General features: G+C 44.9%; 1 protein-coding gene across 2 annotated transcripts; it reads right to left on the reverse strand.

The window, feature by feature from the left end:
- Window positions 1-2,540: 2,540 nt before the first annotated feature.
- On the reverse strand, window positions 2,541-43,413 carry LOC306742220 (leucine-rich repeat and fibronectin type III domain-containing protein 1-like protein; the record flags this gene model as incomplete). 2 transcript variants are annotated; one of them, XM_079224562.1, is made up of 9 exons in its annotated part: window positions 2,541-2,665; window positions 2,754-2,967; window positions 3,717-3,900; window positions 25,850-26,160; window positions 27,576-27,788; window positions 31,873-32,113; window positions 38,550-38,716; window positions 40,550-40,750; window positions 43,150-43,413. In XM_079224562.1, 9 exons carry the CDS (start codon window positions 43,411-43,413, stop codon window positions 2,541-2,543), a joined length of 1,920 nt encoding a protein of 639 aa, XP_079080688.1. The 2 variants fall into 2 exon arrangements, with proteins under 2 accessions (XP_079080688.1, XP_079080689.1); XM_079224563.1 differs by having other exon boundaries at window positions 2,541-2,659; window positions 43,150-43,329.
- Between the last annotated feature and the right edge of the window lie 28,676 nt (window positions 43,414-72,089).

The raw sequence follows: 72,089 nt of genomic DNA on the forward strand, positions 1-72,089 counted from the left end.
TGTCTGTTGTTCCAAAGTCCTGGGACTGAAACACTCTGGACTACAACGGGGATGAGGGATCTAAAGCACTTCACCGAGAAGTGTAAGAAGCACGAATCTTGCCGCAGCATCTAGCTAACAGCATGAAGCTAAGCCTGTTTGGAAGACTGAGTATAGCAGAGCAGCTCGACGAAGGATACCGAATTGGCATTCGAAAACACAACGAAGGAGTTCGGAAAAACAGACACATTCCCTCAAGAATAGTGGACTGTGTGAAGTTCTGTGGTGCGTTTGAGACGGCCCTGGGTGGTCATGATGAGAGCGAGAACTTGGATAACCCAGGGATATTCCGTGGCTTGGTGGACGTCGTTGCCTCACTTGACAGTGCACTGAAAGAGCATCTCGAGAGCGCGACTGTGTTTAAGGGAACATCCAAAACAGTCCAGAATGAGCTTCTTGACTGTATGCCGTCTGTTGTGAGGGAACAGATCATAAGTGAAGCTCAAAGCAGCGATTTTCTATCGATCCAATCAGATGAGACCATGGACATTAGCACACAAACCCAACTTGTGCTTCGCTACATCAATGGTGCTAATGTGGAGGAAAGATTCTTTGATTCATCCCTCTGCAGTCAGCTACAGCAGAGACCATTGCCGTGGCATTAAAAGAACGCCTTGCTGCCATCCTCCCAGGTGAGCAGAACAGTAAACTCATCTGCCAGGCATATGACGGTGCCAGTGTAATGAGGGGTGCCACTTCAGGTGTTCAGAAGAGAATCCAGGATGACTACCCAAATGCCCACTATATCCACTGCTATGCCCATCAGCTCAATCTCATAACGCAACAGGCCACCTCTCACAAAGTCAAAAACCTTTTTTCCCGACCTGGATTTGTTGCGTTCTTTTCAAGATCTTCCAAGCGGACCGCTGTCCTTGATGAAACAGTGGCCCATAGACTGCCATCAGCCAGCAATGTGAGGTGGAACTTTCGCAGCTGTGCCGTCAATACTGTGTTTGAGCATAGAGATGACCTCATTGAATGCTTTCGAAGAATTCGAGCATCAGGTGGCTTTGATGACAAGACCAGCCAAGAAGCAGGAGGCCACATCAGGCTACTGGAGGATCCTGATTTCAACTTCTTCCTTCAACCGTTTCATCGGGTAAGGCCACGCGTGGACATCCTCTATGCCAAGCTCCAGAAGAGAAACATAGATCCAGTCCATATAAATAGATGCATCCAGCAGTTCCAAGAGGACATACAAAACAATCTGGTAATTTCATTATTGTTGTTATTCTGTAATCTTAGTCATAACATTATTCTTTCACATCAACCATAGTAATAAGACGAACATGATTTGTAAATTATAATTATTTTTATTTACAGAGATTCAATCAATGCAATGGTGGTGGAGCAAAGCAGTGGCTCTGAGCAGCCGAGGAAGCGACTGGCTATGAAGGAAGATGAGCTTGAAGGATCGCTGCAGAGGTGAGTGTCAACATCAGCAGATGCCTGTGTTAGAGTTTAATGTGTTATCTTTCCCACAGCAGAACACATGTTGGACATTGTTAGATAATCTATCGGAGGTATTTTTTTCTCAGGAACACCATGACTCAGGAGAGACTGAATGCCTTAGTCATGCTCTCAATGGAAAAAAGGCTTGTCACAGACATGATTGACTTTAACCAGAGAGTTATTGAGAAGTTTGCCAACTTGAAAGAGAGGAGGGCTACATTTCTTTACAAGTAGTGGGGCCTACTCTGTCAAACACCCAATACAAAATGTGATGTATCTCTTTCTGAATCTATTCTGCTCTAAACCTCTTTCATGTGAGGGTGTGGGCACCTCTTTCATTCTGTAAACCTCTGAAACCCAACCCAATGTTTCCTAAACCATTCTGCTCTGAACCTCTCATGCCCAAAGTTACAGTTTGTTGATAGTTGTTATTGGACAGTGTTGAGCACCGTTTTCTTGAAATAAAGCTTTGTTTTTTAGAATGTTCTACTCAAAACCTCTTTTCTTCTCATTGTGGAGTGCTATTTAAACCACGCCGCCCAACTGCGCCCCTGGTGTGTATGTGTAGTGTGTAGGCTCTTTGCACTTGAACTTGGTCCGCATGGTTTACTGGAGCAGCCCACTGCCCGCCCTCTCTCTCTCTCTCTCTCTCTCTCTCTCTCTCTCTCCCTCTCTCCCCCATATTTAACTGAATTCATTCCTTATCGCAGTAGCAGCAGCAGAAAGTAAACGTGCAAATTGCGTATCTGCGAGAACACCGAAGGCCCGACAGCGGTCCAGACCCTCCACCTGACCCTGCAGGTGTTGGATATGCAGCAAACTACTTTTGCACGTCACTGGTCGCCTCCTTCCGCCTCCCTCACTTTGTACTCGCCCGACAGCAGCTACTCACCAATGACAGGAGTCGCTCCTCAGCGTTAATGTGGAGTTTGGCTGCAGGCACCAGCGAAAAAAAAAAGAAGAAAAAAAAAGAAGGTTGTCGGGAGGTGGAGGATTGTTTGGGCTCAGAGATTGGTGAGTTGTGGGTTTGACTGACAGTTGGTTGTGTGTTATTGGGAGATGGCGTCATCTTCATGAGTGTGATTTAAGTCTACTACAGTCGTCCCTCGAAGAGAAGCTCCTCCCATCCCCTCTGCTGACGATGACGGTTGGGAGTTTTTATTAGCACCTCCACCTAGGGGGACAACAAGACCGGTTATTAGGAGCAGACGACAAAGACGAGTCACACATCTGCTGCCCCTCTCTGCTGGTCCTCCGGTTACCCTGCCCTGCAGAGGTGGAGGACGGAGGCGGGACGCTGGATCCCCCTCCACCCCCTCCGTTGGTCTGGGAGCAGACGTTGGCGTGGCGCGCGGCGGCTTTCTGCTTGTAGTGGTTGCTGTGCAGCTTGTACTTCATCAGGAGGATGAAGATGAAGACGAGGACAGACGCGACAATGATTCCCCCGATGATGATGATCATGGTACCGCCCAGGAACTGGAGGAGAAGATCCAGAAAGATAGTTAGCCCAGTATGCAGATCTAATTTTTTCTGACCTCGCCTTTCACTAAGATGATTTATCAGCATCATAACATCCAAAAATAAATACAGACTAAGACATTTAACTAAAACAAACACTGGTTACTTTAATTGAAAGCTATTGAAGTCCATCCTTGACCAAAGAAACACAAGTTTACATCACGCTGAACAAGACGCCTCTAAAGGGCTCAGAATAGATGTCAACATCTACTGATACATAAAAAATTGCATACAAAAAAAATGAATTGACGATAATTGTAAATTTAACTTAAAATTAAACTGTCATTTTGCTGTGTACTTGTCACATCGGCCTAACACTTATGGACAGGTTCAATTCACATTACCTACAGATGACTTATGGGTAGCTCCACAAATAGAAGGAAAGTAAATAACTAATGTCGTTTTGGGAACTGAAATGGACAATTGGGACAATTTCCAAAATGTCAAATGACATGTTTAGTTGCTACACTGAAAACAAATATAAATAAAAGCTTAGTTTGATTACAAATGCAACATTCGTAATGACTGAAAAAGACCAGATCAAACTATATTGAATATTCATTCAATACTGGAAAGTACCTGTTATTTACAACCAAACATAGACCGCTGCATGCTCATCTCTGCTGAGCAGTGTGTAATATAAATACATTGAGTGTGGATCCAGTTGGGCTACAGGAGCTGCCCGACTGACGGAGGTGTGACCTAACCTGGTCTCGTATGGAGTGGCAGCGGCCGTACTCCGTCTCCGTTGAGAAGGACACGCAGCCCACCAGCTTGGTGCCGGTCAGGGCGGTGATGCCGTCATCGTAGACGGCCAGCACACACAGCTCGTAGTCCCGCGCCGACGCCAGGTCGCTCAGCAGGAAGAACTTGTGGTTGGCTGGGATCATCCTGAATGAGAGGAACGCAGGGATGTTATTCTTCCACGTCCCGGTTTGCAGATCATTTGTAGGACAGGTTACTGTTGTGGAGACGGAATTATTATGTGCTCTGTTTTGTTCATTAGTGAGAGAAACATTAAGAGTTCTTCTTATTTCAGATTGTTTTCTGTAGTTGGTTAGTTTTATGTTCTCACTCCTAATGAAGCACCTTTCGGTCTTTGAACAGCAACACGATCTCATTCCCAACTCTTCACATGAAGACTGCTGGCGTTCTTATAACCGAAACAACAATCCTTTTCGAAACCTAAGTAGTTTTGTGGCCTCAACCTAACTTAGTAGTTGACAATCTATTCCTGAACCTCACTAAGCATTTCACAATCTTCACAATATGTCACTCTGTCACTTCATTAAAACCCGCTTCACAAAGACAGGATGTTGAAATGGAGGCAGGGTTTCAGAGCTTTTTTGGGGATCTCAGTAACTCTGCCTTGAGTTTAATCCAGAACACAGAGTTGAAACAGACTTTTAAGTTTCATTTTTGGGGTAACGTAACTTGACATGTGTCAAGAGGTTACGTCTGAGATTACGCATAGACTGATGTATCCGGTATTTTTTTTTATACCATTTCTTTCCGACCTTAATTTATTTTTTCATTCATTCTTTCTTTTTCAAGGGACCGGAACAGGGCCGCGGCCCGGTGGTTGGGGACCGCTGCACTAAACTACAGGAGCCCACAGCGCAGAGATCAAATGAACTTGTTGGAGCATTCAGTTCATGCCCTGAAATTCCCTGAATTCCCATATTAATATCAGATTAATTATAGGAATGGAGCTTAACCACAGGAGCAAACTTCTATTTGGGTTTTCAGTGGAGACGGACGCCGAAGAGGTTTGCTGCTGTCTCTCTCTGTCTCCACCCATCTGTACAAGCATTCTTTTCCTTGTGCAATAAGTTTAGGATTACCGAAACTTGGGAAAACCTACTCTGGTTGTGCTGGATGGGTTATTCCATGCATTGATCAAAACTATGAGAAAATACCACAACGTCTCACTGTTACTGGCGGTGTCTGAGCCATGCTCCAACGATTCAGCCTCACAGAGTTACGCATTGGAACCTTGCCAGCAGCAAATACAATTTGTGTTTTCTGCCAACTTGTCCTACATATAAATGCCGGAGACATCTGTAAGTCTTTTGGTGCGAGTCCAAGTCAAGTCAGAGGTCTTCAGAGTTGCCAGAATAAAACGTGTCCAATAGAATGAAAGATGCCTTTAAACAGAGCAAAATCCGAATTTTCTTGCAAATGACTTGCACATCCATTGCCCTGAAGATGGCGCTCCGTCTCCCACAAAATGTTGTTCCCGTACAGCTAAAGTCTCTCAACATGTCGAGGGAAATACATTTTCTCAAATTGAAAGAAAACAAAATAGTGATGTTAAAGCAAAACAAAAAGTACTTGGATCACATGGGACAGCAGTGTCCTGGTTGAAAGTCCTGTGGCAACAACACTAGGCTCCTCCGTATGTGCACTTCTGGGAAGCTTAATTCAGTGAAACTTCAAGAGTTGACCTTTACCTTTGCTTTTTTCACTCAACATGTGCATCATTCTCAGTCCAAGGGAACCTAAAACTAAACGTGCTGCTGCAAAGACCTGCGCCTTATCATTCTACCTCGGCCCGTCTCTATCCGATCAATGACGTCTGTTCTAGTGGTCCTGAGGACGAACATAAGTAGAGGTCCAACACAAAGGTTCAGTCAAAGATTGAATTGAAGTAGAAAAGTGAAGTGGAGGGAATACACACAGAGGAAAGAGAGACAGAGCAGAGGAGACGAGGCAATGGAAGACGTCGTCGCAATTTCAATTTCAACTTGAAAATCAAACGCTACAAGGTAGAGTGGGATTAAAGAGAGAGGGGAGACGAGGAAGACAGAGGCGGAAAGAGGAAATACGGGCAAAGAGAAGGCAGACAAAGGAGGAGACGCTGAGGGGAAGTGATGAGAAGGAAGTGACAAGGTGAGACGGAGAAGATGAGAAGGAGGTGAGGGTGTGAAGACAGAAGTGTCACAGCTGAGGACGCAGAGAAATGAGGAGGAGATGAGACACCACACAGACAGGAATGACAGAAACCGGACAGACGACGGGAGCCTGCACTGAACAAATGACACCAATATATCGACCTGAAGCAGCACACCCATTTTTGCCATTTGTTCCAGTTCCACTTTGGTCTCTTTCCTGTCTGTCCTGATGGGTTCACACTACACAGAGCTGGAAACAAGCATCCATTTGAATGGAAGGCTCATGACCTGACACCATCACTTCAACAAGAATACAAAGATGATCTTTAGGGCAACGTTATCAGCAGCTCTACTCTACTAGCTCACTGTGTTGTAGCAGCAACTTCACGTTTCGGTTGTGAACATTTTCAGGAGCACCGACGATTAGAGTAAAATGATGCATGTTATGAAATAATTAAAATATGTCACGACCAATTACTACACATCTTCGATCGGGATGCTGACTTATACACATAACGTATCACGCACTATATGATTGTGTTTCATAAAAAATAAAAATAAATAGAAACATCAGGTCATTAAAGTTATGAAATCATACTATGTGAAAAAAATAATCCTGTAAAAGTGTAACTAAAACAAAATGAGTCTCTGTCGTGTTTTGGATGAAGACATATTGTACTAGCACACAATGTCCACAACCTGTTGACTTCTGTTATGATATAATATTACTATACAATACACTGAACATCTTATGGTCAAATTGGTCAAATATTTGCTTACCACAAGCAGCAGACTATACAACACGACAGGTTTGCACTTTCAGAGTAGACCGAGAGGAAAGGGTCACAATGTAGCTGTGGAGCTCGTCTTTGTTTCTGGGAAACATAAACTGGATAGAGAGGAAGCCTAAAGGATAAATCTGGTGATATTACATACACTTTTTTATCGTCAACAAATCCATAAAAAGACCCAAACCAACACCGAATGTTTCTACTAACAAGTATTGTCTGTGTGTATCAAAGCCTGATCTGTCTGCCTCGGGGCCACAGAGCTCCAGTAAAACCCACCAATGAGCCACACTGTTGCACTGGGTGACACCTCCCTTCATTGCATGAACACAGCGGCTGTGGCTCAGTGGTGGAGCGGTCCTTCAATCAGAGACACTTGGCCCCACATGGTTCCTGCAGGCTGTGCCTACGGCGTAGGCATGGTTAGTTAGAGTCCTGATGGGCAGGTGGCACCTTGCATGGAAGCCCCTCCCATCAGTGTGTGCATGGATGAGTGATGGCATGTAGTGTAAAGAGCTTTGACGAGAAAAGTAATGTCCAAGTGCAGTCCATTTACCATTTGCTATTGTCACGAGGTGGCTTCAGAGAGGACCCAGGCATGTAAGGTGTAAAGTAAATTTAATAATCGAAAAACAAGGCAATGTTTACAAGAACACCGGATCAAAGCAGAGGTACAAACAGGAATCTAATATAATTTAATATGGCAAACACACACAGTACGACACTGGGGCAGGAGACAAACAGGGTTAAATAGACAGGGAAGGTGCAGGTCAAGCAAGAGCAGGGCAGACAACCACAGGGGCAGGAAGTGCAGGAAACAGAGGACACAAGAGACAAGGACTTCAAAATAAAACAGGAAACCAGAAACAACCCAAAGCCGTGACAGCTATTTGCTCAAAATGAGGCTGAGACAACCTCCCGGTGTTGTTGCTCAAACTGTGTGTCAGCTGTAGAGCAGAACCAATCCAAAGTCTTGAGGGTGGCCCTTCATATTGAGGCGGTGGCATGCAGAAGCCGTGTGCTCGTAAACACACACACACACACACACACACACACACACACAGTAGACTGAAGCACGTGATGCCTTCCCCCACGCCCGCAGGTTAAACAAGTACGTCATTTAAAAAGTGTGCCACGAATCAGTTAATTTGCTGAATCAACGTTTATTCAATAATTACCAGAAAGTCGACACTTGATTCCCCAGATCCACTCGGTTGAAACTGATTATATTTTGTGTGCGTAGCTGCGGGTCAAAATGTACAGACGGAGACATGAAGGCTATTACATTTGTTGAAGAGCACTTTCGGACTCAAACTCAAAGCTTCGGCCTCAGGACGCGTGAAAAGGCTGACCCACAAGGACCCACAAGGACCCACAAGGACCCACAAGGACCCACATCTGCATACACACCCCTAACCAATGAGCCTGGCACTCTGTGTGGCCATTACTGGAGCACAACTATTAGCAAAGGGTATTTGTGTTGACGCCTGCATCCTCTCGACATTTGTGTTTTCCTGCAAGTGTGTGTGTGTGTGTGTGTGTGTGTGTGTGCGTGTGCGTGTGTGTGTGTGTGTCCTAGAGAGAGACACACACCCGGCCTATTATATGGGTCTGGTCTATAAGTGTTGCAGCGTTCTGGGTCAAAGTAATGGTTGAATGAAGGCCTCAGGCTCTCTTTCTCCCTCTCTCTCTTTTTCTCTCTCTCTCTCTCTCTCTCTCTCACACACACACACACACACACACACAATGTGCAGCTACTGTTGTTCGCCCGTGGCCCTATTGTAGCCGGAGGTAGCTCATGTCTCAGTCGGAGGCTCGGAGACAGAACTTCACGCAGCGATGGAGTTCACGAGCCTGTGGAGCTCACAGGGCGGAGGAAACCGCAGGAGGCATCTTGTAAGCAGGGTCCACTGCAACACAGAGACTATGTGAACTAACTTAACGTCACGTCAGCACAAGGCAGCAGGGCTACTTCATGTAGCTGTCCTCTGATACTCTAACTCATAAAGAAATTACATTATATTTTATTCGGGAAACAATGCTGTTTTTGCTCTTCTCGGAATGTTTATAGATGCTGGATTCCTGGATTCCTAAAGGGTTACCTCACTGGTTTTACAGGTCATGGGCAGTTTACTCCTCATGCGTGTGGTTTGAAAGGGAGGGTCTTAGTAGAGGTGCAATCCCGTGGCATTGTGGGAAATGTGGGATCCACCAGATGGCATGTTTCTTGCTTAAATGTATACTTGTTTTCTAAATCCATATCTATGAATTCCAATTCATTTCTTCCTATTTCGTTCTTCTTTTAGAGTGAAAAACGACAACACGGCACTGAAACCATCAACTGTTAGTCGGCTCATTGGGCTTCAAGGCGTCTGCACAACCAAGTCCATCTTTTCCATCTGAAATTGTTCCACATTTCTATCAAATTAAAACAACCTCATGTTCCGTCCGTCACGCCGACACACCAAGTACGAAACTTAAGTCGCTTGTTAAAGTTTCCAGATCAGCTTCGACTTACTGATTTTCTCGTTTTGTTTGACCACTCACAGCCACCGTACGTGCAAATGTCAGCATCCAAGATGGCGTCCGAAAAGCCCGTTGACTCCGTTCCTTCGTCTCCTCGGCACAAAGCAACACACCAGGTAAACACAGAGATGCGGCACGTAGAGATTGTGGCTGGTGGTTGCAGACGAGCTCGGAATGGGATCATCCCAACAGGGAAGTGAAGGGATATTTGACAGTGAAGTGATTGAGCTCGAGGCAGCTAAACGACAGCTCCTCGCTAACGTCATTCACTCACAGTAGGAGCAAGCTCAAATCGTGGCACCGGCACCTCGCATAGGCACTTCCTGTGGAGTTTGGTTCAAAACATGTTAAAATGCGAACCCCCATCGTGTGATTAAATTCGTGCTATGTTTCAATTAAATGTTGAGTCAAAGTTGCTGTTTTTCCAAAAGATGAGATATTTATATCTAACGTATGTTTATTTGAAATTAGTGGGGGTGTGATGCTTTAGATTACCATAAATCTCCAAGATGTGATAACATTATGTAAAATGATATCGAGCTTTCTGGTGCTTGTTTGTAGTGGTGAGTCTCCGATGGCTGTCAGATGTTATGTGATTTATTGTTGTTCTGTTATGTGGACGCCAGGAAAGTTTCTACTGTTGTTGTTACGGCGGCGCATGGGGATCAAAATAAACTAAACTTAGCTTCCTGTGCTATAAAACATAAATGCACATTTGTATTATCGCCTCACACCCGTTATGCAACTTTGACAAAAATAAATCTGACGTTGATGTTCGAGAGTCTGCCAGAAGACTTTCAGATTACTGCGAACCTACGGCCGCCTGAAACCGCAAAAGAAACATAAAACGCATTCATCGCTCCATGAGGATAACCTGTGACGTGAAGTAAATTATTTAAAGCAGAAGGCTGAAAACAGGATTTGATGACATTTTCAAAGAGGCTTCGTGCAGATAAATAAAACCACATAAACAGGAAACGCAAACATTGAAAGAAAAACGTGTGAAGTATTCTGTGGCCCCTGAACCGTCCAGTGATTTCCCAGCAGATAGAGCCACAGAGGCATGATGGGTCTTTTTGAATAGAGGCGCACTAAGGCAACATCCAGGGGGCAACAAGCCGAGTGTGTAATTGACAGCAGTGGAACAGAGCTATACAATTAGTGGTGGACCTGGGGAAGCACCTGGCAGGCTGTCAGCCATCTGAAGACGCTGAGCCGAGGAGAAGCAGACAGAAAAGATCACCCATAATCCAATAATCCCACACCGGGAGAAAGAGTGAGAACCCGTTTTACGACCAAATAGTCTTTCACGGAACACGGACCTCCACTCCTGACGATTAATTGTGGAGTCAATCAACCTCCGAACAACAGAAGCTTCTTTATCCTCTCCAAAGGGGACTTTGCACGAGAGGAATAAAGATACACTCGGATAATTCCCTGAGCAAGACGCAAGGTCAGGGCGAGAGGTTCTTCTTGACGTATCCTCAGCTCCATCGCCGCTCATCCTCTGAATATCAACAAAGAAAGGAAGCGAGCAGAGGAGAGGAAAAACAGACCAGACGAGTACATTGAGCAGAGGAAGAACAAGCGAGACGGACATGACATGTATCAAGCAGAAGCAGCATGGAACCACACGTGTAATACGATGGCTCATTCACAACGCGGTACATTTCCAGCAAAAAATTGTGTTTGGTATCACGCAGGAGCAGCGAGAGAAAGAGATCTAATATAATAAATAATATTAATAATAATAATAATAATAAATAATAAAAGTCCTTCCTGTCTGTTTGGGCAGAGACTGATGTTTAAACTCATGTGCAGGACGACAACACAGTGAGTAGCATTACAGATGCTAACTGAGGGAAGTAGCTGCATGCATATAGCTTGAGGCATGTAAAAAGGCCCTGTTAGCAGATACACATGTATACAAGTGTAGTAAAGCTATTCCAGAATGCACATTTTTGTCATTGATGATTTAGATTTTTGCTCTGAACAGCAGGGCTCTCAAGTTTTAAGACAGGTAAGGGTGACATATCCCCCTCCTCCGCAGCATTTACAGGGTGAGTTGAAACGAAATGACAAAATGTGATTCTGTGATTTGAAGTCATGCAAACAATTTATCTTTATTTGCTGAGCTTTGGAGATATTTTTATCGGCACAATACGATGGAGGTGAATTGATTGCTTTGGGATTGAAACCTCAACAACAGTCTTTATCAGCAAACAATATCCTTAGTGCTCATAACCCACACATGTACTTTCCACTGGAGAAACAAAAACACGTTGCTAGTGAATCGTTATAATATTCAGAGGAGCAAAAAGAAAGTAACTCCTCCTTTTCCGAGGGTTTTCTTAAAAAAACAATCCAGCAACACACATCACTTTATGCTCGTTACATAAATACGGTCTTTAAAAAAAAACTTCCGCCTTCACAGGAAACTACTCAGTCCGGTCTCCTCCCTTGTTCAAGATTACGTGGATCACAACGTGGGATATCTTCAATTCACGGCGGCATCTTTTCCGTGGGTAAAACATAACAGGATCGCTTGCATGATGATAACCTGAGATGTAAAGTCAAAATATTTAATACAGATGGCTTAGCATGGAAATCCACTTGATTAATGTCTGGATTTGATCACATTTCTATAAATTACGGCCTGTTATTTTTTTCGTGGGTATATTTATATATAAATTCTGCATGAGACCAGCCTGGTGAGGTTGAAGCAGAAGTTTAGGAGGCTGCTAACAAACCTGCAGGGGTCTAATCTCATGTTCATGACCCTCCAAGTACTGCTGGTCAGATGCTGATGGTCTTGATGGTCCTGCTGGGAAAGACAGGATGGACTGGCCGCTCAGGGTGACACTGATCAGGGACTAAAAGACACCCTGACTTCAACAGGCCCAACTTCCCTACTTTTACCTACAGAGCACAACGAAGACATGGACTGCAATGCAGCGCAGCGAAAGCAGAATTCCCAGGTTTTAGCTTAACGTCTGAACAGGAACCGCCTGAGATTTGGATGGGAGAGGAGACGGGGAGACACACGACCCGAGAGAGTCAGACAAAGACAACGAGGAAACGAGGGACGGCGGCCATCATTAGTGAGGAAAAGGTCAGCGCGGCCTCAGGTTGGGCTTCCTAAAGGAGCCACACACACACACACACACACACACACACACACACACACACACACACACACACACACACACACACACACACACACACACACACACGTAAAGAGACAGGAGATAATGGTGTCAGATATAGATACTGGTCCCTGTGCTGGGGCCGAATGGATGATTGAGATCTTCATTACGATGACAAAATGTCTCTTTCTGGTAATAAAGTAAACAATAAATAATATGCCTATTGTAAGCAGGAAAATCATTTAATTAACAGTATACTTTGTAACTAAAAGGGCAGACCGCCCCAAAGTGAAATGGCTCGTTGCTCGGGCCCGTGCTCCTTGCACTGAGGTTCATGGCACAGGGACATTGACCCCTCAGGTTTAGGTCAGCGAACTCTTAATTCTCCTCCTGAAGCGGACTTTCCCCTTGGATTTATTTAATTGAATATATTTACGTTTCCTATTCATCACATTCTGAAACAAGAATATAATGACGGTTCTTGTATTTCTTAAAAATAAACTGCATCCTCAATAACGTTTCGAGGGAAACATATTTTCTCTCATAGTATGCTTTTAAACCGTTTAAAGCGGTTTCCCTCGACATGGAATTCACAATGCAGTTTGGTTGTGTGGGAACACTTCTAGCGGGTCAGGGCTGCACTTTGTTCCTCACATTACTGACTTTAGAAACTTGTCACGGTACAACGGGGGCTAAAGAGAGTCCAGTCCTTGTGGAGGCAGCCTCTTGAGGTGAGCCTTTCCTCTGTTCAGGCCCTCCAACCCTGTCTCCTAAAAATGACGTTCCCCAGAGCTAATACGCATTCCCAACTACGTTTGATCAGAAACGTATCTCCTCCCTGATTATGTTTGTGTTTGACGTATTACACATACGTTGATTATACACGTATACGTTGATTAAACACATATGTTGATTATACACGTATTTTTGTTTTATTGTTTTTATGTTTGTGTTTGTGTTGACGTATTACACATACGTTTATAATCATGTGTTTGTGTTACTGTTTTCTTGCTTTATTTAAGCATATTTTAATTTTTAAATTCTGGGGAGAAAAGAGGGGCGGGGTGAGGCCAGTGACCCGGCCCGGGAGTCCGGGAGTCGGCCCCACCGGGAGCCGAAGACCGTTTTCCCGCCGTTGTTAGGCCGGTAACGGGCCGGTAAGCAGCCGGTAAGGGGCCGGTAAGGGGCCGGTAACGGGCCGGTAACGGGCCGGTAAGGGGCCGGTAACGGGCCGGTAAGGGGCCGGTAAGGGGCCGGTAACGGGCCGGTAAGGGGGCGGTAAGGGGCCGGTAAGGGGCCGGTAAGGGGCCGGTAAGGGACCGGTAACGGGCCGGTAAGGGGCCGGTAAGGGGCCGGTAAGGGGCCGGTAAGGGGCCGGTAACGGGCCGGTAAGGGGCCGGTAAGGGACCGGTAACGGGCCGGTAAGGGGCCGGTAACGGGCCGGTAAGGGGCCGGTAAGGGACCGGTAACGGGCCGGTAAGGGGCCGGTAAGGGGCCGGTAACGGGCCGGTAAGGGGCCGGTAAGGGGCCGGTAACGGGCCGGTAAGGGGCCGGTAAGGGGCCGGTAAGGGGCCGGTAACGGGCCGGTAAGGGGCCGGTAAGGGGCCGGTAAGGGGCCGGTAAGGGGCCGGTAAGGGGCCGGTAAGGGGCCGTGTGCAGACCGCTTGCACCGGGGCTCGGTCTTCAGACGCTCGGTAACAGCCTCCTTCGCGCCGGCTCCGGTCTTCTCTGAGTCGGGTTGTTTGTGAATGCAGCCCGAAGTGTGTGATGAACTCCATCTAGTGCAGTGAACCACTGCATCATCAGCAGACACTCGGATCTCTGAGGTCAACTCAGCAGCAGAATCTGACATCGCCGTTCTATGAGCCACTAAGAATAATTCCTAATGTCTTTCCCTGACACCCAAAACTCTTAAAATGTTATCGCTTTCATGTAGCAGTGAAGATGATGTAAGATCTGACTCCCCGTGGAGCTGTGAGCCGGAGCAGTGTCTTCTTCTGTACTGGAGACCAGCGGGCCAACGGAACATTTTGCTGATGGAGGGAGAGAAGAAGAAGAAGAAGAAGAAGAAGAAGAAGAAGAAGAAGAAGAAGAAGAAGAAGAAGAAGAAGAGGAAGAAGAAGAAGAAGAAGAAGAAGAAAAGACGGGGAGGAGGCAGAAGGGACGAGGTGATGAGCGACGGAAAAGAAGCAGAAGAAAGATGCCATGATGGTGACTTTCTAAAAGGTCTGTGCGCTGATGGAGTGACATAAAAACACAGGACGGAGAAAAGGCAAAGGAGAGGTGTGGTAGAAGAAGAGAAAAAGCCGATGCCTCATCATCTCAGCAGAATACGACTGGCTGTCATTTCCTGCACCCTTCCTCCCTCATCCCTCATCCCTCCTTCCTCCCTCATCCCTCCTTCCTCCCTCATCCCTCATCCCTCCTTCCTCATCCCTCCTTCCTCCCTCATCCCTCCTTCCTCCCTCATCCCTCCTTCCTCCATCACTCACATTGAAAAAATCCTCTCCTACTCACAGCACTGCATCAAGCCACCCCTCCTCCGTCTCTCTCTTTTCTTTAATCTCTCTCCTTCGAGGGGGCCGGGCAGGATGGTAGTTAGAAAGCTGGCACACATTCAAATACACACACACACACACACACACACACACACACACACACACACACACACACACACACACACACACACACCATCATGAAGCCCTTCATGCAGACACACATATTCCGTTTCGGGACAGAAAGAGGAGCAGATGAGAATATTAAAGAGAGGGGGAATCAATAGATTCATTTTGTGGTGCCGATAGAGGTTGAGAGAGAGAGAGAGAGAGAGAGAGAGAGAGAGAGAGAGAGAGAGAGAGAGAGAGAGAGAGAGAGAGAGAGAGAATTCTTGCCCCGAGGCAGAACTGAAAAAGAAGGACGGCACATTGTAAAAATAAAACTTCCTCTCCACTCGTGCTCCCCTCCAACAGGCAGGGGAGGGAGAGGGAGGGAGGGAGAGAGAGAGAGATACAGACAGCCAGGGAGAGAGAGAGAGAGAGACAGCCAGGGAGAGAGAGAGAGAGATAAGGAAATGTCGATCTGTTATCTCGACGGTTCGGTTCACGACTTTTCTGCCAGCGCAGCACGTTTTGCTGAAAACCTGAGAGTGCGATGAAACTGAGATGAACCAGAAAAGAAAAGGAGCCACAGAGGCACAGATGGGAGGAGGTGCTGAGATAAAACCACTGCACCACCAAACCTCTGTCTCCCTCTCTCTCTCTCTCTCTCTCTCTCTCTCTCTCTCTCCCTCTCTCTCTCTCTCTCTCTCTCTCTCTCTCTCTCTCTCTCTCTCCCCTCTCTCTCTCTCTCTCTCTCTCTCTCCCTCTCTCTCTCTCTCTCCCTCTCTCTCCCACCCTTGGGAGGAAGCTCTGTTTCTATGTTTAGATACCACTAACTTGTTTTGTCAAATAGGTTTTGAAAGACATGTCATACACCTTTCTCCTTCCAACCTCTCCGGGTAACCAGTGTCACCAGTACATACCATTTAACCATAACCAGCTGTCAGAGCCTGGTCAGAGGGGCCAAGGAGACTTAGCGATGTGCCAAGTGCTGCTAAGATTGAGGGAGTCCTGTGGGTGGGACAGGGAACAGGAGGCCTTTGTTAGGCTTCTGGTTACACTTTGTGGTTTCAGGTAAATGTTAATAAAGTAAACACATTGTGACTTGTGCTTCATGAAGCTGTTGACTTTCACCATGGACCACAATCTCTGTAAGTACCGGACCTCCAACCTCCAAATTATGTCTACTGCGAGTACTCCCCTCATTCACATGTCCATCTGCAACCATTATTGCATTCTGAATTTCTACAGTGAATATAGGAGAGGAAATAGTGGGTTTAGGAGTCCGAAGAAAATGTAAAGGTTTATTATTATTTCTATGTAATGAAAGATCTTTCAGACTAAACTAGTTATATAGTTATTGAAATATTTATATATATATTTCAATAATTACATATTAAAGCCTTCACTTGAAGTAGAATAAGAACAACTGATTCAGAACCCTTTTAAACAACGCTTCATATGAACTCTGTTTGCACTGCGCCCTCGTTCTCCCACCATGGTTGCAGCTACATTGATGTCTCTCTCTGGCGCTCGTGGCTGTGTATCTTCTCGTGTCACAGCTTAACGGAAGAGAAGAGGAGAGGCTATGCAAGTGAGAGTGTAAAAGAATCCGTCAATCTGTGCCCAATTAAAACAACTTTTAGTTAGGACTGTGATGATGGTCACTGAACTTCTACGAATCGCACTGCCCCATTTGTCACGCCGCTTTGAGAGGGCAGCAGCGGCCTGCAGGGAAGAGCCGCCAGGTCCGGGCTGGAAGATCAGCGGCTGGGAAAATGAACGAGTAAAACCCCCCTCCCCCCCTCCCCCCTCCTCCCTCCTCCCTCCCCCCTCCCCCTCCCCCGCCATCCCTCAACGACCTCCATGATGAACGCCGAGCTGCGGCCGCTCAGGTCAGGCGCTTAATGCGGTGCAGCGGTGTTGGACGGCTCCCAAATGTGAGTGTGGAAGCGGGCCGGGGGATAACAGAGGGCCCGCTCGCTGGACTATAACGATAAACGGTTAGGAAAAGGCCGTTTGGACGAGCCATTTGTGTGGAGCCGTGTGGTGAGGGAGCGGTTCTCCACCGAGAACCGAGAACTGCTAGCATTTCACAGGATTCGCAGGCTTCAATATTTTTCGCAGAGAGGGCAGTTCTTACCGTGTTGTCCGTGTGAGAAACTGAACAACATGTCTGCCACTATCTACTACTGGGTGTCAAACATACGGATCCGATCCGCCAGGGGGTCCAGCTCGACCCGCCGGATAGCTGCTAAAATAAAAAAACATACATTTCTTTTTTTTGCATTCTCTTTTTTTTTTAGGTGACAGGCTTTTGCCAACATTAGCCTAATGAGGAATATTGTGTGTGACGGATAGGATTTCCGATCTTTCAGCAGATTTGGAGCCAAAAGAAGCATAAAGTAAAATAATTTGTAGCATTTTCAGTTGCAATCGATTCATTCGTGGTGTTGAGGAGTAAACAGTGGGCTGATGTCTGAATGTTTGGTCTTTATGTTTCTAGTTTATTGTAGAAAGACCTTAAAATAGGGTTTATCATCCAAAAAGCTTCACCAATGATTTAAACATAGAGAAATATTGTCGTTATTATGCTATGATTTTACTGGTCTGGCCCAGTTGAGATCAGAAGGGGCAGCATTTAATGAGTTAGACACCCCTGTGCTCCTCGTTCTAACGGAGGACACACTCCTACAGTAGCGCCTCACTGCTCTGACAGAGGAGGCGGCCCCTCATCCAGATGTCAAAAGGTCTGCTGCAGACTCTGTCCTTGATCCAGGCACACTTCTGTCACAATGGCACGTGTTGAGCAGCAGGTTGTTCTCTTCTTCGATACATACAAATCCATTTGCACGCAATCATGAACCAGGAAGTATGAATACCACAAAATAAACACACAGGAGGGAAAAGACTGTTTGTTCCCCGTGTGAAACGTAAAGTCTCAGTCATTTTGTTGCCTAGACCTAACTAAAATGTCATTTTGAAAAGACTAGTGGAAATTGACACGTGCTGCTTGACTTTTGTAGGGAAAAAAATATATATAGTAAGAGTTTGTGTGACATGCTTTGTCCAATACGTCATTATGTTTAAATGTCAAGAGATTCTCATCCAATAGAAGGATATAGTCAACAAAAGTGTGACTTTAAGAATGAAGCAAAGGTTGCCTTTTGCCCCAGGACTTTTACATACCATGTTATAAGACTGCAGTTTTTCATTATCTACTTCTACTGCCAATTATCTCCCTTTCCTGTTGCATTGTGCAGCAGTGAAAGAAGATGCTGCTGAGATTAGCTTCAGTTACATCACTCCTCCACGCTGCGGCCCCATACTGAAGGCCTCTCTCTGCACGCTGCAGGTGTGAAAAAATAAACAACAGGAAAATGTGAAATACTCGCCTGAGAATATTTCGCATCAAATCGCTTTGGACCAGCAGTGATGCAAATTCGCAGGATCGTTGCTACACTTTGTCAATACAGGTTTGAAATAGCTTTGTGCAGACGACCAACTAGCAGCTTCTGGAAACCGGTCTGAGCCTTTTTTTATACTGCAAGCTGTTTTATTGAGTTTCCTTTTAGCCAAATGCTCTGAGTGAATTTGAGTTCCTTCTGGTAAACAGTCATGTCGTATACTGTATATGTCCATGGCTTTTATTGTGAAAGGTGAGAATAAATGTGGGTGGATCAGTGTGTGGTTCAGGCAACAGAAGGACTTTGGGTTGGCCAAGGGCCGCTTGTTTCCTTTCAAAGTTCTGGGAGGCAGAACATTGTCCTGCCGCAAATGGACGTGCTGTTGTGAAGGATGTACAGCCCCTGCAGTTGAAGCCACGCCCCCACGCCAGATCCAGGCCAAAAGTCTGAACCTGGAAAAAAAACGACCTGAATCTGAAAAAAAGTTTTGAACTTGAAAAAAAAAAATTGAACCCGAAAAAAAGAGATTCAAAACTGTGAAATTAAAGAGTGAAAGTTGAAAATATAAAATCTGTTACTGAAAACTGAAGAAAAAAATAATAATTCAAAGTTCAATATCATTGATTTTTCAGGTTCAAATCTTATTTTCAAATGAACAATACATATGAACTGGATTTAGCTCCCCAGTAACGGAGCTCCAGACTGCAGAGGCGGGGCACACAGGGCAGAGTGGGTCTCCTCTGCTGTACAGGGGAGAAGGCCAATAACTCTGCCAAAGAGCTCCACTCCCGTTATGAAATGTTTTGCACTCGTGAGTCAAAACAATAAGCACTGCTGCTGTGAGCTGGAAAGGGGGCTTTTCACTTGAGTCACGGACTAGAACAGAAAAGCCACAGACTGGCTATTTATAGTGGAAGGGCGTGTACGGTGGCCAGCAGGGACAAAGTGTATGAGCAAAGACGGAAGGTAATGCAGGTTTTAAGACCCTCATCCTTTTGCCTGTAGAAAAGGCATTGATTTCAGCCATTTTGCTTCATGCTTCAGATTCTGGGCTCTAATGCTAAATACATTCTATCTTGTGACTCTTCTCGTTGACCTGTTTTCTTGGCACCGCTCTCTCATCCCTTGTGAGGAGCCACTGGAGGGTGTAAATGCCGGGCACAAGGGAACAACAACAGCCGGTGTGAAAACGGAGAGGGAGATTTTTCTTTCACTTCCCATCCTTTTCCCAGCCGAGCCGGAGAGCCATACTGTTGACCTTTGAAGCACAAGAGGGCGGCATCTCAGCGCCTTCAGGCGGCCACAGCAGCAGAGGCCCAGCCAGGCCCGGCGCCAGGCACTGATTTGCGGGGGGGCCTTACGTTGCCTTGGGGGGGACACTTTTTTTTTACAGCCTATGGTAGCATAGTAGTTCAACTTTTCACCTATAATCGAACTCCGGCACAAAAAGGTGACAGACGGTGTTATTTAGAATCTCACAAGCTAATAAATAGGCCAGCTGAGCAGGAAGCCTACCCAATAGAATTAGACATGAACCGTAGGCCTATGTCAATCAATTAACACAGCAATCAAGCAACACATAAGTCCCACAATATGTTGTGTTGAAAGATCAGCAGATAGAAGATTCAGCCACAACAAGACGTTTAAAAAAAATAGGCCTAAAAAGGTGTAAAATGATTAGGCTCACACATCCAGCAACAACATCAACAACAATAACGATGACAACACACTCAACAACAACACACTGTCCGCTGTTTGTCCGAAACAGAGCGGAGCGCAGCAACGAGGAAAAGGGCCAACCAACAGCTAGCCTCCAACAGACATGAAGAAGACATTGCTTTGCATTACATGTTTGTTTGTTTGTTTTTCCCAGAAAGAACAAACACACAGGCCTACAACCAATCATGTAGCCTCGTCCATAGGGCCAGCAGGCTGGATGAAACCAGATAACTCACCATTAGTAGAGCGGGAGACGACGGTTGGCCGCCAAGTGAAATCTGCGTAGGACAGTGTCCCTCCATTCACTCCTGAACTTCTTTGTTAAGTCCTTCTCCAAAGCATAATCAGGTTGGCCTTTTGTTTGTGGAGCATCGACTGTCTGCGATCAAAATGATTTTGCTCCTTTTTTCAGGAGAAATGTAAAAATCTGGCAAGTATTTGTCATTATTATATGTTATAAAGGCTTAAAACACTGTGCAAAAGGTTAAGAAATGTATTTCAATTTGTATCATATTTCTCTACTAAACAATTGAAAATTAACATGACCAAAGCTTTTGAGATTACAGAAATGAAATTGAACCTATTTTACATCTTCTCAAACAGTTTTGTTTGCATAGAGCATTCAATGTCCATGTTATAGACTTTTATGTGTGTCCGTGTCCAGGCGTTTTAGAGATTTGTTTATCTCCCTGAAGCAGTTCTGGTCCAGCTGAAGACAGAACCCATTATTGCCCTCCTCAAACATCCAGGCAGGCTTTTACAGGCAGCTAGTACAGTGTTTCCTCCCCAAAATGACTTTCTGCCTGTCTTTTCCCACTGTCCTTTGTGTTTGTGTGGACAGAAAAGTGGCCTTTAGTGAGGAGTTTAGGTGGGACAGCAAGTGGCAGAACTCTCAGAAAATATACTAATACTATTGTTTACAACCACAACATATTATTTCCAAAGAAAACACCACTCAAAAGGCAGTGAAAAGCAGGTCAAACTATCTTCCCTGCTCTCTTCCACCCCTCCCCCACAGACAAGCTCGCCGTCGTTTTTCTATACCACTACCGTAATGGACCGCATGGCACTGGAAAGCTACGCTTCTTAGCGTTCAGAATCCGTTGGAATTACGTCGATGGCGTAAATATTCGAGGAGTTACGGTAATCTTAGTTGTGCATCCTGTTTGCATGTTACCTCCTGAGACAGCTCCTGTCGCCGGCGACAGAGAGTTGCGCTCTTTTTTTTCCCGTGTGATAAGTGACTGACAGGCTTGTCTGTCCAGGGCGGGCCCAGCCGAGTCCGAGGGCGGGCCCGGCCGAGTCCAGGGCGGGCCCGGCCGAGTCCAGGGCGGGCCCAGCCGAGTCTGAGGGCGGGCCCAGCCAAGTCCAAAGAGGGCCCGGCCGAGTCCAAAGAGGGCCCGGCCGAGTCCAGGGCGGGCCCAGCCGAGTCCAAAGAGGGCCCGGCCGAGTCCAAAGAGGGCCCGGCCGAGTCCAGGGCGGGCCGTACCTCTTGTAAACACTAAAACTAAATACCTGTGTCACTCCCTTTCTGGTACAGAGAACTAATCCCAGCTCATCTTTCCACCTTGAATTACTAAACCTTTTTTTTCTTTTCGGTTCTAATGAAATAATAAATCTGGGTCACACCACATAAATGGAAATGAAGCATGCATTTTAAAACAAACAAAGAGTTTGGAATCAAATAGCAGAACAAACAAAAGGTATAAAACTCCTTTCTCATCAGCCAGTTTTATAGAGTGGTGCAGGGATGACACACATCTGTAGGCCAGCCGGGTCGTTAGCATCCACTGTTCCACCGACAAAAAGCCTATGGGATTTTTACATTGGATTTTGGATTATTACAGAAAGTAAGATGTGTGGCAAACATACATTTATGACCCTTACACGTTTTGTTCAGCAAGTTCATCTTTTCAGACACTTTCAAATTTCCCATGAGAGTGGCATCTGAAACTGTTATATTTTATATTGTAGAACAAATCATTAAAATATCTCCAGCTCATGTGAACTGCAGGTCTTTTTTCAGACATCTAACCAAAAAATTTGCAAAAAGTGCTGATTCATTTCTGTGCAAAAAGTGCTGATTCATTTCTGGAGTTTAGGACTCATCCCTGCATCACTTAATTAATATTTGCTTTAATGGCCAGCAATAGTCAGGTTAGCCATTATGCCACTGTTCCTGATGCAGAGCCTTTACGGCACAATGTCCCCAGCATCCATTGGAAATGACACGTTCTCAAGAACAAAACTCATGTTCAAATGTTTTGAATATGTTAGCTGATCTGAAAACCACTTGGACAGGGTGAGGGTAATGACTTCTCACCTGGGCTCAAATATTAGTAATAATTAAAATTGGGAGAATTCCGCCGTCACGGTGAAAATAACTGCTGGATTAAGCCCGGAGGATTCCTTCTTAGTTGAAAAGAAACCAATGTGGACAAACAGGAAGCAAACAGGAAGCAAACAGGAAGCAAACAGGAAGCTGGCTCCACAACAACTCCCAACTGGTTCCGCCTTCGCACGAGGCAAGAGAGAACTGCAGACGAGAGGTCTTGGTCACTTATGCTGCAGTCAAACTACATCAGTGGTGGGGGAGTATCACTTAATGGCCAATTAACACCAAGCTACCCCATGGGACGCAAGACTCTGGTTTTCATGGCGAGCTGTACAGCTCTGGATTGGCCACCGCAGCGCGGTTTTCTGTTGCACATTCTTACGCTGCAGGCCTCCCCAATGCACCACCCACACTGAAATGACTTACATGAAAGGCACGGCTGGTTTTCACCGCTCCACCTGCTCTGCTGTGTGAATCCACCCTAAAACACAATCGTGTATCGTCTCTGAAACACCTCCGGCTATTTTTTATCACAGCGTACGATGTGACAAACGGGGCATTACATAGACACTCGTGGGCCGAGATGAAAGCGGGTTACGGGATCATCACGAGATCCCCAGCACAGTTCAACCTGAGATCATCCATCTGGACGCCCTGCCCTTGACCTCGTGTTCTCTCCAATCCAACGGCCACCCGAGGGACTTTGCTTTTCGGTCAAAATGAGAATTGGGTCTGTGGGCACATTTCCGACTGTCATCTGTCAGCCCTCCAAATGCGTGGTAATAACACTCAATTATGCATCCTGAATGACGTTGCTAGGTTACGGAGCCGGCTGAAGTGGCTGATGGGACCATCCGGCGGTCAGTCGGTACCACGGACCAATCGAGGGTCCTCACTCAGCCACTTGGCAGCTGGAGTCTGAAACGTGCTCTCAAATCCACATCTGATGATGAGGATGTGCAGATCAGCTGCTGCCTGGAGGATCGGGGGGTTGGTGACCAACCAAAAAATGTATTTAAAATCCTTCAGGGAAGCTTCACCGCTCATTTAACTCCTCCAAGATGCACGATTCAATATACGTTATAGATTACGGCACCAGCATTTGATCTGATTTCTGGCTTCCACATTTGCACCGCATGAACATTTGATGTTTTCTGGGCAGTATCTTTTATGTGCGATGTATCTGTGTGTGTTGTTTTACTGCAGAGTTCAAAGAGTTTTTTGCTGCATATACACTCTTTCCCCCTTTGAGCATTTTCTAGTCTTTGTTTTAAGTAGCAGAACATGTTCAGTCTGGCTTTACTCCTAAATTTCCATATTGATACCACGACATCCTTTACTCTCCATTCAGCAGTGTACTGCAGGCGCCCACCTTGTCTGCACCCGGGGTCCTGACTGCTCCGTGCAGACCCCGAGCTCTGAAACGTGTGTCATTCCTGGTCGAGAGCACTCCACCAGCAGGCGCAGGAAGATTTAGGGTTTTCACGAACAGTTGTTTGATCCAAGGTGGACTCACACCTCCTGTATACGCCTCACTGAGGATGTATGCAGTGTTGTAGTGTTTTAGGATGTGTACTTGTATGTGTATTCAGCTCTGAATTGTTTCTGAATCCTCATTTCTGGTTTAAAAAAAGAAGATTGTGAGATAAAGAACTGAACTGATCTGATAGCGGTTGCCCTGAAGCCAAATCACATTGTTTTTTCCTTCAGTTTACTTGTCTTTTGTTGCTCACCGAGCTGTTCATGTAAAAAAAAAGAAAAAAATCCTGACAGCCTGAAAAACCCTGAACGGTCTCCTACGCGCTGAAGACCTCGGTGAGAACGACTCACACTGGGATGATGTGTGTTTGGAGCAAAGAAAAAAACACTCATGCTGCATTCAAGTGCTCCTCGGATGGTGCCGTTTCCAGAGTTGGAGAGTCGCTCTTCCCTTTCATTTAAGTGGGGGGCGGTGCAGTCGGGATGCCGGGGAAGAAGAACGCAGCCGCCTGCAGCGGAGTGAGCTTTACGTCGTGATGAGGAGAAGAACATGAGCCCTATTGTATCGCCCAGAGCGGTGGAGCAACGCGTTGACAGCTGCTTCCAGTGTCTGCGTGACGACGGAGAGCAACGGAAACGGATCCGTGGCATTTGTTTAGGTTACAACCTCATTCCACACATTACATGTGAGCTAAAACTGGATATGCAATCCGTGAGTAAATGAACAGTTTCTCACCATCAACTCAACATTTACTTCCATCTGCAATGTTTCTGCATAATAAGACGTCGTTTTAGCAAGCCGAGCTGTTGCTCAGACTTGAGGGGGCGTCCATGTTAATTTTGCCCGTTGGCAACTCCTGTTTTGTTTTTCCGATTATTCACTCACTTCCTCCACTTGTTTCCATCGTGTAAGAATCTTTTTTCCTTCACCTGCAGAAGCATAACTGACAGCGTACACAGAATCACACTGTTTCGCGTGTGATATGCCTGTATATCTATGTACGCCCCCAAAGGTACGCTCCCACACACACACACACACACACACACACACACACACACACACACACACACACACACACACACACACACACACACACAATCAGCTGTTCCCACTGTTCCTGCAGTGACCTGGAGACCTCCAACAACACTGCCATGTGTAAAACGTACCATCCTCTGCTGCTACAGGGGCAGTGAAGGCACCGCACACTACTTTCAGACCGCTGTCTGCACAGAGCCTGCAATACCAAGGGAAATACAAGCAAACATCATTGAAACCCACCCAGAGCTCTCGCTTGTGCATCACAAAGTCTACCAGACACGTCGGGCTGAGTTTCAGGTAATCGCGTAGTGTGAGCATAAAAACACTGATTTGAATGTATCACCAAGTGTGAACATCATAAAAGCTTCAATGAAGAGCTGGAACCGGATGATAGAAAACACGTGTGTTACCATGACACAGAGTGGAACAAGGCCATTTGATTTCTTTGGAGCTGAAGACAATGTGCTATTTACAGGGATTTAAAGCCACGGGATGCAAATTGAAAATACCCTGTATTTGCTAAAGCATCCAGCCTCGTCAGCCACCAGGCAGGAACTGGATCTATGTACTAAATGTTCCCTCTGAAAGATGCACCACTCCTTTTCTCCCTATAAGTCATTGTCATTTACGAGCGCTATATCCCACAATTGATGGATCACTCGACAAAAAAGCCATTGTTTAATCTGTGATGTTTATGATGTAACTCCACTCCTATGTTTGGACACAGCAGATGTGATGCAGTTCTTTCTTTCTCAAAAGTTCCCTCGTGATGCACTGCTGGTTTCAGGATTAGATACTCTCATTCTGTCTGAACACGTGTTTTAAATATTCAGGAGAAAAACTTAATTTTCTTCTTCTCAAGGGACTCTATCTTTGTGACCCACAGCAGCCACACCCCCGTCTCTCTTACCGATATATGAGGATGTCATCTGAGGAGCTGTTGTACTGGATCTGGTACATGCGGACCCCTGGTATGTGGTTCTGCGGGGGCCATCTGATGGTGGCAGAGCCGGACGTCAGATCCGACACGCTGACCCTCTGCTGATCGGACCGCGCCTGACCGCCGCTGGCGTTGGACTTGATGGACGTGGGGATGTCCGAAGGCCCCGGGTCGAGGTCCAGTTTGGGGTCAAAGTGCGGCGAGGGGTTGACGACCAGCTCAACCGGGGCAGTGGCCTCTCCGGCTGCGTTGGATGCTATGCACGTGAACTTTCCAGAATCCTAGACATCGTTGGAAAAGAAAAGAGTTAGCTTTTACTCGTATAATAAACAGACCATGAGTCTTTTATTCACTTAATTCATGACGGAATTTGGGTAGGTAAACAACCATTTGAACAAAGATCAGATTTCACACTGACGAAGCAAAACAAAGATGTTCTTGGTAGCAAGCTAACAGCGAACCATTGGATATGCTAACGTCCCTGCTAAATGCAGGCAGGAATATTATTTACAGATCCTGATGTTGCGCTTCAATGTAATAGCTGTTACAGCTCTCTCTCTCTCTCTCTCTCTCTCTCTCCCTCCCTCTCTCTCTCTCTCTCTCTCTCTCTCTCTCCCTCCCTCTCTCTCTCTTTCCCTCTCTCTCTCTCCCTCTCTCTCTCTCTCTCTCTCTCTCTCTCTCTCTCCTCTCTCCCTCTCCCTCTCTCCCTCTATCTATCTATATATATTTATATATATATATATATATATATATATATATATATGTTGTCATTATTTACATTTGCCTTAAATGTTGTACTGTAAATTCAAAACGAACAAAATATTAATACTAATTAAACGTATAAAGACTTAATAGCCTTTGCAGAATTGTATGTGTTACACACATTGTCAGGTAGTTACAGGCAATCTGCCAGAATGTCCAAACTGAGTAATGTACATTCTTTGTTTGTTCTCTGAGATTCCAAGATTAAATGATACCAAAAAATATTATTTTCCCTCTCTCTAAAAACAACAGTTTTTTGGGAAAAAAATCAGCCAGTGGCTGAAAAATGTCTATATTTAGAGGGATTTGGCACAAAAATGTGAACAGATAATGCAAAGCTTTTCTTTTGTATCCCAGCTTTGCAGCTCATTGTAAAAACGTACTGAACAAACTACTTGATATGAAATACACCTCTTAAATCCATTCAACTTATTTTGCTTTACTTATGTAAATTTAATTTTTTATTGTATTACTGGGCATCTTTCAGAGAGGATTATTGACAGGGAGATTGGGTCTTGATGTGCTGAAAAAACAAAATGCCCAATCAACATATTTGTAAAAAACATGCTTCATAGATACCAATCTAATACTAATCTCTCAAAAAAGCACTTCTGTCAAAAAGACTTCATTTAATTATCTCTATAAATGTCTAAACATTGACATACTAAACATTACTCATTAGATTAGTAGTTTTGGGTATTTTAATCTATACGAAGAAACTTCAACTTTCAAAGTCAAAGCTCTCGTCATACATTCATGACATCTGCCCTCTGGGTGTAACCCGTCCTCAGCACGAGGAGCAGAGGGCCCCAGAACCCAGTGGTTGAAAGACTCTGCCCCTGAGCTACAGCTGCCCCAAATAGAAAGTATATGAATTGACCAACACATTGAGCAATAGTCAGCACAAGCATAACCAATGAAGCCCCGCCTCTACCTTGACCGAGGCCTTGAGGATGTCCAGCGAGCCGTTCTCGTAGCAGACGGTTCTGGACGTGTTGCCGATGAGCTTTCCCTCAGGACTGACCCAGTGCGTGGACGGCTCAGGATCCCCGATGGACTTGCAGCGCAGGCTGACCTCCTGACCCTCCATCACGAACATCTTGGAGGTGTGGCGAGTTATCATCGGCGGCTCGCAAACAAACTCCTCCTGTTGAGGGACATCCGAGCAAAACGTTTATTGTTATTGAGAATTCACTCCACTAACTCTACTATCAACAGCTGCAGGAAAGGAGCAGGACTTTCCAGAGGGGTGAATATTAAAAACGTGCTGAGATTCTAACTGCAGTTTTTGATTTTACAGAAAAAAATAAAGTGAGATAAAGTATCCAAGAAAACATGTGAGAACTACAGAAGTGAGCTGTCTGTGCACAGAGCTCATCACCGGCTTCCAGCGGCGTGTTCTTCACACAGTCGTCTCTCAGAAGGAGTTCTGTTGTGTGCAAATGAAGATTAAGTGAGTTCAGCCTTTGCAATATGTAAAACCCACCCACTAGCACCTAAGCCAGAATAAAGCCAGTCAAAACCCTGGCGGAGTATTATCGCGAGGCCATGCAGGGCCTGCCAAGGCTTACCGGGGCTTACTCATCATTCCTACCACTCAGTGCATCTTCAAAAACACTTTTTATTCTGAACCCTCCTTGGGTCTTGTAACCAGCAGAGAAGATTGCTGACCTGATGACCGCTGGGCTGGAGCTTCTCATACAGCACCGGTGCAGTTCAGTCTTGTATTACATTCTAACCCTCAATCGCTCCCGTGAAGCTCAGAGTAAAAAGGGCTGTGATTGAACCAGGCTGCTCCCTGATGTGAGTGTGTGGAAGTGTGTGAAGGAGTGTGTGAAGTGCTCATCTGGACTTATTATCTGTGTTGTCTAGTTAACCCCTCAAATGCCCACCACAGTCAACTCTCCTTTCCATTTCATGAGGATTGAACCGGTCGGATTGCTGAGCTCCCCGTCGGAGAGGAAACGGTGCCGAGCGGCTTGCATCCATTTCAAGGGGGTTCCTTGGCGGCCGATGGCTAATGTCTGACTGCTTGACGGATGCAGTGGAGGCCCCCTTGTCCTTGCAGCGGAAAGAGGCTCTTAACTCTCTGAGTGTTAATATGCCCAGACGCTTGTGGTGACACAGGGGGGGATTGACCTCTGTACAAGGCTAATCCTCGTACAGCGATCCTGCAGCACCTCTCGGAGGGAGGCCCGCGACTATTACTGGAGGTGAGGTGAAGGTCTACGCGTCAACCTCTCGGAGATGATGCCAATTAATCCCATCTTTATCTCATGGTGCACTGCCACTTATCATTGAAGAGGGATCGGCTCCTGAGGATCTCCAGGTGAGGCGTCACCCTCTGTATCCTCCTCTTTAAGGTCACATTTTGAACTGCAGCCTCTTCCTTCTGTTATCTCTCCAAATATCCGTGTAGCTCTGCAACCGTATGGAAAGGCCCCCCAGCAGGTGGAGAACAGGCCCCTCAGCGGCTGCTCCACCTTTAGTCCCACACCATCGAAACACGATGTGGAGCATCTACGCGTCTGCACTGGATCGTCAGCAATATTTAAACGCTACTCCTCTGATGTGGCTGTTCCTTCAGGTGGCACACACTGTAAAAATTTGCTTTTATATAATAATGATGATGCCATATATTGTTTTCCTGTATGACACACAGTCTTTTACAATAATCCCTTGGGTCCTGTGATTGTCTTCTTCCATATACATAAATATGTTCCTCTTAAAAGTGTCTTATTGGCTTTGGTTGTTTTGCTTATTTTTCTTTTTTTGTGACAAATATATATTTTATTCGGATTCTGAGGGTAACAGAACAGGAAGTGGCTTCAATCACCAAACTCATCCGGCGTATTTTTGGGACAAGCGTCAATATGAGACGGGCCTTTAATTCTTTCTCAGCAAATTGTTTATTTAATCCATCATGAATATTTGTTGTATAGAAATGAGGCATTGAAAAACACATCAATTATGAATCATTCGTGTACGACCCTCTCACTATGGCGTCCCGGGTGTCCATACAATGCCTCCGTACACCTCTTAAAACCCACCTCCATACTGAAAAAGTTAAGGGGTGAGAACTATACATAGTAGGATGGGGACACTTTTTTTTCCGGTTGCCAGCAAGCTAACAAAAACAAGCATACCCAAACATATGGGTATTGATGAAGCATTGTAGAACAACTCTCTCTATCATCTGTTGTTGAGGGATTGCTACTCAGGCCTCAAGTCAAACCATGTCATTCACCTTCTGACTTCTTGTGATGTTTTAGTGAACATTTCCCTAAAACATCACAACCAATCCATCACACAGCAATGCATTTAATGAACCCTCTACAGCTTCTTCCCAATGTTCCCAGCATTCACTTCCCTGGTGTTGATATCTTTGCCTGTTTGTGTTGCCTCATCCCGGCCTGATTTGTTTGCACTACCTGTGTCCTGATCTTGATCCGATAAGTAAAGGGCTGTTTTAACTACATCTCACCCGGCTGCCTGGGTCCTGCTATTTAGTCCTGTTTACTCCTGTGTTTCCACGAGGCGTAATATTGTTATGTTGGTTGACAGGAGGATAGAATTGCATCGTGTGAAAGCATCATGAGCCAGAACACATGGGCTGGAAGGGTTAACTCATTTCTGATTTACTACTTCAAACCCAGTAATTGTTTGTATGTAGTCAGGGTTTCCTTTGTCTCCAACATGTCTCCAGGGACTTGTGATGGAAAATGGCTTTATTGCTACATTTGCAGTGATGTTCATTAATGTGCACTGTCCTTGTTAAATAAACCACACAATATATAAAACAACGTGGCTCACTTTTACCCGACACTGTCATCTTAAACCAGATCTTGGCTATTTTCCCTTCATTTCCCCCCTTTGTGTCTTCTAATTGTACAATAATATCGGAGATTAATACATGACGCAATGTCATGAATCTGATGCATTTTGCATATCAAACTACATGACTCCACACTTTCACCAGAAGGTTCACTCCTCTGTGACACCCACCATCTGCCCGGCTCAAGCGTCCTTGAGAAGCACGGTGATCGTGAGCCACAGAGGGCTAAAAGTTGAGAAGGCTGCAGGATGCCGTGGATTTTGATGCCAAACACACAGAATGCAATTTCTAGGCCCAACACGTTTAAATCAGACATTTTTTAGCTGACAGAATTAGCCAGCTAATAATCACTTGGGGCTCCTGTTATCAAGAAGTACAATATTTGTGTTATTATTCTCACGAAAGGTAACGAGATCAACCAGCGGCCCCTTTAGATGATCTGTTTGCAGACTCAGCATTATCTATCAAAGCAGTCCCGAAGTAAGTACGGCTGGACTTCAAAGCTTCTTCTGAGGTTTTCCAATGAAGCATCAAATCATTGTAGTCATGTTATATTTTTGAAAATAATATGTTTTGTTCTTGCGGGTATATAATATAATAATAATAATGTAATTGTGTGGTGCTGTTAATACAGGAGCTGCCTGCCTTTTGTGAGAAGCAAGCATGACAGTAATATAGACAACATGTAGTTTTTGAAAGGCTAAAGGCCAATGAATATTTATTGAAGCAGAAGATAAAAACATGTTGTGAATTTTGGAAATTATTATATCTATCTTTTTAAAAACAAATGTAGACTTTTAGACTTAGTAATTCACTTGGAATTTCACATTGGAAATTAACAATCCTATGCAGCCAATGAAACATCTGTTGGTTGTGAACATTTTGACGTGGTGCTCTTTGGGGTCCCGTTTTACCAGTGGCGGGCCGTGGATTTGGTACCTACGCATGCTGCTTGGTTTAACAGCTGAGCGCAACCAAATGTAAACTTTGAGGTTCTGTTTGGACCAGCAGAGAAGGCTTAGCAGGACCTGACGGCCCGCCACTGATTTACACAACATTCGAAAATGGCATTTAACATAAAAAAGTAGCAGAACTAACATCTAAATCATAGCTAAATCATGAATATATACTTTTAGGTGGGACCTATGAGCAGTGTGCACATCCCAATGATTCATGTAACTTCCTATGATCTGTATGTTAACCACTAAAGAGAGAAAATACTTTCAATAATGTTCTAAATCAGTGCTTAGTATCGCAAAATAACACCAACGCTTTGTAGGAGTTGAACTGATGATGTCCTCAAGTTGAAGCCGGATGCCATAACCTCAGACGTCTCCACTAGTTCAGAATGGTTTCCTAACAGCAGCTTTCATGACATTACATGACTTCAACCAACCTCTTTAATCGTCCAGAAGTATTTCCCAGCCAGCTCTCTCGGTGAAGCGCAGGTCTCCAGGTCGTCCTCTCTGGTCAGTCTGCGAAGCCAGACCAGCTCGCAGTTACAGTGCAGCGGGTTCCCGCCGAAACTCAACACCAGCGCCGTGAGAGGGGAGCCCTTCATCTTGGCGTACACCGGGATGCGCAGGAACAGCGGGTCCGGAGGAATCTTCTTCAGCTTGTTGGACGTCATGTCCAGTCTGGTGATGGAGACAGAACACGGGGAGGGGGATCAGTCGAGGACGCTCACTTCGGTTGCTTGGCAGCATGCTCAGCTCAGAGGAACGTGAGGATATCAAATCTGCTTAATTAATTGGAGTAACTGTTTGATCCGTTTTGAATATATTCAATAGGTTTAACTCTCAGCCATTGAAAGCAACAACACTTAGCGCTAGAGGACAACAAACCAAAGAAGGAAGGAAAAGACCCATTTACAGATATTAGAAGATTTGAAAAGAGATTTGGAGATTTAGACTTCAGGCTAAGTATTCTATAGGTATTCTAAAAATGAGACCGTGACCTAAAAAAGGAAGAGGCCACATGGAGCCAGCCTGCCTGCTAATCAGTCGAAGAGCTGAAGTTCCCGCTGAGGCCTCAGTATTGCTTCTGTAAAGTAGAAGTAGAAAGCTTGAACATAGTAGGTACATGTTGCACGGATATTACATGGTGGATGAATGCAGATTATAATACACATAATACACTTGACTGTTGACGAGTGCAGAGTCATTTGTCCCTGGGAATGAATGCTGATGGAAACATTTTCCACTTAAGGCAAAAGCCAGGTGTTAGTGGGCTTAAGTCTGAAAGGGGCTTTAGTTGGAGTGGAATACATCATAAGAATCTACTGAAGGTGTGTGAATCTGAAACTAATTCAACAAGCTTCACTTTTTTTCTTCTTTTTAAGAAAACGTCTGAAAACCTTCTGAAAAGAACAATCTCTAAGTCCATCTCCTGCTGGCTGCAGCTGAAGTAATAGTTTTGAATTCCAGCCATATAAAAGTAGATCAATTATATAACTCTTTACTTTTCATTGACAGGTCTTTTTTCACTGGCAGCTCCTTTTTGATGGCTTTTTCTCTGCCAGCTCTACTCACATGCATCAGGTGGGGATGTGAGTGACTGTGTGCTTTAAAGCACGCAAACATCCCTTTTGGTCTGACTCATCCCTGTAAACCCACACTGTGACAAAAAGAAACGTACAAACTCGACCCTGAACAGATTGAGGTATTATGGAAGTATCTTCCTGCTGTCAGACATGGACAGCCTTATTATTTCACCGTCGCACAGATCACAAATAGAATAATCTTTTTAGAAATAATATTCAGTGATGGCTATTTTTCAACCCATTTTTTTGCAGAGAGTTGAGTCACCATAAGGGGAAAGTCTGTTGCAGCGTATCAAATGTAGATTAACAAAAAAAATAATGATGATGTAGTGCAGGCGAGCAACGGCAGAACACGTTCGATTGGTATTTGATCCTCAGCCCACGGAGGTGATCCCGTGGCTCCGGGATGGGGTGGTGAAAAATCCCCTTTAACCAGAATTATATTGATAATGGATGATAATTGATAATTTCCTCAAACCCAAAAGCAGACTGGTGCCAACGGAGCGAGGCCAATTCTTCACCACACAGCCCAACATGGCCAACAGTGTGACGGGGCCTCAAGAGGCATTCTGCCCCAAGTGGCCAAGATGAGAAATTAATGGCACTTTGAACGTCATTTCAAGGTCATTCTCAAACTAAAGACCAAAGCCCTCTTCATGCAGGAGGAAAACTAGACTGTAAAAGAAACACAGATCTGTCTCTGAGTACAACATATACCACAATGCACCAAACTATCTCTCTGCTCACCGTGGACAACCAGCAGCCGAATCAAAGATGTTTGCACCCTTTCTTAAAGGCAATCCGAGCGGCGAGTATGAAATATCTAATTACATTAAAACGAGATGGGGCATGTTGAGCTGAATTGGGGCCACGCTCAAAGTCAATCACACACAATGGCATCAGACTAATGAGATCTGAATATTCCACGGCTGTATTTTTTTTGGGGTCATTTGGCCACTGCACCATCTCTGGGAATTGAACAGTAATTTTTGCCGGCCAAAACGTTGGAGCTGATGACTGGCCATAACGAGGGCGATTAAAACATTCACTGTCGTCAGCAACAAACATGGAAAAGTCTATTTTCCCCCCAAAGTCCCTCCAGAAATATTCAACAACAGCGATGACTTTACAGGAAGTTAATAGCTGTTGAGAGCAGCGAGCATGCAGCGCCTCACACATTTCAATTATGTGATTTCATGGGCAGCAGCCTCCTGCCGTGTGTTCAGTTGTGTGTGTGTCTGTGTGTGTGTGTGTGTGTGTCTGTGTGTCTTTGTGTGTGTGTGTGTGTGTGTGTGTGTGTGTGTGTGTGTGTGTGTGTGTGTGTGTGTGTGTGTGTCTTTGTGTGTGTGTCTGTGTGTGTGTGTGTGTGTGTGTGTGTGTGTGTGTGTGTCTGTGTGTGTGTGTCTGTGTCTGTGTGTGTGTGTGTGTCTGTGTGTGTGTGTGTGTGTGTGTGTCTGTGTGTGTGTGTCTTTGTGTGTGTGTCTGTGTGTGTGTGTGTGTCTTTGTGTGTGTTTGTGTGTGTGTGTCTTTGTGTGTGTGTCTGTGTGTGTGTGTCTGTGTGTGTGTGTGTGTGTGTCTGTGTGTGTGTGTGTGTCTGTGTGTGTCTTTGTGTGTGTGTCTGTGTGTGTGTGTGTGTCTTTGTGTGTGTGTGTGTGTGTGTCTTTGTGTGTGTGTCTGTGTGTGTGTGTCTGTGTGTGTGTGTCTGTGTGTGTGTGTGTGTGTGTGTGTGTGTGTCTGTGTGTGTGTCTGTGTGTGTGTGTGTGTGTGTGTGTGTGTGTGTGTGTGTGTGTGTGTGTGTGTGTGTCTCTCTGTGTGTGTGTGTGTGTGTGTCTCTCTGTGTGTGTGTGTCTGTGTGTGTGTGTGTGTGTGTGTGTGTGTGTGTGTGTGTGTGTGTGTGTCTCTCTGTGTGTGTGTGTGTGTGTGTCTCTCTGTGTGTGTGTGTCTGTGTGTGTGTGTGTGTGTGTGTGTGTCTCTCTGTGTGTGTGTGTGTGTGTGTGTCTCTGTGTGTGTGAGTGAAACGCTCACCTGTGCACGCAGACACATTCTGAGTACCACCAGTGTGTTTTGTGTCTCCGGGCAGAAATAACACATTAGCCTGTTTTAGTAAATGTTTTAGTAAATGTTTTAGTAAATGTTTTAGTAAATGTTTTAGTAAATGTTTTAGTAAATGCATGACTGTTCATCAAGACCCCGGCTGGTTTTCCCTTCTTTCACGTCTCAGACTGCTGGTTGTTGGCACGCAAATTGATATTGATCACTGTTAATTGGGTTCAAATGTTGCTTTGTGCCAGGAGGGTCAAATTACTCGGAGCACATGTGCAGCCGCATGTAATAAGAACGAGCTTTACTCGTGGAAACACAAAATGCCAAACGGGGAGAGCTCTACCGGGCGGAGGCCGGGGGGATGAACACAGAACAGGGGAATAGGAAACAGACTGGCGTTCACACCTCCTTTGCTCAGGAGGTGTCAGAGGTTAAACCGTGGCTGCTGGGCTGGTCAATGGCCTTTGACCCCTTCCTGCTCTTGCCTGTTCCTCTCGGCTCATATCCGGTCTGTGAGCGGCACCAGGACAGATCTCAAGGTGCGAATGGTGGCCAGCCACATGGGAGCTGAGGTTGGCAGCGTCTTGTGTCTTACCGAGGAGGATCACGAGATCTGGCTGAGAGATTTGGAAACACCAAACTACGTGGACGTATAATTCCTTCTGAATAGTTTTCTCCTTGGAAAAAAGGATACAAATTAAATTTTGAGTTTCTGATCTAATCTGAATTCCAAATACTTTTGAGTAAGATGCATGTCTCCATCCTGGTTGAGGTTGCTAGACTGTGGAACGGCAAGTCATCTTCATCATCATCATCATCATCCTGAGGGCCAGTAATGTCCTTTCCCTGACAAAGTCATGAGAATCCTCAAAATGCATTAGATATTAGAGAAAATAAAAGCTTATTAATTGCTTCATAAATAAGCAATGGAAAAGCCTCTGCATGCCAAGTACGCATTTTTTCACATGCATTTGTTAAAAATTCTTCTTCGGATAGAAACAGTCCTTTTCCAGAATGTATAGAATGTATTGTGGTTATTCATTTTCTGCAATTTGAAAGGAGACTGAGGACAGAAAGCCAAAGTGCATTCTAACCTGAGTACCTGAGGAGTCTGTGTCAATAATAACACCTTTGTAGATTTACCAGAATGTGTCTTTTGCGTGTGGATTTGTGCTCAGCAGAGGAGCAGCCTGAGATCACAAATCCCCATTCTGCCTGGAAGTCAGTGAAGGCTGCAACATTTGCCATCATCTCTCATCGATGTGCCCTCGGGCAACATAACCCCCCTCCAGCTGGTCTTACTGGGAGCCTCCCAGCTGGGTGAGCGCGCAGCCAGCTGCTGCTGAACTGGAGTTTGCCTGCAAAGTGAACTGAGCCTCAAGATCTCTCCTTCCATTAAGGTGAGCCCTGACACGGAGGCTTTGCTCTGTGGATTCGGCTCAGTTGTATCTTCCTAAAGCTCTCGTCTTCTGTCTAATTGCTTTGAGAATGAGTGAAATGAAAAAGCATCTCATCACTGGGACAAAACAATTGAACAAAACATCATTTGAAATTATATATTTTGAATCTGGTGCTTCAGTCAAAACAAAAATGTCCTTTAAGGAGATGTACTCCCAGAAGACAGAAGCACTGAAGCCCTTTGATGAGTCTTTTATTCTGGATGCATTCAATATATTTGTCCCTGGAACATTTAGAGTTCATGTGCAGAATCGTTTGCAGCTTTCTGAATATTCGTCCAGTAATAATTATACCCATGTGTTATGCAACTGACTACTTGTTTCTTCATATATCTCTTCTACAGCTCCTGGGGTTTTGGTGTCTTTCTCAAGCACATTTTGCTGGTTTCCACCACATAATATTTTTTAGAAATAACCAATGTGTGTAATATATCTTCATTAGAGAGTTTATTGGAGACATTACAGCGTCATGCTGTCATAATGGAATAGGGCTGATGTTAAGTGTTAAGTGTCATATGTAAAGTTACTCAGATTTGGGAGATTTGAGACACTTATCCATAGTCAGTTTATTTTTGTCTGGAACTTTGAAAAGAGATAATATTGGATTTAACAGCTTTAGTTTCCTGTCGTAAAGAGCTGTGTTTAGGTGTAAGACTGCGTTTGGTGGGTTGACCCCTTCCACAGCAAACTGGGGACGTGCTGACCGACATAAACTGGTGGTAAAACACGGACTATAGAGAACTCACACAACCACACTTCAAAACGTCCACAACATCCATTTAACATCAATATAAAGCTGTGGTACCAGTGTTAATAAGAGAACAGTTTCCTATACTGGTGAATGAAAGAGAAAACATATCCGTCTCTTCAGCAGCCAGTTGTCTGTTTGTTGCTGAGAAGCGAGTGCAGAGCATTTATCATGACTTGTTTGATGTGGTGTGGTGAAAGTGGCTGAGCCTGCATCACACGGTGTATGTGCTGTAAGTTAAAGCAGGCTATAAACCTCCATCGAGCTGTCAGCACCAGCTAGAGCTGTACGTTATACGGCACCTCCGTGCAGTGCTGCATGTCTACTGCTGCCAACTGATGACACGGTCTCTCCTTGCAGAGCATGGTCTCAGGGCACCTCAAATACTCACACAATGCTACCTATTGGTTTCGAGGGCAGGGACACAAATTGTCCGTATTCTATTAGAGTTCAGGTTGTGCAAGATCAGTTCAACAAATACTGTCTGTGAGAAGTTTCTGTGAGAACAGTCTGGTTGTCTGTTCCTCAAGGTTCCACGCTTTGCACCAAAACTCTCTATCAGTATGTTGGCATTAGAGAAGCAGACTGGTCGTTGCACGTTCCAGCCTTGTGAGAAAAGATGAGGACACGATTCTCCTCCTCTTAGACAAGTTAGAGCCAATAGACATGTTAGATGTTCATGACGCAAAACCGTGTATTAAAGAGCCGACCTTCCGGCTGTTCGGGGTGTTTCTGGAAGGTCAACCTGCGTGTTGACTGGACGACTCCCTGATGTCAAGATGGCAGCATTTGTTACCTTACTTGTGATCAACGAAAATGAATTCAGAGAACGAGAGAAGTTGTTTGACTAAGTTCTTCCGGACGCTACACCAGGCATCCAATAATTATTACGCATGAACAATGTCGCACAGACGATCTATTAGTCAAGACGATATTAAGCTTAGGTTTAGACTAAAAACTCGTCCACCTCCACTCCCACCAATAAACACGGGTCCTTTTGTTGGATATTTAAAACTACGTCACTTGGCATTATTTACATCCATGAGCTGAATGGAAAAAATATATATTTCACATCCATGTTCACGAAACAAATACATTACATTTTGTGCCATGGCACTTGGGCAGACGATGGTCTGCGGGCCAAAAGAAGCAGGAACACCCTACACACAAGCACCTCTCTTTGTCCTCCCTGTGGAAAGCTGAAGCTACTGCTGTGTGAGCCTCCTCTCTGGTGAACCCACACAGGCAGCCGCTGCAGTAAAGTGTCTTTGCGTGATCCTGACCTGGCCAGTTTGTGCAGGTTGGAGAAGATTCCCTCCGGGACGTTCTCGATGAGGTTATGGTCGAGGCTGAGGGTGTTGACGCTGACCAGCAGGCCGATGGTGTCCCAGGGGATGTTCACCAGGTTGTTGTAGCTCAAATCTAAGTCCTCCAGAGTCTCCAGGAAGTCCTGCAATGGGCATAATTAACCATTCAAACTTTTAATGTTTTTTGCAACATTGTCGGCAACTTTAATTGCAGACAGCATCATTGACACTTTTGAGGAAACATGGACATTCTGGGCTTCAACAACTTCTTAACGTCTTCCTATCAAACACAGAGGAGAGAAGGATGAAGGATGAAGGAGGGGAGGGAACGACGGGGGGAAAGAAAGGACAGAAGTATGGAAAGTAATAGATGGGGATATGGAAAGAAAAAGGTGAAGACAAGAAGGAGGGACTTGAGTAGAAGACACAGATAAATGAGAAAGAAGAGTATGTCGGGTTTAGAACGAAATAAAGGGATATGAGAAGAGTGAGTGTAAAGGGGAGTTAGGGAATAATGGGAGGAATAAAAAAGAGAAATACAGGCGAAGAAGAGAGAACAGGGAGAATCAGAGAACCACAGAAATGGAGATCAATTACCCCGGTCAATGTTGTGCACTCAAAACATGTTGTTTTCTCTAATTGCCTCCATACAATTCTCACAATCAGTGCGCCGTCGAAATACAGAGTCAGCACACATAACAATGAGCAACAATATAAAGAGGGAAAGAGAGAGAGGGAGGAGAGCGATTACAGCCTGTTGATCAGCCCAAGTGTTGTTGTTGTGGCTGTAATTGCTCTCATAATTCACACAATCGGGACACTGTCTGAATGTCACAATGTGTCGGCTCCCATTACAATAATCGGTGCTTTATTGCTTTCTGAACGAAGAGAATCTCATTTCTTAATGACAAAAGAAACTTTAAAGAGCTGTGAGGAGGAGGACAAAGAGCTCCGGGAGCAGAAAGTCTGTCCTAAATGGCCCAAAAAATTCACGACTCAAATTCACAAAAGTGAAAGTGACTGGTGCTGAGGCTCAGTTTCTGGGTGAGTGGAGCATCTGGATCTGTCACTGGGAAGTGGAGTTCTCCTGCCAACAGTCCTTGTGTCCAGACAACAGAATAAGTAGCTTGTCAGGGCCTTCTGAGTCATACCATGTGGACTTTTTCCGATCTGCCACCCTTTTTGCTGAGGGCTGACGTCTGGGTAGGTTTGAGCAACTCAAACTACTTGAAGCTAAATTTAGAGATTTTATTCAAAGTCGACTGAAAGACGTGGATATTAATCCGTTAGCCCAACGTTCCAAATGAAATCTTTGCTTCATTGATGAACAGTGAGAGAAGGGGAAAGTAGATCGATCAGGCTGCCGACTTCTTCATGACCCGTTGACCGACAGATCAGTCTCATATTTCTGTGAATGTGATCAGCAAAAAGACAGAAATATGGTTGTTGTTTGTGTGGAAGTTATTCAGTGTGAATGAAAAAGACACAACACTCATAATGTGCGAGTCCAAAACAAGCGATGGAGGATCTTAAATGCATCTGCAGCAACTAGCCTCATCAGAAGCGTATTATATTTCAATTCAGTCCCATGCATTATGTCGGATCCATCGCAGGGACCGGCTCGCCCGCCACGGCACATGAACCCGCTCCCACTCCCACTCCCTCCCTTCCTGTGGCGACTATCTCGCTCTTTATGCTATACGTTGGCTGCTCTGACTGTAATATTGACGCAGGAGGTTTTACATTGGAGTTCGTTGAAAGCCTGGTGCATCAATATCAGACGCCTAGGGCACTGACCATGGCCATGGGAGTGAGGCCGTGTTGTCGTAGCAGTGACAGCTGTGTAGTACTCGTGCTAGTTTTAGCCAAAGTGTGTGTGGTGTATATATTTGCAGTCAGAGAGCTAAACAGTTGGCATCGTGTATTCTTAGGAGCGGTAGTGTTCATGGGCAGCGCTCAGGTGTCGTGCTCTCTACCTGAAAGGCTCCCTCGGATATGCTGTTCAGCTGGTTGTTGGCCAGGATGAGGTGCCGCAGGTTCACCAGGCCCTGGAAGTGGGAGTCGTCCAGGGAGGTGAGGCGGTTGGCGTCCAGCTGGAGAGCGTGGAGGTCCTGGAGGTCGGCGAAGGCGTACGGCCGGATCTGACTGATGGTGTTTCTGCTCAGGGTCAGGTGGATCTGGACATGCAGAGGAAACCAGTGAGACATCTCCCCGAAAATACTGGCTCTACTTTGTCTTTCCGGATCTCTAACTGAAGGCTCCCACTTCTTTTTAAAACTCTCAGGCGATTTAAGTCTGTATCAGCGATACTTTTGGAAGGTTTCACATCTGTCACACACGACGCTATGTTTTAGCGTAACACTCTTTCTGCCGGGAGGTCAGAGGTCAGGGAAGGCAGATGAGCCACCTTCCTGTGATAATAGAGTGTGGATGTTTTGCTTCAGAACGGTTCAGCAGGATGGACACTAGTGGGGATTAAACTGACAATCAGGTTACAGGATGGCCTTTAAACACCAGCCAGCCTGTCACACTTCATTAATAACAATGCTAGTAATTAATACTGGAGTACAGGGGTCAGTTGAGATGTGGATTACAGATACAATTGTAATAGAATAATTCATTAATATAAATTAGTTTGATTAGAAAACACACTGCTGAGGTCGGGAGTTTGCGCTGTACATGGAATACATAAATGCAGAAATATATTCTATTAACAACCGCGATAACGTCAATCAACACCCGCACATTTCTAAACCTGTTTTGAAGAAGCGATTCAAACCTCATTTCCCACGCCGCCCTGTGTGTGAGCAAACATCATCTGCGCTGATGCGATCACACGGGAGAGGAAACTTGTTTTTTCAAACACCGAAGGAAGTCTCCAGCTGCGTCACTATTTGGCGGTTGAATATCGGCAATGTTGGTGTTTTTTGTTCTCTTTGTGCCGCTGCGTGCGGTGAAGCCCTTCCACCTCCGCTCCATGGGTACAGCGGGATTAATTGGTGAAATCCGGAAGACATCCCAGATTTCACCTCAGTCAATATGTTGTGTTGGAAGGAGCAGATGTTCTGAACGTTTTCTGTGTTGCGTGTGGAATAAACATGGAAAGTGTCCTGAGTGTGTTTACATGTTCCTGACGGCGCTGAGAGACGTTCTCTTTCAACCAGAAAGCCTCTTGATAGTCTGTACGTAACACGTGTTTATCTTCTGCTTTCAAATATGTGGTTTAACTTATTATAATCGCAGATAACGGCACATTTAATGAAAGATTACTAAAGAGATACATATATTTAGTTTCCTGATTTTGCTGCTTCAAAGTAAAAGCTTTAAAATATCAAAATATCTAAGGACTTTTATTGTGAAGAATATATACATGTGTTTACTACCAAATTTCTGGCGCTTCGTTAGCAGCTAATCCTCAATAAAACAAGTGTACTAATACTGCAGGGAGGAGGAGTAAGAAGCAACAATAAGGGGCTTTTATTGTAAAGAATTTATAGGGAATTAAATGTGTTCATCTACCGTTTTACAGCTGCTCCTTTGGCCTACACATCTGGTCACTATCTTATCAGGCAGGTTGCATTGAAGTGTCAAGTGTGGCACAGCTGAGTTCTAATCAGACTCATTCACCCAAAGTATTACCACGGTGTTTGAGACAAAACAACCATTGTAGCGCAATGGTTTGCCTCATAAAGGCTGCATGACTGTGGCAGGATGGCCACTGGTGATGCCGTCAGAGCAGATTGTTGGTAATTTTAGGATGCAAAACATTTCAGTCCATAAGTTCAAGGTGGAACAAGTTAGTCGTTTCTGCTGATGCTGCTTCCCATGCTGTCTTGGATTGTGGGTCCCTAAAGTGACAAGAACATCATCATATTGTCCCTCATCTCTACTTTCAGAGACCACCTCCATTCTGTCTTGATTCTGCTTTCAGACCCTGGCATGGAGCATCAGAATGCATCCGCCTACTTTTCAACGTTAAAGAGTGTTTGTCACTGACGGCAAATCAAGGGCCAAGAATAAGTTGCCAATCTCTCAAAATGTTCCCTAAATGTCGAGCCAGGGAGAGAAGAATGCACACAAAGATTCTGCACAATCTCACATTCACTTCCATTAAAGAGCTTTTCGGTCTTTGGTTCACACGGTGGGCAGTGGGGGACTGCAGTAAGGCCGAGGTAAGGGGGATGAACGATGCCTTCTCCTGTACGGTCAAACCCTTTGTTATGTAAAGCAACGGTTCAAGTTCTAGATTCATCCATGACGGACTGCCTTTTCCTTATTGTCTATATGACTGGCTCAGTGTACATTTCGTGTAATTGACGGTGATGGCTGTGAGTCATATACGTTAGAGCCTGAGTTCTCTAAGCTGCTTAGTTAAGTACCCATAGTCACAGTTAAGAACATCAGTCACATCAGTTAGCTTTTATATGAATCATGTCACTTAAAGACAGTTTTTCTTATGTGCTTGTTGACTAAAGTAGCTCCCTGGCAACAAGAGCGCAGCTGAGTCACATCAAACTAAGGGCTCCTGCGAGATCAGAGTGAATTGCAAAGGCGTTTTAGAGAGGTGAGCTCTGACCAGGCTGGACATGTTGGCGAAGTCGCGGTGCCTCAGCGTTGTGATGAAGTTGTCCATCAGCCGGAGCTCGGCAGTCTGGCGGTCGATGTTGGGCGGGACGAAGAGGAGGCCCGTCTTGGCACACAGCACGGTGTAGGAGGGCAGCAGGTTCTGGCAGGTGCAACGCTTCGGACACAGCATGGAGGAGCCGGAGGGGAGGGAAGACAGGAGGACGAAGAGGAGGAGGAGGAGCGGGCGGACCAGCGAGGAGGAGGCGATGTCCATGGCTGCTCCCCTGCTGCAACAAAGAGAGAGAAAGCGACAGCAGGCGTCAGTTCATGTCGCTCTCAAACTGGGTGTTCAAGTCCCGCAGGGGACCGAAAATGACTTTTATATCAGACAATGCAGAGCAGCGACCCAAATCAAAGATACTCATCTCCCCCCCAGTAACACTGCTGTATGACTCCATAAATGAAGATAATTCCAAGCAGTGACACAGCATGTGAGATAACGGCTGCAGAAATATGAAGTTACGGCCGATATCTGGACATTTTCTGTGCGTTTTTTATACACTTTTTGTGCTTTCCTTTAATGCTTTGCAGATGCGAGGAGCCCAGAATTTCCAGATAAAAAGTATTATCATAAATGCTCCATGAGAGAGGGGTTGGCACAAGTTAAAGAGTTTGTTGGTGCAGCAGTTGGTGTGTTTTTTTCTTTTCCTGCTGAGTAAGATGTCCTGTGAAAGTGAAAGTAACCACGAGGCTACTTACATGATCAATTAAGCCCTCTGCACTCATGATTACCACATTAGGAGTAACAGTAAATAACACACATTATCCTCAGCATGGTTATCTGCCTCACTTCATAAATCTCATAGATGTTTATGTGCATAAAAATGAGACAAAACTTTTGCCAGCCCAGGCGACAAAGGAATACATTTACATTGATATTGATTTCTATCCGTTTAGTTTGTACGTGCGGCTCAGCGGAGCCTTGAATACATTCACACAGGGGAGAAACACACACAGGCAGGAGTCCCATATGCCAAAGGAATGCACACACACACACACACACACACACACATTCATGCACTAACACACTCACAACATGTACACACTCTCTAAAAAGGTCCCTAGAGTCAGATGCTGAGTGACTGGAGGAAGGTCGATTGCAAATAGCAGCGGAGGGAAAAGAGAGGCGCTCTTTTATTCACGGCGCTGAAATATTCAAACTGCGCCTCAACCTGCAGAGCGGAATGCAGAACAGGAGGTGTGCGCATGTCGTTACGACGGGGGTAGAGTGCAGGGCACGGGCTAAATGTGAGGAAGCAATGAGAGAGATGCAATGGAATGAGAACCATTTGGCTGAAATGATCGGGAGGATTCAAAACCCAACACTCAGATGTGAAAGGGTAATGGAGGAGTGTGCACATGATGGGATGGGAGGACCCGCGGGTGATGGTGAGGGACAACTGGTTCACAAATGTTCTCGATGACTACTCCGAGTCCCGTCAGCCTCGAGGTAAAGAAGACGCTTTAGTGGCGCTCCCCGTGACGCTACGCAAACAATCTCAAGCAAAACGATGACGTCGTGAAGGAGCGAAGGATCATGGGAGTTGTTGTGTTCGTCGTCAAACAACCGCGATTGCCGTTGGAAATCTGTGCGACGTGACTCAGGCAGAAATCATGTTCACAAAAGAGGGAAATGCATTAAAGTTTTGTAGCCGGGGGTTATGAGTTATGAAGGTAATGAATAATAACACAGAGGCTTCATATATATTCTGAACCAAGAAGGGAGCCTTTATTGCTTCCACGTTGTCAATGGCAGCATATTTCAGCTTCACTCCTCCCGTTCTTACCTTTCACAATAAAAGCCCTAGACATTTCCAACTTAAATCCCATGAGAGCGTTTCGCTGAGAGGCAACTCAAGGAAATAACTCATAGCGTTCTAACCCACCATTAGTTTAGTGGACTACCCATGCAGATAACTGGAGTGATTCATTTTTAGCTACCTTTTAACCATTTTCTCCAGTTTGTTGTCAGTGGGCGTGATCTCTGCCTGAGGGCGTCACCACCATGTGGTCTGAGCAGCAGAAGATCAAAGTCAAGTTCAGGAAGTGCTCAGGAATGAAGTAGAATTCATTTTGGTTTATTGTTTGAGTAAATTCAGTTATCATCATATTTAAAGAGTTGGCCTGCATTAAGTACATGAATAATCAATAGTAATTGTTCAAAGTGAACTGTTTTATGTTTTATCTATTGACTCAAGGATGAATCCAGGTGTTGGCTCATTGCATTATGATGTCTAACTGTTCCCTGGCTCTTGATTGATCCTTGTTGATATAGTGAATACACACTGCTGGTGTGACCATCTGCACACACTCATTGGTTTCCAGTCAATGCCTTTCTATAGTTCTTTAGATTATTTTGCAGTGTAGTATTTAGGTGCAGTGAGATGCCGGTTCGCTGCTCTGGGAACAGACTTCATTTGATTGGTCGGGGCAGCTCAACGCGAGGGAAATGCAAAGCAGCTCGTCTCTATCTCCGTCGCCCTCTGCTCTCCTCGCCTGCCGACCTAACGCTTCCTCATCGCTCTTTTCCTCCGTTTGAACCATCGATTGAACTCTCTATCCCTCTGTCTCTCTCTAAATAACTCCAATCTCTCTCTGCATCTCTCCCCACATTCCAGTCTCTGATATCTCCCTCTTTCCTTTTTACGTGGGCTTTCTGTTCATTTTGTCCTCTCAAATATTAGGAGTGCCACGACTTTATCTCTACATTTCTGCTGGATCCCTTCAGTGGGCATCGATGGAGACGCCTGGAGGGACGGGCCTGCCTGATCCGAACCCAAGTGGTGCTTTGTTGTTGGACCTCCAGCAGAGGGCAGTTCAAAAGAATTTCTGTCTGTAGGATTCATCAAGGCGATTCATCTCATAGTTGTATAATAATAATTTCCGTCTGGACCAAAGTAGTGGACCCGGCTCTCGCCATCACTAAAACAACCCTAGCCAATCAGGGATTTGTAAATGAGAATAACGGCATCATCTTCCCGTGCCAGAAGCCAACGGTTACAGTAATTGAGTCATGGACGGATGCTCAGGTTGTTGCTGTGCAGGCTGTAGCGAATCCATTTACAGAAACGTACAGCTATTGAGCTGACATTTTGCAGCTTCAATGCTGAGTGGTAATAAAAAACAACTTTAAAATGATGTGGCGCCGACAGAGGAGGAAGTTGATCTACTCGAGCAGCTTGAGAGGGTCAACCGACGGGAGGATGTTTACTGCTTACAGACAGGACAGAGACGCCGCGTCTAGTCAACACTGCCTGTCACACACACACACACACACACACACACAAGGGCAAAACGCACAACAGCACCAAGAGACTCGCACTGAAAAGCACAATCACGCAGAGTTGAGGTGCCAGCTAATTATTTCAGCTGACGTGTCAGCTTAGGCTGAGATAAACAACAAACAGCAAGGAGCCGGGCGGGAGAAAGGAGGCGGAATTAGCAGAAGGAAAAGAAGAAGGGATGAAGGAGGATGGCGTCTAGGATGAGGCGAGGAGGGTTAAGGTGAAGGAAATGAAGAAGAGGAGGCAATAAACAAGGGGAAAGAGGTGAATGGAAGAAAGGGATCAGAGCTTTTTGCAGAGAACAGGAGGACTAAAAAGGAAAGAGTTTGATGAGCAGGTGTGTTTGTCCGAGAAGGGAAGGAGGAGAGAGGAGAGAGGGAAGAGGGAAGAGGGAAGAGGAGAGAGGAGAGAGGAGAGAGGAGAGAGGGAAGATGGAAGAGGGAAGAGGAGAGAGGAGAGAGGGAAGAGGGAAGAGGAGAGAGGAGAGAGGAGAGAGGAGAGAGGGAAGATGGAAGAGGGAAGAGGGAAGAGGAGAGAGGAGAGAGGGAAGAGGAGAGAGGGAAGAGGAGAGAGGAGAGAGGAGAGAGGGAAGAGGAGAGAGGAGAGAGGGAAGAGGAGAGAGGAGAGAGGGAAGAGGAGAGAGGAGAGAGGGAAGAGGAGAGAGGGAAGAGGAGAGAGGAGAGAGGGAAGAGGAGAGAGGGAAGAGGAGAGAGGGAAGAGGAGAGAGGAGAGAGGGAAGAGGAGAGAGGGAAGAGGGAAGAGGAGACTTTGTGTTGGAGAAGTTGCATTTTTCATCCAGTTGGTGGGGATGTTGTGCTTCAGCTTCAGAAACGTGCATAAACAGAAACACATGCAAATAAGCATTTGCGCAGACACACACACACACACACACACACACACACACACACACACACACACACACACACACACACACACACACACACACACACAGAAAGCGAGGCTACTGAGAGCGACCCCCAGAGAGAAATAGAATTTGACAGGGGCCCGGCCACTTCATATTTATCACACTGTAAATATTCTGAACTCATTTCTCCTCTGTCACATTGAGCGATGCTGCTGTGGCAATAATCCACACTGCACTCTCTCTCCACCTTCTGCATCACGGGCTCGCTCATGTCACAGCACTACTTTGCCGTCCTCTCGCTTTTCGGTTCCACTTTCCTTTGTATTCAATTCTCACGATCTTCAATTTTCTATCCCCGATATTAATTAAAAGGCAACGGCATTTGAAAGGGCGAGTCATCTTTGGGAGAAGCCCGGCGCCATCTTTTTTACATTTTATCCTCATAATCGGGAAGAAGTCTTCAGTCAGAGTAGATGCCTGCTCTGTTCTCTGAAGTGTGATTCATGTGTGTTTTTAGCCACTTGGTTCAGGTTAGGGGAAGATCAAGTTCTTGGATATTGAAAAAAAGCCAAAGCTTGACATGTTTATGTCATAAACAGTCAACAGAAAGTTCTTTCCCGACCCTGTGACCCAGAGTTTTGGCAAAGAGTTTGAGCGTCAGTGGAGCAGAGGTGAGGCGAGGTCAGCGGCCTGAGACGCCGCTTTGAGCCTCGATTTAAAATCAAACGGGTGAGATATATACAAAATCACCCCAGCACTCAATGAATGGGAGATTACTTTAGAGACCAAAGCCACATGTACCAGGCTGCAAACATGTCTGAGTTATCAACATCAACATCCATATCAACACATGCAACACCTCTTGATTGTGATGTTGTGAGACAACAAGAGCAGATGGAGAGCACCGAGGAAGCAGACACACACACACACACACACACACACACACACACACACACACACACACACACACACAATACTTATATGTATTGCTGTTTCATTAAAATGTAGTTAATAATAAAAGATAAAATAGCATCAGCCTAATCCTTTAAAGATGAAGAATTTAGGCAATTCATTCTGTAAAACTGTATCTCTTAAAGGTGCAACTAGTGTGGTTGAATTCATCTTATTTTATGCCAAATTTGAATCATAATGCAGCATTCAATCAACAACAGTCAGCGCACCAGAGACCCTCTTTCTTCTTGTCTCTAAATAAGGGCGCATCTCCTCAAAGTTACCGCTTTGAGACGTGTCAAATTATCACAAAATCATCACGCAACCAATCCATCAAACAATAGCTGTATAATTTAACCAACAAAGGTTTAGAAGAAGATACTATTCCATGAAAAGACACGTGTAGGATAAAGAATGAAACAAGCAAAGTGTTTTTCTGTCTCTATACAACAACGTATCATGATTAAATATAAAAAAAAAAATGGGGATACAGTGTTATTCCCTCACAGAAATGGCACTTGGTGCATTAATGTGCTCTTAAATCCCATCGCTGGAGCTAAAGAAACTAAAACAAGCTGTGGACGCGTCATGTGGTGCTGCATTACGTCAGCTTGGAGACGTTGCTCTGGAAGAGGAGCGCCGCCTGATCTCAGACCTGCTGACTCCATGAGGACCAAGGCTCCATGAGGACGAAGGCTCCATGAGGACGAAGGCTCCATGAGGACGAAGGCTCCATGAGGACCAAGGCTCCATGAGGACCAAGGCTCCATGAGGACGAAGGCTCCATGAGGACCAAGGCTCCATGAGGACGAAGGCTCCATGAGGACGAAGGCTCGATGAGGACGAAGGCTCGATGAGGACGAAGGCTCCATGAGGACGAAGGCTCCATGAGGACGAAGGCTCCATGAGGACGAAGGCTCGATGAGGACGAAGGCTCCATGAGGACGAAGGCTCCATGAGGACGAAGGCTCCATGAGGACGAAGGCTCCATGAGGACCAAGGCTCCATGAGGACGAAGGCTCCATGAGGACCAAGGCTCCATGAGGACCAAGGCTCCATGAGGACGAAGGCTCCATGAGGACGAAGGCTCCATGAGGACGAAGGCTCCATGAGGACGAAGGCTCCATGAGGACGAAGGCTCGATGAGGACGAAGGCTCGATGAGGACGAAGGCTCCATGAGGACCAAGGCTCCATGAGGACCAAGGCTCGATGAGGACCAAGGCTCCATGAGGACGAAGGCTCCATGAGGACGAAGGCTCCATGAGGACGAAGGCTCCATGAGGACGAAGGCTCCATGAGGACCAAGGCTCCATGAGGACGAAGGCTCCATGAGGACGAAGGCTCCATGAGGACGAAGGCTCCATGAGGACCAAGGCTCCATGAGGACGAAGGCTCCATGAGGACCAAGGCTCCATGAGGACGAAGGCTCCATGAGGACCAAGGCTCCATGAGGACCAAGGCTCGATGAGGACGAAGGCTCCATGAGGACGAAGGCTCCATGAGGACGAAGGCTCCATGAGGACGAAGGCTCCATGAGGACCAAGGCTCCATGAGGACGAAGGCTCCATGAGGACGAAGGCTTGATGAGGACCAAGGCTCCATGAGGACCAAGGCTCCATGAGGACGAAGGCTCCATGAGGACCAAGGCTCCATGAGGACGAAGGCTCCATGAGGACCAAGGCTCCATGAGGACCAAGGCTCGATGAGGACCAAGGCTCGATGAGGACGAAGGCTCCATGAGGACGAAGGCTCCATGAGGACGAAGGCTCCATGAGGACGAAGGCTCCATGAGGACGAAGGCTCCATGAAGCAAGTTGAGACTATCATGATGTTTTGGAGCGAGGATGTTTCCTCCATGGCGGTTATAGACATGATGCTGCGCAGGCGCTCATCAAGAACGTGTTGATGGAACTGTAGCCGAGGGTTACAGCCCCGTTGACTTGACTTGAGTTGTGCATCTTTGTGGACGCAGCAGAGAAGCAGGCAGGCAAAATATCTAATAAATAAATAATCCTATTCCAATTAACATCAATCACTGCCATTTATTCCAGTGGCGTGTTAATGGATTTGGCATGCACCGGCAAGACTGTCATGTCATGGAGATTGTCATTTATATTCAAATGTCATCTCATTTCTCCGGTCGTCGCTGTCGCGCTCGTCACCGCTGGGTGGAGGCCGGCAGCGTCGAGCTCGTGACTGTGAGCTGTAATCAATATCACTCGGTGCCCATTTAAACTGAAGGAGCATCTCACGCATTCAGTGCTGTCACATTCCCCCAGTCGGTCGCCGCTGCTGGGTCTGTTTGTTATTGTTTCCTAAATGTGTTTGCCGCCGCAATTATTTAATATTTCATGTTTGATGCCGTGGCGTTCAGTGAAGACCGCGGTGAAAAAAACACACCAACCAAATCCTTTCAAACCTGATGAATTATTTCAGAAAAAAAGCCTTTTCTCTCAGTCAGCACTTTTTCACCCACAAGGTCTGAATATCTTCAGGTTCACACATCTGCACATTCTGCTGGGACTCAGGAGTACGAGATTTACAACCTCCGGTCTAAACTCTCCTCTCCCACCGTCTCGGTCTCAAACGCTCGGTCCGCTCCTCGGTGGCGCGTCTTCATCGAGCTGCTCGGACTTTGAAATGAGCCGAGTCAATATTGGCTGCGAGACATTGACCGTCAGCTCAGGAGCTCTGACTGAATGAAACCCCCAGCGACCTCTGCATGGCGGAAGCTGCATACCAAACCTGCTCAGAGGTTACGTGGAGACAAACCGCAGACACCGGCCGTGTTTCCGGGTGCCGGGTATGTGGGCGGGTAAAGCAGATCAGAAACCATGAGGCCCCTCCCCCCAGTTCCTCAAATGCCCACTGACCTATAGGTGGAGGAGCAGGTGTGGAGGTGGGAGGAGCCACAGTGGGTCAGGAGCTGCACTGTTGGTGAGGCTGAGTCATACACCTGCCTCTACGAATAAGGTGCCCCTGATGAATGCCTAATCAAGCTTCAGACCATTACTGACGTTCTAATTCCTATCTAGTCACTATTTGATGAGACAAACGACTATAACGAATGAGAAGTCCCTGTGACGGCTCTGCAGGGTGCTTCTATAAAGCAGGACCCCCTGACCAGCGCAAAGGATTTTTGGTTGAAAAAAAGATGTAAAACACAGCACCGTGCCATCAGTGTCTGATTTAGAATATATACAAGTCAGTTTATGAATTCTATCTTCTCTCCCTGGTCTCTGGTGTCCTCCCTCCTTGCCTTCTCTCTCTGAGCACAGGAGACGAATGAGTCATCGGCGAGGACACAAGCCGGTCAGCAGCTGGAGGAAGGTGCCGCTGCATCGAGCGGCATGGAGGAGGGACGCATCTGTGTGCGCAGGATCATGTGCATGTGGCCGTTTGTTGAGGGCCATTGCGAATATTAACGAGCGCTTATTAGTATGTTCATGTCGGTTCATTCTCGATTTTGGAAACGAAAGAATATTCTGAACTCGTTTGTTTCGGCAGCCATACCTAAACACCTTCTTACACTGTGAGCATATGGCTTTCATTCTGCATTGGTACATCTGCATAATAAGCATAAATAATACTTATATTGGCTGTCATACACTTTATCGTGCCTTAGTCTGTAAACTGGTTATACCCCTCTTATCTATTTAGACTTAATTACTTTTTACTTTTAACCAATTATGAATATGGATTTACTTCATATTATCATCATGTTAAATGCATAGACGATGCTTATGATGTTTTAAGTGTGCAGCACTACAACTATTACTATAGAGCACTGCCACTTAATGTAACTAACAGCGTCCGCCATGACTTATAGCGTTACCAAACAAGAGTCAGTGAACGGAGATGCTTAAGTCTTGAATGCATGTTTTGGTAGCAATTTATAATACGTGCACACTATTTAGCATTAGTAAAGCATGAATAAACACTGAATTCATCATTTATAAAGCATTATTCCAACAAGAACACTCATTAGTATGCAATTCATAAACACAATTATATATGTTTCAGTAGCACGAGTGGTGGCATGTTTCTCAGTTTGCTGGTACACATGATTGATTATGAGTATATCGTTATCACCTGGATCGGTCTACTTATAACTGAGGTGGCCTGTGCCTGTGCCTATCTCTGGACTAGCTCTTTAGCCTAGCATATAGCTAGGATAATCAATAATATGTACGTGCAACGTACATATAACATACGATGGAACACATGGCATGGCCCCTCAGCACCATCATACTAATGTTCTTCATCACTTTGTGTTGCGTTTATTTACTCTTTCTGTTGAGAAGATAAACTGGGACTTCTGCTGAGCCACTGATGGCCTTTCAATGTCATTTATTAATGCTTTGTAAAGCATAGAGAGTCTTCACTTTAGATGAGGTCACAGAACATACTTAACTAATACTTAACTAACGAGCAGTAACTAATTAATCATGAATTGCAGCATGTTTTAATCATTTACTAACACTTTAAAATGATCTTATTAATCCTCTATAAGTCCTGAATACTTCATTTACAAATGGGGAATCCATCATTTATAAAGTATGAAAACACAAGCTTATTAATCAAGGATGAAACATGTATAACTGTGTTTATGAATTGCATACTAATGAGTTACTAATGTTGGAATGATGCTTTATAAATGATTAATCGAGTGTGTATGCATGCTTTACTAATGCTAAATAGTGTGTACTTATTATAAAGTGCTACCCATGTTTTTATAATAAAGTTAGGCTCAAAAAGGCCAAAAGCTGACTCCTAAGAGCTGAAACATTTCATCTCCCTCTCACCGTTTAAACCCTTCATTTATCTACACGTTTTGCTTTTTCCAAGGCGGCTCACACTGGCCCGTCATTGTTGCCGCTCTTTTCTCTCGTAGCCGATCGTCGGCGTTCATCTTAATGCCGCCCCAGCCGGTCTCAAACGCTGTCCAGCAGCTCCGCTCTCGCCGCCGCGCAGGCTGAGCGCCTCCGCCTCAAAGGGCTGCTGGAAGATCAAAGTCACACAGACGCCGGGGTTTGCCTTTCAAAGAAAAATTCAATTTAATAAGCCTTTGATCACGCACATTGCACTTCTTCAAATCATTGATTTCTGGCTTCTGTCCAGAAAGCTCATTGTGCGCTTGCTCCATGTTTGATCGCAGGATCGTAGGCAATTTGCCGTGCGCGGAGCCGCGAATAATGTGATGGAAGTTTACCGTTCGGCTCGCCTGAAAAAAAAAAAAAAAAACCTGCAGTCAGCAGCTCTGATCAGAGTCCAGCTTGTGTTTCCGTCTCCAGGGCCGAGAGAGCTGGTAACACCGGACGTGGTTGGACGCACTGCAACTCAGTGTTGGCCACGAGTGTCCTACGTTGCAGTCAAGGCTGGTGTATAAATGGTATATGGCATTCAAATATAATATATTTGAGGAGTCGAATATGAATTCAACAGCAGGGAGAAAGGGATCCTATTATGTAACCTTCCATTTCAACAGCGTTCAGTTAAAAACACCAGCAACCACACGCTGTCAAATATCATCATCGGTACAGCAGCGCCTGAACATTGTAGATACATGTTCCCCCGTTTCCCAGCATGCCCTTCAGGACCCCCCGTGGTGGCATCATCACCCCATTACAGAGTCCCGGCTCCTCTACTGACAAACTGCTGCACCATTACTGCTGCCAGTCACCATCGCAATCAAACAGAGGTTCAGGCGTACAGCGGGGGTGTCTCACACACACACACACACACACACACACACACACACACACACACACACACACACACACACACACACACACACACACACACACACACACACACACACACACACCTGTGTCAGTTCCTAACTGTGGGGATCGGTTGTTTGCTCTCGTTTTGCCTTGTAAACTAATGACTCGGTTGAAAGCGTCATTTGAAAGATTTCAGATTGTCGCTAAGGTGACTCGGGGGAGAGGGAGAGGGGAAGGGGTGTGTGTGTGTGTGTGTGTGTGTGTGTGTGTGTGTGTGTGTGTGTGTGTGTCATTGCTGAGCGAAGGCAATCAGTCTGATCACTTCATCTCATCGCTTTCTCAGTGTGACTTTGGAACAGACGCTGGGTCACCTGATAGCGAGGATGTGTGCGTGTGTGTGTGTGTGTGTGTGTGTGTTCAACATTTAAACACGCTTTAATGCATCATGCTGCTGTCTGCCTGTCTATGCATGTGTGTGTGTGTGTGTGTTTTACGTTTGTTATCGTGATCTGACCCTGTTTAATTATCTCCCTAAATGTCACTATAGTGTGTGTGTGTGTGTGTGTGTGTGTGTGTGTGTGTGTGTGTGTGTGTGTGTGTGTGTGTGTGTGTGTGTGTGCATGTATATAAACTAACAATCCAATCATGTGCATGTTTGGGAATACTGAATTTAAATATTTTTACAAGTTAAATCCCAGCGTTACCAGTGTTTATATAGGATTGTGTCAGTGTGTGTGAGTGTGTGTGTGTGTGTGTGTGTGTGTGTGTGTGTGTGTGCATGTGTGTGTGTTGTTGTTGTCTTTTAGAGTCAATCGTGAATACATTTACATAATCCATGAATGGAGCAGCACAGCGGAGACGAAGCCGACATTTGAAGCACCAATCAGCTCTCTGCACAGAATGTGCTTTCTGCTGGCTGAGTCGAATGTTTTTCTCCACGAGATGAAATGCATGGGCTTCACCGCGCTGGAGCCTATGACAGGCTGAACCACAACAGCCTCAACGTGGCCTCCCACAACAGCCAAGGTGTCAATGTTCACTCGTTACAGGCAGACAGTCTTTTCAAAATAAATGTAGGTTAAGGTAACACAACCAACTTAGTTTGGTTTCGGAATAGATCGTGGTTTGGGTTGAAATAACCACGACAGTGCCGTTGTGGAACATTGGCCTCTCGCTTTCACATGGAGAAGGAGAGATGGCATAAAGATGGCTCTTCGTTGGACCGTCCACCTCCCGTCCCGTACGTCCTTGTTCAAGCGTACTTTGATGACATACGGAAACATTTCGTGGGATGTCTGCGGGTCAAGGTGCATTATTTAGGTAGGTATCGCTACGAGTGTTGGATCAGACCAGCAGGTCCACCTCCACCGGCGGCGGCTGTCAGCTGATCAGCTCTCCTTCTATGACAAAGAGAGCAACATCGTTCGTAGTTTACAGTTTCGGGACAATTCTTTTATTTTTCCGCTCCAATCGCAGTTTGTGTGTTTCGATGAGATGAGTGGATGGACAGTTTCTGAAGCTGCTTCCACTGTTTTATTCATGACCATTAGACCCACCAGTAGGCCGGATAGCCGCGACCATGAAGCTCGTCGAACGGAGTGAGAAAGATGTTCTCCTTAAACAGTGTGTCAGACTGAGGGGTGTTATTGAAGTTTGAATACATACACGCACAAACACAAGTGCCAGGAAACCCTACACACAAATATATAAAAGCATGTACAGCATGCACTACACACACACACACACACACACACACACACACACACACACACACACACACACACACACACACACACACGCGACATAGATAAGCGTGCTTATTGCCGTTTCTACAAACACGGGCGGCCGTTTGTTGTCGACAAGAGGATTATCATGTCAATAGGAAACCGCAGCGGCGGCAGAAAGGAGGAGCAGGAGGAAGAGGAGGAGGAGGAGGAGGAAGAATACGGCGGTGACAGACAGCACAGCGGGAGGACAAAGAGGACGAGTGGCTGACAGAGAAGAGGAAAACAGGAGCATCTTTGTCGGTAACACTGTAACGGCGTACTTTCTGCAGCGACTCGCTTCCTTTGGATTGTTTGACGCCGTCAGTCTGATTGGCTGCTGCCGGCGGCTCAGATGTGAAATGGAAATGAACCCTATCCATCTCCTTTAGATCAAACAAATGCAATGTGAAGCACTTAATTAAATGTCTTTAAGCATTTATTAAAGAGAAACTTGGAATAAATCAATTGCATGGACAGAGCTCGTCACCACAGATGGTTCGGAGGTCTGACCCCAAAAAATAGGTCAACATAAGTTTTATACATCTACAATTATTATTGAAATGTTTCCCTGGAGGTCACTGCGGAAGTGATGGCCTCAAATGCAACACGAGCGAGGGTGAGGACACACCGACCCAACGGCCAGGCGGGTGAATCTTCATCGGACGATTCCGCGGTACTTTCAACAACCAACGTCTACAATTTCTACGACTTCTGCACACACTACGTGGGGAAGCTCAGGGGAAGTAGGTGGGTATGAACAACTAAATGTGGTTAAGGTGTGGTCAGGCAACTGAAACACTGAGGCGCGGCTAGAGGAAGAGGGTGGCGGTGCATGGGTGATAAGCAGTTTGCGTCTACATCCCCTTTGGTTTCTGCCTCTGCTGCAGTTTGTCTTCATTAATTGCGGCTCTACACTGATGAACACTACGTTCAAAGACAAAGAAAAACAATACAATGTTCAGAAAATAAATTACACCTCGTCCTTTCTTCACTTCCCCTACACTGCTATGCAGGCCTGGACTGGGACAAAAATTCGGCCCTGGACTTTTTGGTCCAGACTGACCCACCACAATCTCTATCTATTGCAGATACTGTGCCAACTCGGTCCCTTGATGTACTGTACATATAATCACACAAGCCCTTAATAACACTACTATACTGGAATGGGTCATTGTCTCCTTGTCTCTTATTTGATGTAATTTAATCTGAAAATGTCCATAAATAAGTGTTAAAAAAAAAGAAAAGCATGGACAATGAACCATAAACACTGACAGAAACACTTAAAACACTTTAACTCTGGTGACCTGATTTGTAATTATAATTAATTATAATTAATCAGGATAGTATATCATTTTCCAACATTTTAGAACTAGATTTTCACCACACGCTATCTATTATGTCAAGTAAAGTTCATAGACAACGTTTCTGAACATTTAGTGAATGAGTGTTTATCCACAACATCAACATGTTAGCTAGCACACTCACCTGCTATCACCACCACCAGTCTCCTCCTCCCCCTCCTGTATGTTGTAACTTGTTTTATTACATTATTTACTCTTATTGTGAAGAGCTTGGAAACTGGAAGTGCTTTTACTTTGAAGGCAGAAAGTACAATGATACGTGCTTGTTGACGCTAACTAATGTTGATGTTACGTGTTGAAAATATATACATGTCGGGTGCAAGAGCGCGTTCTCAATGCTTTAACAGTTGTAATACTGCAGTTCACCAGTAGAGGGAGTCCGTTCATACAGACGTGTCTTGTCCTCATTAGAAGCTCCCCTTCATGTCACTGTGCCACCATGGCAGCGGGAGCCTCACTTTCACTGTCCGACGACACCTGAGAGGGACCCGCCGCGCCCGGCGCAGCCAAAGCCCCGGAGCCGGAAGCTACGCCACCGCCGCCGGCCCCGCAGCAGCAGACATGTTTATTATATTTCTGCTCTCAGCAGCATCAGTTGCAAGAGCTTTTTTTTTCTTTTCCCTCAGTTTTTCTGCACCGCCTTTTCGTTTTTTCTCCATGTTTGCTTTCTCTTCTCTCTCACAGATTGCTAATGATGTGTCATTAGCTCATCATTAAAGGTGATTGGACGAGGGGTCTGGAAAATGCGTGGGCGGGACTACTGGGCCTATCCTAGGGCCACTGGGCCTCTTATGCGTCTTTACAAACAAAAACAAAAAGGTCAGTACTCCCTATGGCCAATCCACCACTGCCGCTATGATCCAAGACACGGAACACTGACATTTTTGGGCAACTCTTTCTAAATCGTGGTAGAATGGAACATGATTAGATGTTGTAGGAGGAAGGTAGAGGAGGAGTCACAATCAGGGTTATTTGTTCAGTCCCCATTGGGACTGAAACACAATCCACCCACAGTTCGTTAATATTGACTTCATGTTTTGGCAGTGGGAAGGCGGCAAACCGGTTAATCATTATTTTCAGTTTCAGAAAATGACGATAAACTTCAACCTTCTAAAAAATGTGGCGGAACCATCAAGGGAAGGAAACGAGCTGCCAAGAAGGCTGCAGGAGCATACGCTCCTCGTCTGATGAAGAGGAGACTTTCTGAAAAGTTATGCCACTAAATATAGATTTGGCTGGATCTTTCTAAATAACTTTGGATTCATTTACTTTAGGAGGAATACTCTCAGTAAAAGCTAATCGAACACAGCAAAGGGCACAGAAGGGTTGAACCAAGTCTGCACCCTGGTCTGTTTGTGGTGTCTGGCCTCCTCTGGGGATCGTACTCGCTCAGGCCACGTTGATGAGCTCCTGCTTTGGAGTCTCAGCAAGAGGCCGGAGGATTCCAAAAGCTCTGCTTTCATTCACTTTTTGTATTTTCAAATCAGTCCAGCTGGAAAAGAATCCCAAGTCCATTTTACGGCAATCTGTTTTTTCTTTCTGGCTTTCACTGTAAAGTCAACCAACAAGAACTTCCGTTTAGTCAACACTGCCAGACAGAACTGATCTGCTTTCTGGACATCAAAGTGAAAAACTGGGCTATTTCTAAGATTGCCAGTTAATTTGGTCCATTGAGCTCAAATGGAAACAGTGTCAGCCAACAGCCTGCAATATATGTTCCACACGGGACCCAGAACCGCGGCCTCCTGGGTGAAAGTCCTGTGTTTGTTTGACCCGTCCACCCAACGCTACCTCCTCCCTCCTCCCCGACTTCCCCTCTCTTTATACTACATCATGTAACTTCAGCAGCACTTGCTCTCAGCGTCAAATATATCTTTATCCAGGACATGGTAGAACCGTACACCCCGGCCCGTTCGCTCCGCTCGGCTTCTGCCAATCGGCTTGAAGCTCCGTCACTGAGAGCTAAACACTCAACAAAGTCACGACTGTTTGTGTCCTGGCTCCTCATTGGTGGAATGAGCTCCCCACTGACATCAGGACATCAGGAAGTCTCTACATCTTCCACCGTGAACTAAAAACACATCTTTTCCGACTACACCTTGAATAAAGAAAGTAGCGCTTTAGTAGCACTTTCTAGTTTTGCTTTGTTGAAGAAATTGTACTTTCTTGATTCTTGTTGTTCTGAATTTGTACTCATGGTTGAATTGCACTTATTGTAAGTCACTTTGGATAAAAGCATCAGCTAAATGAAATGTAATGTAATTGCAGCATGTCTTAAAATTACACAGGAATATCAAAAACATTTGCGAAACTATTGTTGAATAAAAAGAAAATGGTAAAGAGACGCATTTCTGATTTTAGTCTACTTTATTTCAGTGTGAAACAATGTCCTAAAGGCTGTTTTGCGTGTGAGTCACTGCTCAAAAGGAGGGATTTTTCTGGGTCTTAAGGGAGGGGAAATGAAGCAGGAGAAGGACAGGCAGTCCGGACGTGGTACCTGACCGCTGCAGTGGAGAGGGAGCTGAGCTTTGTAGGGAGGCTGGGCTCCTTCTGAGAGATCGGGTGAGGAGCTCACACACCTGGAGGGGGCGTTGAGTAGTGCCTCCAGCTGATCAGGATGCATCCTGGACGCCTCCAAAAGCTCTCCAGGCCCAACCATCTGGTCACAGGGCCTCAGGGTGGACCCAGAACAACCTTTTTTTTGCCACGGACCGGTTTCGTCTAAGACAATATTTTCACGGACCGACCTTCACGGTGTGGATAAATTTGACGTAATAAAGTGATACGACCGGCATAAAGACCATTATGAAGTGCATAAAAATACAACTCACCTTTACGACGAATTAGTGGAGCCCTGAGCTTGTTTCTCTGCTACGAGCCGGTCCCATCTCTGGGTGATGGGAGACAACGACACCCAGCGATGTCCAGTCTACTCTGTAACTTAAACCTTTATTGCACTCTGTAACTTAATTAAAACCAGCTTCACAAAGACAGGATGTTGAAATGGAGACAGGTTTTCAGAGCTTCAGGCAGAGTCTCAGGATTCTCTGCCTCGATTTGAGTCCAGAACACCGAGTTGAAACAGACTTTTAAATTTCGTTTTTTGGGGAAACGTATCACGTAACCTCTTGACACATGACTGGGGTTATGCACAGATGGATGTATCCGGTCATTTTTCAAAAGTTATTTTTTTTCATTCATTCTTTCTCTGCGGTACCAAGGGACCCACGGACCGGTACCGGGCCGCGGCCCGGTGGTTGGGCACCACTGTTTTAAATCACAGAGTCACAGTCGACACTGGATGACACCTTTGAGCCTTTCTTCTCAGGATTTGGTGTATCAGAAGTGATTGCTGCTTCGTGCCACAGACCCTGTTTTTACATTCAATCCGAATGCACTTTGATGTCGCAGTTGGCAGCTCTGGAACACATTAAAGAACACCGTGGAGCAAACATAACATGGATTACGATAAATCTGGATTTACGAGACAATAAGCCCAACATCCCGTAGCTCTCACATAACATCAACTTTCTCCTTCTTACCATAAATCCTTGATTTGGGGTTGTTTACAGTAGTGTTTTACACTTCACAAACGTTGCTCCTGCAGCTACCACAGACACAAATTAAACACTGCACCCCCCCCCCAGAACATCGTAAACCTCTTCACCGACGGCAATGCTTATCGGCACTGCGGATGTATGGACAGTGATTATGCAATTGCAGGTGTGCACACGCGTGTTCCATGTTTGCTTTTGAGCGAGACTCTCCAGAGAGCCCTTCGCTCGCAGGGGGAGGAGGAGGATCAACAGGAGGGAGCCGCGAGATGACGGCAGAGCAGAGGACGGTGGATCTATCGCGTTGGAGAGGGGGAGAAGGATAGGAGGGGAGGAGATGAGAGTGAGAAGAGAGGAGGAGAGCGAGAGAGAGATGAAAAGCTGACACCTCTCTTGTCTCTTGATGAGATGAGAGAGAGAGCAGACTGGGAGAGTGAACAGACTGCATTGTTTCCCCATAAATATTCATGCATTCATATGTATTGCTTAAACCTTTTTATTATTGTAACACCAATTAAGGTTTCTCTTAACCGTGACCATAATCTTTCCCTGAACTTTCAGTGGCCCGGATATCAAACTGAGGCCCCCATACGGGGCTCTTCTCAAAGTTCACCGTGTTCAAGTAGTCGTATATGAACCCCAAATGAGTCCTAATACTTGTGTTATTTTACATCATTTTTTTTTCAGAATTTCATTGTGAATTTTTTTATATTTTCAACAAAAAAAATACTTTTATAACATATTTTGATCATAACTATGAATAACCAGCATAATCTAAGCAAGGTTGGCGGAAAATGCTTTTCGAGCGGTTTCCGACATGTTCAAAATGTGTGCTTTAGACCCTAATGACACACCTGGCTATCATTCTCTTCAGTGTGCTGTATGACGTGGTTTGATGATCATAACCGGAACAGGAAGGCAACAGGACCCGGAAACGTGAGACGGCGTAAATAAATTTTAAGGTACTAATAGTTGGGCTAGGTGGATTTTGATTGATTTGTTAGACTCCTGCAATACTGGACGGTTACGGAGATGTCTTCATTAGTGAAATCTGACGTTGTAAAGGGGACTTAATAGTTATTTTTGAAACCATACAGGCGCCGCGGAAAGTTGACGGAACTGATGGCGAGTCATTGGAATCTACGTAAGTACTTAAACTTAACGTTTACTTTTATAATTTTTTACAGTGCCGATGTCTTCTCAAAAGGGTTGCAGTATTGTAGCAACGTAGATGAAGTTAAACAACGATGTGGTTGTGGAGAAAATGAAGGAAACGTCAAAGGAAAACTGTGTTGCATCGCATGTCCGATAATGGGCGCTTGGTGCTTATAAGGCTAACGTTTACATGTTCTGGAGGACTCTGACAAACAACTATCATATTGATATGCATGTATTCATACAAGAACATATATGGAGTCATGAATGCGCAGCAAAAGAAAGGAAAGAGAAGATCAAACTAACATACTGATATTTGCACGAGAACAACAGCAATGTTATTCATTGTGTAAAACATGTCTCGCCGTTTAATTGAAGATACATAGTTATTAATACACAGTGCAAATGTCTAGAAAGTTGGGTGTGCATCCTTACGGAAGCACTTTTAAATTAACACTTTATTTAAATTAATTTAATTTATCCAAGATTGTCCACTGTCAAGATTGTCCATACAGTAAATATTGCTTTCCCATAAAAAGTCCATATCAAAATCAAACATTACAACACATTAAACAGCAGTAACAGTTAATGAATAAAGTGTTGGTATTTCAGTTGGCATTTGAAAGCCTGTAGACTGAAATCTGTCTTATATTATGACATCTAACTTTACTAAATTGTACCCATTTCTTTCCAATTTGATTCCACATGGAGAAGGGAGACGGAGAAGAACACGAGCAAAGAAAAGGACTGAATGCCATACCAAGAAAAGGAGCGATAAAACGATGGTGACAACAGGAGGGCAGACACACAGGGGTAGTATAGCCTCTCTTTCCTCGGGGCCTCAGAGGGGTTTGTTGTGGCTAACAAGTCCACACTGCCAGCCCTAATCAGCCTGAAGAAACTCGACCACTCGGCCCGAGGTCCGCCTCGCAGGAGGCGACGTCGACAAGAGCTGTCGCAAAGATAACGAGTCAAGGGCGACTCCGCGTAAGGAAGGAAACCACAGCAACCCGTTGACGAGCCTCGCAGGGCGTCAGGGTGCAGCAGAGCACTGATGAACGGCCACGAGGCCACGAGGCCACGAGGCCACGAGGCCACGAGGCCACGAGGCCACGAGGCCACGAGGCCACGAGGCCACGAGGCCTTCAGGCTGGACCGGGGAGAGAGGCAGCAACCCGATCTGAACCATTACACATGCAGTTTATCCAGCGCAGTGGACAGTAGCACTTACAGACATTTTAAACGTATTCTCCTTTGAGTTAGCACATTGTTGGTTTAGATGTGTGGGATTTATGATATACATATATACACTTGTATACATTGATATAATAAAAACATGTTCTGTCACAATTTTGTGTCACTTTATCAGGCTTTATGTTGATCCTCTTGTTAACTTCAACACAGTTAAACAGTCAGTTTAAAACGCATATCCGCATATTAAACATGATAAAATGATGTATTGAATGTGTGTGTGTGTGGGCGGCCGGAAGCTTGCTTTAAAGTAATTGCGAAGGAAAATGTCATCTTACATCAGCAAGTGGTTTGTGTGTGTCGTTAACATGCTGATTTGGACTCAGCGCTCAGCCCTTCCACTCTCAGAGTGCTTTCCATTGGAACGTGTCAGACAAGCCAACTGCAGTAAGTGGGGAGTCCAACAGCATAAATGTCATTCAACTGCAATCTCAGCTGTGGAGCTGAAAACATTTGGAGCGTTTCCCCCCTGCTAGTTAAAGACATTTTAACTAGAACTAACCCCCACACACACATTACGCTGTGTAGACTCACATGCACATATCTACGTTGAAAAGTAGTGCCTGTAAACGTTTGCCCTGACCTTAATGTCTGTGCAGAGAAACTTGGCATGACAAGATGGGGAACAAAAGTTGAACCAGGAAGTCTGCCTTGGCGTCACATTATCACCCCCAACTTGTCCAATAGTGCTGCTTGGTCAGTGGCCCTACGCTCCAAACTCTGATGCTCTAGAACAGTGTCTAAATACGCTCAGCACAAGCATGGTGAAGGTTTACTCACATAACAAAACCTGGTTGCGTTTAGTAAAAGGTCTTGGGTTTAGTTAAAATAACTATGTTATGTAAAATAACTAGCTTGGTACGTTAAGTGCAGAACTTGCAAAACAAGGTATAGATAGAGAACAGACTTAGTTTCACACAGGACTCGACCAGTGGTCTACTAAGTGAAAGTCTTGTGTTTGTTTGAACCATCCAACCTTGATTCCCACACACCTATTGTAGTACTTTAATGAATACACTGGTATCATAATCAATACCAAAGGGGATGGTTGAATCAGCAAAGTATTTCATAAAGTGCATTCCTTCCTGTAAATTTTTTTTCGCTTTTTCAAGTCAATTTCATGCCGTCATTGGCTCCAATTAAATCAGCGTACATTTCCTCTTTCTGGAGAAGTCTAAGGGTGTCTGCAACATGAGCAGCCTGAGAGAGTTATATTCAGCACACACATTTTATAATTTGTGGAATATTACATTTCTGGTGCACTGCCTTAAGTTGAAGCTGTTTGGTAATCTGATTGGATGCACTTTGAAAGGTCAACGGTAAATATGTTTAAAGTTGAAATATTATGAATTTTGAGTGCAGCGGCAAGGTATAAAATCTGTGCAACGCGTGCAATGAGTGCAACGCCCGAGGCAACGCGACTGAGAGGTTCAGATCAGAGAGTCTTTGAGTGCACAGCTCCGTAGCATGAGCAGCCCGTTGGAACGTTAGCACAGCATGAGAGAACAGAGGAGGCACACTGACTGCCACACTGGTCCCTTCTGGATTTCACATTCTCAGACTCTACAAGAGACTTCTGCCCTGTTCTCAGAGTCTAGTTTGCGGATACAGAAATCTTTTTTTTTCTTCTGTGAAATATTATAATTCATCACCTGGAGTATATTTTGCACCCAAGCATAATTTAGCAGGCTGACATGAACAGATGCGTTTCATATGCATTGCATTTGTTAAATGCTTTTGCACCATGTTGCAAAACAAAAAAGAAGCCAAATTGACTTCACTATTCAAACAAAATGGCACTGATTGTGATTCATTTGAATGTGATACAGTCTAAGAAGCTCACACCAACGCTCCGTGTTCGTCACAGCCTCAGTGCTGCCTGGGAGAAAAATACTTTCTACAAGATCAACGAATCAAAAAATGCAAACTGAAGGCCAGTCAGATCCACTTTCACTCCACTCTGACAATGACACATTGGTGCTGCTGTTCCTGTAGTGCCCGTCTGCAGAATGGGTTATTACTTCTCACTACTGCTACATATACTCCAACTAAAAAACTGCATGTTATTTTCAGCCAACAAAAAGAAGAACAAAGTGGACTGTTAACAGCGAACAACTCCTTAATGGAAGCTTTTTTTTTATTTATGTTTTACAGCTTGGGTTACTGAGTTGTTTGCAGAGTCACAGAGGAAGTCAAAGTTGGCACACTTGGGTTTTGAAGTGGAACAGTTTTCATCCACCAGTACGAGTCATTTTGAATACAGATGCTGACATGGAACATGGTATTTTAATTTTGGAAATAATCCTTTTGGAAAACATGCAACCTTAAGTTTGAAATATACAATCAATGATAAAGCGGTTGCTTATTTCTATTGTTTTATTTATTCATTTTTCTTGTTTGCTCATTCCTACTGTCACGAATGGATCCTTTCCCAGCATGCAAAGGGGGGAACCAGAGACATTTGCATGCTTGTGATTATTTATTTTCAACTTATCTCATTGAACAATCTCCCTGATGATATGATCCTGTGGTGGCAGGGGCATGGTTAGCTCAGCTGGAGAGAGGGAGGAGAGAAGCGACTCAGGGAACAGGTGCCGGGATGAGGCCTAATTAGCCTCAGCTGGAGCGGACTGTGTGTGTGTTGTGTGTCTTGCCGATATAAGCAATAATATGGACAGAGGAGAGAGGGAGGGGCGAGGAACGCAGTTCCCAATAAAGACCTTGCCAAACAGCATTAAAGTCTGCTCGTGTCATTTGAGCTGGGGGAGACTCGGGGAGGTAACCAAGCTTGTTACAGATCTTATTAGTGTTCATCCACAGACTATGTTACTGGTCACAAATATCACTCTGTTCAGGTAATATGATAGCACAAAGCTGCTCCATCTCCCTCCGCCTGGACTTACTTGACGGAAATATTCATCTTTAAAGGTCAATAACAGGGTCTTAGATATTAATGAATTATTGAGCTGCATTTAGCAGCCTGAGAGTGTATTATTGTGCAAAACAGGTGGATGGCCTTGCTGGGAAAATTGACTTTTCTATTTCAGACACAAAACAAGAAGTGGACATAGGAAGCCTCAACATGAAGTTCGTCAAGTTCAAACTCACGTTCTTGGAAGTTTGAACTTTGCAAAATCTTCATCTTGAAAGATCTCTCCTGTCATAAAATAATATTTGCTGAAACATGAACAACGATAGTACGAACCATAAACATATCGTAATATGTTTGGTTGTTCTTCTGCTATTGATTGAGGTGTAATGCATGGTGGGATACTTCTCTTCCATAACTCAACACAAGTCAGCAAGTCCACTTGTTTTTTGTATGCACAGCATCAGTGATAAAACAAGTGGAACAAGCAACTTTAGGGAATACTTGGACATAAAAACAAGTCCAGCTAAGATCTGGACTGAACCACTGGGCCATAGAAAGAAACTCTCTCAATCCGGCCCTGTCTCCAACAAAATGATGTTCCCATGCCAGTAAACTGCATTCTCAATTCTCAGAGTTTCTCAATTCTGTTTCAGAAACATATTTTCTGCCTGAATACGTGATTAATGTTGTAAATTGGCATGAAAGAAAAACACCAATAATTTGGTTAGGTTTTGCAAAAACGTCATAGTTTGGCTGGAAATAAGTATGTTTGTTTAGTTTTTTTTAAGTCATGGCTATGACTCAAAATACGTTTTTGGGTTTTTCACGAGACACTGTCCCCTCCATCCACACCCGACCTCCTCCCTATCTGCAAACTATGATTGGAAAAGTATTTGTCAGAAACAAACATAATCCAGGAGAAAATACCTTTCAAAACATAATGACAATACAGTTTTATTGTATGGGAAATACATCTTTAGGGGACCAGGCTACTCATCTCAAAGCTGAGGACAATATGGAGGCTCCAGTTCCCCTGAGGAACATGTCTCACTGAAAAGTGATGGCAAAACGAAACTTCTAAAAATCTTGCTGACAATGGAAAGCGCCGTGATAAGGATACAGTGTATGGGCTCGTAATCTGAAAGGTTTCATTTCAATAGGTCTGAAAGAGCGAGTTGAACAAATCGAGTCTCGCCATCGTAGCAGCACATGACATCTCCCAGGAGTAAATGTGTGAGGTAGTTTATGCACAAACAAGGCTGAGAATGAGTTTTTATAGGAAAACTGTTGCGTCATCACCGTAGAGAATGTTTCTCACACCACATGATCCGCCAGGCAAGACCATTTTAAATGGAGAAACTGACAGTCGGCACAAAGACGTTGATTTATGTCGGTTCCGTCCCAGAGAGTTTGATGTCACATTGTCAAAATGCTTTTTCACTGGCTGTCCAGCCCAACAGGAACATTATTATATGGTAAACACAGAGGTATAAATACACACACAGTGTATCCACTGTTTATCCACACTTTATCTACCTTCCATTTCTGTAGGCAGAACTCAGCTAGACTGACCTGTCAGTTGTTTGATTTATCACAGTCTGTTTCTGAGACTTTTCACCCTGCTGAGAACATTCAGAGGGAAACAGTGTGATTGATTGTTACAACAGAAAGACCAGTTTTCCCTTCCAGTGACCCAAGCTAAAGATTTTATCTGGCCTCAGTGAACGGAGGTCTTAACACTGGTTTGCAGGACTCCCTGCAGAAGAAGTAGGGAAAAGGGAATCTGGCATTGTTGTTTCATCTTATACATCAGATAAACTTGCAGAGGGAGGATAGAGTACTGCGGAAAGGGCCATGTAGATCCCCATCAGGGTCAATGGACAAGGCCAAGCCAGTGTGCAAGGTCTTGCAAACACCTTGTTTTAAGCATTTCAAGGGCCTTCTGAGGCTTCATGTAGCACCTGATATCCTAATGTGGCAAATTCATTTGCCTGTGGCTGAAAGAGGCCATCACGCTTCCCTGGCTGCTGGAGAGAAGCAGAGGGAGGGGCTCCTCCTTAGTGGTGACACTTCAAGTGGATCGCAAGTTGCCAAGCAAGGGCAAAGTAATTGAGACTGAACCTTTGTCAGGCTGCCTGACAATGGAGATATCTTCTTTGCTGGTGAGTAAAGATCCCCCCCAAGGGACATGGTAACCCTCAAGGGGCTGTCAGACTCCTCATGTCGTCATGGAAGCTCATCATTAATGCCTCAGAAGAGAAGTCAGGATGGGAAACAAGAGTGCATCACTGGATTCTCTGAGAAATGTCTCCATGCATGATCATCGGATGAGTGGACTCGGCAGAGGCCACACACTTGACAGCCCAATGTCTTACTTCATTTCTTGGATGGATTGTCATGATATGAAGACATCATTAGAGTATTTCAGATGTTTTCAAAGGCTTTGGTTCATTTTTTTAAACAATCTTAGAATTTTGTGCAAACCTCTCACCAATTAGCGTATGAATTACACAACAATTAGGTCATGTTTTGTGCAGAACACAGTTCTTACATTTTGTCTGTCATTTTGTATGCCATGCCTGTACCTGTACTGTTTTCCTCTTACATGGTTTAATTTATGTACCTATATTCAGCCCAAACTTGACTAAAATGGTTTTGTTGCCTAAACCTAACTGCCGTTACCGTAGTTGTGTTGCTTTGTCGTCTGATCCCGACGGACAAGGCCCCTAATAGCGAATGCATGAGACACACCTGCTTTAAGTAAGTAGAATGTTCACCCATCCGTGTTATTATAAGATGATGGAAATGCTTCAGCAGTGTGGTGAGGTTGTATAAATCAGTTTCCTGCGGCATCACCCTCAAACAAGGGTCCAATAAAACAAAAGTTAAGTCTATCTTTTATCGAAGAGTTAAGCTTTGTTTATATTTTATTTTATTAGTTTATTTGACAGAGAATGTGCTCATATATCAACATGTTTGTATAAAAGCAGAGTAGGCCTCAAGCAAATCAAGTTGATTTGCATATGTTGTCCATGACCAGATGTTAGATCGGCGTATACAAATCTTTACGGTCTCTCGAGGCGGCTGACATGTCTACAGATTCTCCTTTTCTTTATGGATACATCTGGTACATTCCCACACCACAGTTTAGAGTCAACAACAGCTTGTACTTTTCTTTTTCTTTCCAAGGTGGTAGACAAACATAACAGGTGCATTTCTGCCCAGTGGATCTAAGATTCATCCAGTTAGTTATTGATCGGTCAATTCATCCAGATATTCACCTATCCACCTCTGTGTGAACTTATTCAAATGTCCATCCACCCATTCATCCAGTTTAATTACCATCCGTCTCCACTCAACCACAAAATCTATTCATCCATCCATCCATCAGTTCCAATGTCTGTCCATTTATTCATCCACCCAACTACTGGCTTGCTGCTGCTGAGGACATTTGTATGGCGATAGGCATGGAGACCAAACCAAAAGGATAAAGAAAGTGGAAAGAGTTCTGAGACGGAGCTTGTTGAAAGGTTGCATGTTTTTGTGCAGATACTTAAGAGAATAAAAGGATGGAAAACGAGAGATGAAGCATGAAACACATTTGAATTCCCAATGTCTCTGTAACCGGACGTTGTTTGAGTTGACCACTCATCAGTATTCTCCACCTTTCTCCTTCGGCTCTTTGTATCAATAGAAAACATCCACTCTTCTTCTCCTCGTTTCTTTATTTTCTCTTGTATTCCCGTCATGCCCGCCACCCTTCCTAACCTTTGCTCTGCTCGTGTTTCAAGAGGCATCGGTTCACTCAGTAAGGACTTTATCAGGTTTTACCTCCCAGCCGCCACATTACTGGGATGTCTGAAGAGCAGGGTGTAAGACAGAGAGAGTCCAACCCACAGAGTTGTGGCAAGTTTCCTCTCCAAAATAATGAGGACATACAGTACAGCGAGTTTAAAACGTCCAACACACAGGACCTGGAACCTTTGACCCCCTTGTATTCCATGGAACAGTAAAATAGTCTTCGCTAGTTGAATAGATAGACAAAATATGTTAAAATCATATATATTGACAACATCCATTCGACTGTTTAACTACAGCTCTAAATGAGTGTGTAAGCTACATTAACGTGTCTGATAAGTGGTAGTCTTACTCTCAGCATGCTAAAGGGTGTTTCCCCCTCTGCCATATGACAGCCCTTCTGACACAGCACTGTGGAGACAGGGGTGGCTATGCTCGACTAAGTGGTATCTTCTGCTTGATGTGGTCATTCCAAGATGTTTATTAGGATGTCTGGTAACATTTACTTGTCTAAAGTAACGTCCCCTACGCTGCATATCAACACAGATAACAAGACCATCAATAATGTTAATACAGTTTGCCACCTTTTGCACTTTATATTTAATTAGCATATTGCATTTATTATGACTTATCATTATGATTCATGGCATACAATAGATAAATACATGTAAAATGTAACACATATTACTTGATCGTGGCTCCATATGGCAAGTCATATCCTGCACTGCACAATATGAATACAAAGCACACATCCAGCTACTCCACATATTATGTCTCTAAATGGCGTAACGACTAATTACATTTTACGTTCATGTGTTTACTTGCTGGCTTATGGCTTAACATGTGTGACTAATGTGTGCATTTATTTTATGGAACATATATGCAGCCCCTGTTTAGTTTCTGTTATGAATTACGAAATTGGTCACATTGGCGATAATCCTGTAAACGAATTAGAAAATGATATACTCACACCCCGGCAACCAGTACCTAGTTATATATACAACTACCACAGTTTAATACTTTTAACACATTAAATCTCCTCTTTAAAGAAACCCGATAAACCCTTTCACCCTCTCTTTTAACTCTGAATTTCTTTCTTTTCTGAACTCTTCATTCAAGTGTCAGTTTGCTTTTACCACGTGAGACGAGATTTTTCTCTTACATCTTTTTTTTATATTGAGAGCTAAGCAAGAGAAGTGGAAGAAGAAGAGGTACAAATGCTGATACTGATGAATGTCTGTGAACACTTGGCCCGTGATTTCATCAGATGTTGTCTGGGCTATGAGGTGAAGTTTCACTAGCAGATAATGAAGTCAGCTTGAGCTCTGGAATGAAGCAGCTTCAGCTCGGTATTAATGTGGTCTGAGGAGAGTCTGAGGGCTGACCGTTACATTAAAGACACAGGCTGCCCAGATGAACCGGAGCAAACTGGAGCAAATCAGTCGGGTGGGAGGGTGAGGCCGGGGGTCGTCGAGGGGAAAACCCCACTCACCCCAGTTTGCTTTTCAAGTTAAAAAGGTAAAAACAGAAAAAAACAGAAGCAAAATACTAATTCAAAGCACACACTTCATGCATTTTATTTGGCAAACCATACTATCCCGATGACACAGAATCGTGAGGACAACAAGTTTGGATCATTCATACTCTGTGAGTGTTTCTCCTTGCAGCAAACTGATATCCTCCCAAACTCTAGGGGGCAGTGTCTCAAGAACTAATGTCTGCAGTATGATTTCAGCATATATTTTTTTATTTAGCATGGTTTACGCCTATCCATGCCGGCATGTATAGAACATGTCAGTGTTTAGAATTAGACATACACTGGGGGTGTCGCATGTGAACCGCAGAAAACAATTACAGGTTTAACGTTAACCATCAAAGTTTAAAATAAAGTTTTACTGATGGTTGCTATCCAACGATATTCAGTAAAATATACGTTCAGGACATAATTTATGCAGTTTTGGTCACAGATCTCTGATGACTTACTTTGTAAACAACCAATCCGTGTTTAAATCAACAGGAGAACGAAGGTTACATTCACTTACATTACGATGTGTTCAGGCTCTGCTAAGTGAAAATGAGTGTTAGGCGAGTTATCATAATGTATTCACATGTATTCTCACAAAATGTAGTGTTGGTGAGAAACTTGAATAAATCCAGTTGTTAAGGAGATGTTTTCACAGCAACATGAATAAATATTAGAGATGAATTATGAGCTGTTTCCACAAAGCTCTAAACAGCTTAAAATACATCATTAGAACCACTCAGGACACAATTTGTTTCAATCAATACAAATGGAATCTTTTATT

Source organism: Taurulus bubalis, assembly GCF_910589615.1.
Source record: "Taurulus bubalis genome assembly, chromosome: 10".
In the NCBI taxonomy this organism is placed as follows: domain Eukaryota; kingdom Metazoa; phylum Chordata; class Actinopteri; order Perciformes; family Cottidae; genus Taurulus; species Taurulus bubalis.